We start from the raw sequence: 72,089 nt of genomic DNA, 5'->3' as shown, positions 1-72,089 counted from the left end.
ATTAATAATAATAATGCCAATGATAAAAATTATATTAATATTAATAATATTATTATTAATAATAACAATGATAATAATGCTATTAATAATAATAATAATAATAATAATAATAATAATAATAATAATGATAATAATAATAATAATGATAATAGTGCTATTAATGATAATAATAATAATAATAATAATAATAATATGCATTAACTAGAGTCCAGACACTTAAAAAAAGATCATAATCTCAAGATTATATTACCTTACTGGTAAAATAAATATTATATATATATATATATATATATATATATATATATATATATATATATATATATATATATATATATATATATATATATATATATATATATATTGACATAAAAAATACATAATAAAAATAGCTAAATAAAATATGTTTTTAACCGATAAAAACGTATAATATGTTAATAAAATTCATTTAAAATTTAATTAATTTAAACACTAAATAAATACACAATAAAAACATGCAAAATAAAATGTAAAAATTCTTTAAAAACTGAAAATATCAAAATAAAAACAACAAGTCAAACAATTAATAAATCTTTTTTTAATTATTTTTAATTAGGATCACATGGTGGCTCAGTGGTTCGCCTCACAGCAAGAAGGTCGCTGGTTCGAGTCTCAGCTGGGTCAGTTGGCATTTCTGTGCGGAGTTTGCATGTTCTCCTCGTGTTGGCGTGGGTTTCCTCCAGTTGCTCCAGTTTCCACAAGGCAACTGGCTAAGCTTAATTGTCCCAGTGGGTTGCAGCTGGAAGATCATCCGCTGCATAAAACATATGATGGATAAGTTGGTGGTTCATTCTGCTGTGGCAACCCCTGATGAATAAAGGGACTAAGCCAAAGAAAAATGAATGAATGAATTTTTAATTAGTATTAATAATCTAGTAAAACTATTCTACTCTGCAAGAGACGTTTTTAGCTAATATAATGAACATGTTGTTTTGAGGAATGTTCAAGCAGCCGAGGTCTTTTCCTCAAAAAGTGCTGTGCTGCAAACCTGCCGCATGAAGCATTTCCCTTGAGCTTTTGTTTCCCCGCCTGCGCATTCGATGGAGATCTCAGTATCTCAGCAACTCCAGTTCAGACTCTCGCCCTGCAGGAGACCTTTATTTTACCAGCCCAGATCATTAACCAGCAGACCAGCCGTGTGCTCCATCATTTCAGCTGTGTGTTTCACTTCCCAACTCATTCATCAACACACACACACACACACACACACACACACACACACACACACACACACACACACACACACACACACACACACACACAAACACAAAGAAGTCATGTGAAGGCGCATGTGATTGAACATGCAAGGAAAAAGCTGCTACAGTCTGCTCAAATACAGTAGTATCCTGCAATATACAGCTGAAGACAGCATTATTAACCCTCCTGTGAACATTGTAATTAGTTTTCCAAATATTTCCCAAGTATTTGTTCACAGTATTTACTATAATATTTTTTTCTTTTCTTTTAGCTTGGCTAGAATAGAAAAAAAACAGTTTTTAAAAAATGCTTAGGTAAATATTAAACAGGTTAAGATACGATTCTAGTGGTTAACTTGCCTATAGTTAATCTAATTATGTCTTTAAATTGCACTTTAAAGGGGACCTATTATGCAAAAATAATTTTTCTAAGAGGTTCAAACACAACTGTGTGCCAATATTGTGTGAATATAACCAGCGTCATATGGTAAACATTGATTAATTGTATTAACTGAATTTTTTTATAATCACACTTGATGAAAACAGTCGTTAGAAACACTTTGATTGGCATTCTCCATTTGTACATGTCATCAGAGGGGGAAGCCCCGCCCATTAGCAGTGATGGCAATAACGGCGCTATAAATAAACATCGTTACTGTCTAATCTGTCTATTTAATGACTAATCTTGGGCTATTCTAAGATGTCTATTAGATTTTTTTAAAGTTTAGCCAAGTTGATTACGTTTGGATGTCTATTAGAAATACTAAATTGTTTGCTGGGTCTCTAAGGACATCAGATTTTTTACATTAGAAATTTCACCAATAATTTGGTCCTCAACTGTATGCGATATCCAATATTTCAAAATAAATATTACAGTATAATCACAATAAATATGATGTAGGATTTACTTTGAAACAAATTGTCGGGTAAATTCGATAGTTCTGACCTACATCATGTATTTTTGGCTATATTGGCAAATATATCCCCATGCAACTTAAGGTCCAGGGTCACATATGTTTTATTTACTTAAAAAACTACCTTTTTTTCTGGTCATCCAGGTATTGTGTACTTGTTCTAGAAACAGTAAGAGATGTGATGAGATGCGTGTGTGTTTTAACACTGTACTGGAGTGACAGCAGATGGCGAGCTTATGTAATTACGTGTGGGCGAGAGCAACGAAAAGCAACACGTCGGAATTCAAGACCCCGAGATCACATGTCATTCAAACACACACACACTTGCGCACCATGAAAATGTGTGGGGATCACACTAATCACATATAAGACCACTTTAGAAGCACACACACACACACACACAGCTGTCAGTTTAGAGAGCCCACACACTTGAAACCCCTCCGCATGATCATATCCGTGTAATTATATTACGTTTAGATTTTTTTCTATAAAGTTTTACTACTAATAATAAGGGCTTTGTTCATATCCGTGCTGTTACGCTCCTATTTCTGCAGCATGGACAAGAAAAGGGCAGAGAAAAATGTAAACATAAACTTAAGAACTTTATACATTTTCTTCTCTAACAGTATACTAGAGAATGCTTGATTCTAATTGGCTGATGGACTTTGTAAGATGTGCAGTTATTTTCAGATAAACGCACAGATAAAGTAGTTCTGGCAGGTTTTGAATGCATTACCGCCTTATATCACTGCGCTGAATGATTGCAGTTATTTCACAGCTACAACAGCCATGAAAAAACTGTACAAAAGCACGCACATCTCTCTTAATTGGGTGCTCAGCCAAAAACGCAAAAAGTGCAAATTAAATGTAAATCAAAGGCGGCAACAGCAAGGCCAAAAAATACAAATTTATTAAATTTAAAAAGCTGACACAGAGCGTGTAACGTTTCGAGTCACCCGGCTCTTCATCAGACAATGTTTATCACAATCAGGTGCTCCTTTTTGTACACTTCTGGATCACATGATCTCCTCTCGTATATATGCCAACATATACATGCATTTGTATACATACACAATCGTTCATTTATACATATACATACACATGAATACATGTATACACATTCACACATACATACATGTATTCATGTGTATGTATATGTATAAATGAACGATTGTGTATGTATACAAATGCATGTATGTATATGTTGGCATATATGCAAGAGGAGGTCATGTGATCTGGAAGTGTACAAAATGGAGCTTCTGATTGTGATGAACATTCACTGATGAAGAGCCGGGTGACTCGAAACGTTACACGCATTGTGTCAGCCTTTTTAATTTAATAAATTTGTATTTTTGGAGCCTTGGTGTTGCCGCCTTTGATTTACATTTATTTTACAGCTACAACAGCCAACAATCCCATCCAACTACATACTTACATAACTTAAGTGCCATTTACACTATTGTGTTTTCGAATCATTTATGTTTTGTAACATTGCATCCAGTATATTCGACCCACAAAAAATGCAGTGTTTTGTAAACATCAAAGACACTATAATAATCCTTTAATTGATAAATAATTCTTTGTTCATCACTAATATATTCATGTAATTATATTTGATGTGAAAAAGAATAAAAGTTGTTCCTGTTGTACTTTACCCTGGTGTTCAATTTACCTAGAAAATGCTGTGAAACATACATTTAATAAATTTTCATAAAGGTTTCATAAAAAAATAATAAAAAAAACACAAAAAAAAATGATTTATTGGTTTAAAAAAATGTTTTTAAGTGGTTGTAAACAATTCATATGGACTGAATTCAAGCAAACAAATATAATTTAGTGATGTTCAACTTAATTTGTTTTATTAATAATATTAATAATAATTCCTTACATTTATATAGCAGTTTTTTGGGCACTCAAAGTGCTCTACACATAGAGAGGAATCTCCTCATCCACCACCAGTGTGCAGCATCCACCTGGATGATGCCACGGCAGCAGGGCCGGAGCAGGCTGAACTGCCGCTCTAGGCAGAGGACGATCACGCCGCCCTCAACCCCAATGTGAAAACGAAAGTGACCGGTTATGAAAATGAAGTGAGGTGCCTCTTTTCCGGCTCACTATGCGCGAATATAACTGAGGACGCGCGGGTGCTGAGGGAGGGAGGTGTTGCGGACACTGTGCTCTTTATTCTGCCGCCCTATGCGCGGATTTAACTGAGGACGCGCGGGTGTCACGGACCTCAATTCTGCCGCCCTATGCGCGGATATAACTGAGGACGCGCGGGTGTCACGGACCTCAATTCTGCCGCCCTATGCGCGGATATAAATGAGGACGTGCGGGTGAAGCGGACCTCAATTCTGCCGCCCTATGCGCGGATATAACTGAGGACATGCGGGTGCTGATGGAGGTGTCGCTGACGGCGCCCTCTCTATTCTGTCGTCTATGCGCGAATATATACGGGTGGTGAGGGAGGTGTCGCAGACATAACTAAGGACGCGGGTGGTAAGGTAGGTGTCGCGGATGCCGCCCTCTCTATACTGTCGTCCTAGGCGGCTGCCTAGGTCGCCTCTATGGACGTGCCGGCCCTGCACGGCAGTCATATTGCACCAGACCGCACACACCAGCTGATTGGTGGTGAGGAGGTAATTAACTTCAGCTTATATGAATTGTTTGCAACAACTTGCAATGAACCATTTTTTTCAGTGCTTCACAGAAACATGTGGACACTGATCTCTCTTTTTCATTTCCCATTTCACACTCATAACAGTGACAGGAAACTGAGCTCCGAAAGCATCTTCCAATTAGTATCAGTGATACGCCAATAATTGGAGACAATTCAGGCAGTCGAAAGCAGGACTCCAAATGTAACAGCTGTTTTAAAGTGGACGCTCTCAAACTCTCGCTTCCTTCTGGTTCACACTGTTCACACACACACACACATGCACTTCTACAACTATCTTTAGAGGGATATATAGCATTCATTCATTCATCTTCCTTCAGCTTCGTCTGTATTTCAGAGGTTGCTACAGCGGAATGAACTGCCAACTATTCCAGCATATGTTTTACACAGTGGATGTTCTTCCAAGTGCAACCCAGTATTGGGAAACACACTCATTACCTCACACACACACACACACATGGATGCTATGAACAATTTAGTTAATTCCCCTATAGCGCTTGTGTTTGGACTGTGGGGGAAACCGGAGCACCCGGAGGAAACCCACACCAACACAAGGAGAACATGCAAACTCTTACTGAGATTGCATGCCAACTGGCCCAGCCAAGACTCGAACCAGTGACCTTCTTGCTGTGAGGCCACAGCACTAACCAATGAGCCACTGTGCTGTCCAGATATGTACCATATATATGAAATTTTAGAATACTTAATTCTGTGTGATGTATGAACCATTTGCTTATGGGGACCAAAAAATGTCCCAACAAGGTCAAAATCTATAGTATTGCTATATTCGTGGGAAGATTTGGCCCCAGAATGTAAGGAATACTCACACACACACTTACAGCTTTCTTAATGGGGACTTCCCATATACGTAATGCATATTACAATACATACAACACTTCATTCTGTGTGATTTATGAACCCCTTCCTTGTGAGGACCAAAAAACGTGTAGAAATGTACTGGTATTACTTGTAGGGAGATTTGGTCCCCACAACGTGAGGAGTACAAGACACGCACATACCCACACATGCACATTGTGGCAGTGCTGTATGTCTAAATAGCGCGAGTGACTAATTCCTGTGCGTTTGAGCGATCTGCGCTGTCTATTCTGGGCTGCTGGGATGGAGTGTGTGAATCACAGTGGTTGTGGTAATTGCTCGTCTTTGTCTTCCTCCACCCAGCGCTGCTCTGATTGGTTAATGAGGCTCATTAAATGCAGCAGCTTGTTCGTTCAGAAGCAGAGACAGCTGAGCTCAGAGGGGGACGTCAGATGGCCCTTTCTGTCCCAAACAGCTCTAAATTTAATCAACCAATAGCGCTTAGAAAGAAAAAAAAGCAACACAGGCGATGTTTGTTGGCTCCATATATTCAGTTTGCGCACTGCATCATTAGGTGTTTAAGCCACTAATGGGCCGAGGAAGTTTTCCTTCATACAGCGGCAGGGAACATTACGGCTCCCAAAGGTCAAAATGTGTGGTTATGCTGGTTAAAATCTTAATGAATTTGTGTGTGTGTGAGGGTGTATGTGTGTGCGCCTTCGCAAAAGCTGAACTCCTCATCTCGACTGAGGGAAAAAGCAAAAGGCTAGCAATTATATTTGCGATTTTGACATCCTACTGAAATTCTGTTGGTGTTTTAAGAGGGTGAAACTTATATGATTATTTAAAGCAGTTTTTCACCCCACAAGAAAAATCACCCTATTATTTACTCCCCCTCAAGCCATCCTCTGTGTGTAAGACTTTTTTTCAGACTAACATGGTTGGAGTAAAACAAAGGGAAAACCTTTTCGAACATCTTTGTTGTGTAAATATACACCCTTAACCTGCATTAGCGACACCACAAACTCTGGAGAAACAGCCACTTCATCATAAAGAAACTTCTGAGGGTTTTCACTGAGATAACAGTTGTCAGATGTTGTGTGAGTCATAAAGAGGATGGCTTTATTTTATATAATTGTATTTTTATTTTGTATATTTGTTTTAGAGAAGAGGGCTTTATTTTAATGCCATGAAATGGGAGTTTATAATTGTCCCTTTTTTTGCTTTTGTGATGTACATCTACTTGAAACAGTCCTAAAGTTAGAAAAACATATAGAGTGGTGCATAATTTCATTCTTTGTGAACACATTAGATTGTTGAAAGATGGTCGTGTGTAACAAAATGGAGGAATATATACAAATTCAAAGGATAAACAAGACAAGAACCGACAGCCCCGCCCTAAAGAATTAATAGCCCAGCCCTAAAGGACTGATAGTCTCTCCCTAAAAGACTGATAGTCTCTCCCTAAAGGACAGACAGCCCCGCCCTAAAGGACTGATAGCCCCACCCTAAAGGACTGATAGTCTCTCCCTAAGGGACTGATAGTCCTGCCCTAAAGGACTGATAGTCTTGTCCTAAATGACTGATAGCCCCGCCCTAAAGAACTGATAGCCCTACCCTAAAGGACTGATTGCCCCACCTTAAAGCACTGATAGCCCCGCCCTAAAGGACTGTTAGTCCCACCTTAAGGCGCTAATAGCCCCGCACTAAAGGACTGCTAGCCCCGCCCTAATAGACTGATAGCCCCACCCTAAAGGATTGATAGCCCTACCCTAAATGACTGATAGCCCTACTCTTCAGACTGATAGGCTCGCTCTAGAATACTGATAGCCTCACCTTAAAGCACCGCCCTGAATTATTGTTAGCCCCACCTTAAATCAGTAATAGCCCTGCCCTTAAGATGTTGTAGCTTAGCCCTAAGGCGCTAATAGCCCCGCACTAAAGGACTGCTAGCCCCACCCTAAAGAACTGATAGCTCCACCCTAAATCACTGAAAGCCCTGCCCTAAAAGACTGTTAGCTCCATCTTAAATCACTGATAGCCCCGCCCTAAAGGACTGTTAGTCCCACCTTAAGGTCCTAATAGCCCCGCCCTAAAAGACTGTTAGCTCCACCTCAAATCACTGATAGCCTCACCCTTAGGCATTGCTAGCCCCGCCCTAAAGGACTGATCGGTCAGCTCTAAAGTACTGATAGCCCCACCTTAAAGCATTGATAGCCCCACCTTAAATCACTGATAGCCCCCCTCTAAAGATCTTATAGCCTCATGCTAAGGCGCTGCCAGCCCCGCCCTAAAAGACTAATAGCCCCACCCTAAATCACTGAGCACCACCCAAAAGTACTAATAGTGCCACCTTAAAGCACTGATAGCCCCGCCCTAAAGGACTGTTAGCCCCCCCTTAAAGCACTGACAATAGTGTCAAAAATGACTGATAGCCCCGCCCTAAAGGAATTCCATGTGACCAGAAGTAAAGAAAAGTCATTTTGAAGGTGACAGAAGGTTATGAGGTTTGATTAAAGTTTATGGGGCAAATTGATTTCTACAAAATAATGATGCACATAAGATACACCGTTTATAACAAGATTTACTATATATGTACAAAAATAAGAAGAGCAATTTTTATTTTCGTGGCGATTTTAATTGCTGAAATCCCTTCCATCACTAGCTATGTTTCCATCCCTCCATCGCATGTTTGTGCGTTCATTGAGTTTCATCTTGATCTCCTGAAATGCAATTCATTTATTATAGAAGATAAAAGGCTCAAAGTGGCTTCTACTATCGCCGAAAATGATTTTTTATGATATTTGGCACTAGTTTATCAGGAAGTGACGATTTTGTTCTCTTAGATAAGATAAACGGGGCTTTATTTGGCAAAATTATATGTGATGTTGCAGTTTTGCGCATTTTGATTTCTGTCATGTATAGACCAACCTACGTCACACATGACGTCACACGGGTTCCCGGTTGCAAAAAGAAACCGGTTGCAATAGCAGACATGTCGTGTTGTGCGGTAGGATGCCAAAATCGAAAGTCCAAAAAAAGAAAACTTAACTTTTACCGTACACCACACTGCTTTTAATGCCAACCGCAGACGTCTTTGGCTAAAAGAGAGCTGAATGAAGTGACCACCTAATTAAAAATGCTGGACTCTGCAGTTCTCTTGTTATATCTGGTAAGTTCACGCTATACTGAATCATACATATTACTCGTTTTAGATTGCAGCAATGTGTAACGGAGGCCAGCTACTGTGTGCTGTGCAGGTAAACCTCACTCCTCTGACCTCTAAAGGTGCTCTAGCGACAGATGCTTGAGGCCATGGTCTTATGCTCCTTGGTAGAGCACCCCACTCCCATGCTGAAGGTCGCCGATTCGATACCAGCTCGGAGCGGGTTGGGTGGTGTAGGACCAGCGGGGTTACAAATGCAGCAACTAATTATACTGCGGACGCTGAATGCTTAGAATGAAACTTAAACATGTAAGTTCAGATATCCTGCCATACAGGTGCCGTTCGCTCTCAGAATGCAGTTGTTTTGCTTGTTGATGATTACCATCGGACATGGGACACCACTACAAATGGCTGCTCTCTCAAATAGTACACTATTCAGGGGTATAGCAGTCTCCTTGTTAACCCCAGTATAAAAAAGTCTTGATAACCCCATCGTTACGTTTTTTTTTTTTTATTATTATTTCAGCAAATATGATTGTAAAGATCACAGCAAGAAGGTCACTGGGTCGCTGGTTCGAACCTTCAGGGGTATAGCAGTCTCCTTGTTATCCCCAGTATAAAAGACACCCCTTACTTAATATTTAGATGATTTTTTTTAAAAAGTATGAACATTTATATGTATTTATTTATATATTGCATTAAAGTGTCTATGAATGCAGGACAGTAAATTTAACATATTTCTTTCCTCTGCCGTTATCAGTCACACTAATTTTTTCCTTTTTCTGAAAGTCTTGATAACACCATCGTTACGTTTTTTTAAATTATTATTTCAGCAAATATAATTGTAAATAAGGGCGAGGCAGTGGTGCAGTGGGTAGGGCTGTCACCTCACAGCAAGAAGGTCACTGGGTCGCTGGTTCGAACCTCGGCTCAGTTGGCGTTGTTCTCCCGTGGTTCGCGTGGGTTTCCTCCGGGTGCTCTGGTTTCCCCCACAGTTCAAAGACATGCAGTACAGGTGAATAGGGTAGGCTAAATAGTCCATAGTGTATGAGTGTGTGTGTATGTTTCTCAGTGATGGGTTGCGGCTAGAAGGGCATCCGCTGTGTAAAAACTTGCTGGATAAGTTGGCGGTTCATTCCACTGTGGCGACCCCGGATTAATAAAGGGACTAAGCTGACAAGAAAATGAATGATTGTAAATAAATGATTTGTTGTACTCTCCCATTACCTGCACTCTAAGTTCATCAACTATGACGACTTCTGCTGCTGACAAACCTGGAAATGAGAAAAGGGGGGGGGGGGGGGGCTCATTGAGTCGCGCTGTTGCATTCTGAATCATTTATTGAGGTTTAATTGCACATGATTAAAAAAGAGATCCAGCCAGAAGAGCCTGACGACTGTGCAAATGTGCAGCGTGTTCTCGTTAATCATTTTAAATAAGTGGGAAATGAAATGAGCAAATCCTCACTGACACTTCCTTTGGTTATTCTGCTGATAAAATGCATGTAAAATCCCTGCAGAAGTGTTTAAAAGGTCATGACTGTAAACTTTCACTTCGCTAAAGATCTGCCACAAAGGGTTTGTGTGTTTCTAATGCAATGATACTCTGGAGACACATTTGGCTGGAAACAATATTAGAATATAAATTCAAAAAGGAATCTTAAGATGATATTTATTCATTCATTTTCCTTTAGCTTAGTCCCTTTATTAATCTGGGGCCACCACAGCGGAATGAACCGCTAACTTATACAGTATATGTTTTATGCAGCGGATGCCCTTCCAGCTGCAACCCATCTCTGGGAAACATCCATACACACTCATACACTACGGACAATTTAGCCTACCCAATTCACCTGTACCGCATGTATTTGGACTGTAGAGGAAACCGGAGCACCCGAAGGAAACCCACGCAAATGGGGGGAGAACATGCAAACTCAGAAATGCCAACTGACCCAGCCGAGGCTCGAACCAGCGACCTTCTTGCTGTGAGGCAACGTCACCATTACTGTGCCACGTTGCCATATATTTAGTACATAAAACAGGTAAATAGAATGTAGCAATAATAATAATAGTAAAAAATTACACACAAATAAAAAAAAAAACAATTAAGATAAAATGATTTTTTTTAAATCAATAATTAAAAAATAATTAAATAAAATATTACATTACTATAAGGAAAAAAATGTAGTAATGTGAAATATATACAATATTTTTTAAATTATATATATATATATATATATATATATATATATATATATATATATATATATATATATATATATATATATATATATATATATATAGTTAAAGTCCGAATTAATAACCCTCCTTTTGACTTTTTTCTTTTTAAAATATTTCCTAAATGATGTTTAACAGAGCAAGGAAATTTTCACAGTATGTCTGTTAATATTTTTTAATATAAGACGTCTTTTTTTATTTATTTCAGCTAGAATAAAAGCAGTTTTTATTTTTTTAAAAACATTTTAAGGTCAAAATTATTAGCCTCTTTATAGTCTACTGAACAAACCATCATTATACAGTAACTTGCCTAATTATTATTATTATTATTATTATTATTATCATCATCATCATCATCATCATCATCAATGGTAATTGTAATAAAAGTAACAATGACTGGAGTAACAATTTCATTTGATACTACATACAATAAGAAAGCAGTTATTTAAAATTTTAATAAATATTTAACAATTTAACTTTTTTTTAACATTTAATTAACAAATGCTGCCTTGATGAACAGAATAATTTTCATGAAATAAAGTTTTCTATATATATAGCTAAAATGTTTTAAAAATATATTTACAGTTTAAGTCAGAATTTTTAGCCCCCCTGTTTATTTTTAACCCAAATTTCTGTTTAACAGAGAGCAGATTTCTTCAACACATTTCTAAACATAATCGTTTTAATAACTCATCTCTAATAACTGATTTATTTTATCTTGGATATAAAAGCAGTAAATAATATTTGACTAGATAATTTTCAAGACATTTCTATACAGCTTAAAGTGACATTTAAAGGCTTAACTAGGTTAATTAGGTTAACTAAGGAAGGTTAGTGTAATAAGGCAAGTTATTGTATAATGATAGTTTGTTCTGTGGACTATTGAAAAAATATATAGCTTAAAGGGGCTAATAATTTTGACCTTAAAATGGTTCATAAAAAACAAAAATGCTTTTATTCTAGCCAAAATAAAACAAATAAGACTTTCTCCAGAAGAAAAAAATATTATCAGACATACTGTGAAAATTTCCCTGCTCTGTTAAACATTACTTGGGAAATATTAAAAAGTGTGGCTAATAATTCTGACTTCAACTGTACATACATATACCTTTTTAAGCATTTAAATATAAAAGCTAATTAATACAAAAAATGTTATTTTTGTTTATCTTAATTTTCGAAAGCAAGAAATATACTTTAAATTATTACTTTTATTTCTCGACACTAAAATACATTTGCAAAACATTTTTGATATGTGAATGTTGAAATCAAATATCATATTAATTTTAAAAATTTATATTTTATTGAGTGAAAGTCACAAACTATCATCTATTTAAACTATATTTCACCCATTTTTCTTGTTCTGCAATGCAGTTTACTTGGTAGCTTAATGTAGTTAAGATTTAAACTGCATTGTTGTTTCTGAGTGTGAGCTGTGATTGAATAAGTCTGATTAAATAAGTAGGCGGTGTTTGTTCGTGTGATGATGAATGAGATAATGTTTGTGTGATCAGTGTGTGTATTTACATGATTGACTTAATGTGTGTTTGTCAAAAGGTTAATTATTGTGTGTGTGATAGAATCAACTCGGTCGGCATGATGAATGTGTGGTTTGTTAGTGTGATGTACTCATGTCTGTGCGTGTGCGCGCTCTCGCTGTTATATCACGTGATTTGTATCATATGACCACAGCTGTATAAGTTTAGTAACACACGGCTTGTCAACAGTACTGCAGGTACGCGGAAGGACGAGAAGGACACGTATTTTTTGGTCCTTGCGTCCTGGTTATTGTTGAACCCCGCGTTTATTTCTACTGTTTGTCCTCCGTCTGGCTTGTTGTGAGGATGCGCGCGCTTTCCGTTATTGTTTTGTTTGCGTTTATAGCCGGGGCTGCGGCCGATACTCCGGCAAACTGCACATATGAGGACCTGCTGGGCACCTGGATCTTCAGTGTGTCCAATGTGGGTCAGGACAAGACCATCAACTGCTCCAGTACAGGTCAGAAAAACATATTTAGACAACCGGAAGTTCGAGGTTGCTTTCGGTTTCATATCGATATCAGGATGTTGACTTTGTTTACTTTTATAAAGTAACAATACTCCTTGCTGAAAGATACTTGAGGTAAAGTTGGTTTTCATTCATTCATTCATTCATTCATTTTTTGTCGGCTTAGTCCCTTTATTAATCCGGATTCGCCACAGCGGAATGAACCGACACATATCAAGCACATTTTTACGCAGCGGATGCCCTTCCATCTGCAACCCTCTGTGAAAGTTGGTTTTAAACTCGCACTTTCTTCTTAATTATAAAATGTCAGATAAGTGTTAGCAACTTCTAAACAGTGACATTTCTATTAGCAGCCAATGACCATCAAAGTACATTGTTCACAGTCAATTAATAAGTGTTAATCTTGTTTTATAGTCACTCTTGCATGCGATTTCAGACCCAATATTCAAACTAGTTTTAGTAAACAATATATTGAGCATGTCACAAGATGTCACTGAATGAATATGCAAATATAAAGCCAACTTTACCTCAATAATCCTAAGGGAGTTTTGTTTACTCTTGTTTAAGTAAAGTTGCTTCCTGTTACACCCTGCTGTAAACAAGCAAACATTAGAAACTGTCATATAATCTATATATTTTTAAATGCTTATAATGGCAAATTACGTTGGTTTTATTTGAATTAACCTTAATGATTTAGTGAGTCTCTACTGGTAATGTTTGCTTATACTGGTGGCATGCTAACACCAACAAAGCCAAGTGGAATTTTTCCCAGAACCCAATAGAACATTTGAAACTGTAAAGTTAAAATGTTAACAGATTAGAGCTTCCATACTGCACGCAGACGCAGTGCGTCATTGAAGTGGTGCGATAGTTTCACCGCTGGGTCTATTTTTGCCGGTGCATTGATATTGACAATGACCAAAAACGCATTGAATGAGCAATTTTACCCAATAACTGCATCAATAATACCCACAGATTTTTATATATTCAATCAAACAAACTTAAACGATTAAAACGACAACAAATATTCAGTTGGGTCTGAACTACAAACCTTTAAAATTTAAAACAATCTTAAACTAGTGGGGTTTTAAAATCAATAAATGCAAATAACCGTGATTATTTCTTCGACTATAATCATACAGCTAAAATTTATAATCGTTGCATCCCTAGTCCTATGCTAACTGTTTTAAAACGCAGTAAAAATCCCTGCATAGACAACCTTTGTGGATATGACAGGTGCATCTAAACGCAAGACTTCCAGAAAGTCCCATGACTGTGCATATCACCAAATCTACTTCCTCAAGTCTGTAAATAATCATGTTTCAACAGGCCAGGCGGTGAGCACGGTGACTGTGGACCTGCAGAAGCTGTCCGTAGCTGTGGATGATCTGGGTCACACAGGCTTTTTCACACTCATCTATAACCAGGGCTTCGAGGTGGTGATCAATGAATACAAATGGTTCGGGTTTTTCAAGGCAAGTCTGACTGGACAGTTTCCGTCTCAAGTGACACCACATGACTGATCAAATGACTGTGGTTTCGCAACACAGGGGAAATTCTGACTTCAGCTTTTTTTTTTTTATTTTCACTATACTAGCAGGCTATAAATATGGTGTTACTTTACAAATGCAGTTTATTTCTTAATGACTTTATAGGATCAAAATTCCATTATTGTTTTGGTTTGATTTAATATTACATTAAGGCTTTAAAATGCATTGATTTGATTGGTCTTAAAGGGATAGTTCACATGGAAATTCTGTAATTACCTCAGCCTTTTCTTTGAGTTTCTTCTGATGAACACAAAAGAAGATATCCTGAAGAAAGCTGGAAACCTGTAACCATTGACTTTCGTAGCATTTGTTTCAGTCAATGAAAGATTGTTATAGTAAATGGTTTTCAACTATTTTCAAAATATCTTATGACTGATAAAGATTTGGAGCCATTCGAGGGAGAGTAATACTGGGTAACATTTTATTTTTGGGTGTACTATCCCTTTAAATATGTTTGTCACATTACCTCATTACCACATTATTTGACTTTTAACCCTCTACTGCACACATTATCATCAATCTGTAAAAAAAAAAAAAAAAAAAACATATTTCTGTTTTTCTTTTCTTAATATGGCTTAACTTGAAGTGCTGTAAAAAAAAATTGGAAAAATGTCTTTTTTTTTTTTAAAGTCACTTCATGAAATGTTGCCATATGGCAACAACGTCCAACAGTGGATCTTAGAAATTTCAAATTTAAAACTTTCTTTATAATTAATTTTGTTGTTTGAAATAATTTAATTGGTGTTGCAGTATTATGAGCTTTAACACAGAACTTATAAATGACACCTTATACATGCTTTCCAACAACTGATATTCCAGCAGCTTTCATTTATTTAATTCCTTTTTGCTAAATATTATTGAAAACAATCGTAATTTAGTATTATTATGTATACAACATATGATAAATATAAATATTTTCTCCAGTAAATATTATAACAAATAAATAACAAGTCTAATATATCCAGATGCATCAGAATAATGTAGCTACTAGCTAACAATGTTTATATATTATACTATATACTACACTACACCTGTCTTATCTGCCTCTGAGCTAACTTGCCTAAACCATCTCTGTAACTCTTTATAATAACTACACACTATGAACCATTTATTAAGCATTAGCAAAGATAATTCATTATCTGATGAGCATTAATTCTACATTAATAAATGTTAGTAAGCAGTTTATAACTGCAGCTACAAATGCTCTATTCTTGACTTATAAGCACATTTATAATGTGCTTAATAATTGTACTTTCATACTTTAACAATTTATTTTTCGCTACTAAATTAAGTATTGCATTATTTACAAACCATTTATTTAAGTATAGTTGGTTGTTTTTTAAGATCATTCAGAATGAGTTTGTAAATGATTAATAAACTATTGAAATTAACATTTATAATTCTTATTATTCAGGCATATACTAATAGTTAATTTGTATGTTAATAAATGCCTTATTAACTCAACTTCATGCAGTTTTGTGACCTAATCTATAGTGAGGACTGATTTTCCTTCATAAATCTCCTATAAATGACTATTAAAGGCTCAGGTTCTAAACAGGAAAAAAAAGAACATAAACGACTTTATTCATTCCTATTCGTTTAAAGACACACAAGTGAAATTGTATCAAATGAAAAATCTTTGCAACCTTTTTAAAAATAAAATTACTATACAGTTTAAACCTCGCATCTTTTTATATATTGTTAAATTATTATATTGTTGTTTTATCCAGTTTTATGTTATATTTCGACACTCCTGTTATTTTGCAATGTTTAAACTTCACAGTAATTTTACTTTTTAAATAAGATTGCAAAGATTATAGTTAATTTGATCCTGAGCATTTAATAATCATTTATAAGGGATTTATAAAGCATTAATAGTCCTCACTTTAGATTAGGTCACAAAACTGCATGAAGTTGAGTTAATAAAGCATTTATTCACTTTAGTTAACTATTAGTATATGCCTGAATAATAAGACATATAAATGTTGATTTGAATAGTTAACTAATCATTTACTAACTCATTCTGAATTATCTTAAAAACCATTGACTACTCTTAAATACAAATGGTTTGTAAATAATGCAATACTTAATTTAGTAATGAAAAATAAACCATTAACAAAGTACGAAAGTACAGTTATTAAGCACATTATAAATGTGGTTAAAAGTCAATAATACAGCATTTGTAGCGGCAGTTATAAACTGCTTACTAACGCTTATTAATTTTGAGTTAATGCTTAACAAAAAATAAATTCATTAGTTGCTAATGCTTAGTAAATGATTCATAGTGTGTAGTTATTATAAAGTTTTACCACTGTCTCTATCAAATGTCCTGTCTGCATCTTTCTCATGGTCACTAAAACCCATCTCACCCTCACTTTCATCTGCAGGAGGAGCCAGTTCTGTCCTTTTCTTCTTTTACTTACTATAGAACATGGTGGTGCTCGCTAATACACTGTTCCCTGTATTCATATCTATTCAAAAGTAGCATTGCCATTAAAACTAGATTTTATCCATAATACAATGCCATCAACATTATATTAATAGCATTCATGTTGTTATTGTTACAACTTAAAAGTTCACAGCTGACCTTGCTTGCTAGCTAACCCATTGCAATATTGCACTTTCCACTATTGCACAGTGTTGCCATTTGTTAACATGTACATTTGATCGATTTACAAAAAACTAATTTGATTAAAAAATTGAGTATGTCACCATAACTTACTGGAGGTGATGTTTCAGGTATTTTGGTGGATCTGACATAATTTGCCCTACTGAAAAAAAACTGCTTAAACCAGCCTAGGCTGGTTGGCTGGTTTTAGCTGGTCGACCAGGCTGGTTTTAGAGGGGTTTTGGCCACTTACAGGCTGGTTTCCAGCCATTTCCAGCCTGGTTTTAGCTGGTCAGGCTGTTAGATGACCAGCTAAAACCAGCTTGACCAGCCTAGCCAAGCTGGGAATCCAGCCAAAACCAGCTATGTCCAGCTTAAACCAGGCTGGTTAAGTTGGATTTAGCTGGTCATTTTCCAGCTAGACCAGCTAAATCCAGGCTGGAAATGCCTGGAAACAAGCCTGGAAATGGCCAAAACCCCTCTAAAACCAGGCTGGTCGACCAGCTAAAACCAGCCAACCAGCCTAGGCTGGTTTAAGCTGGATTTTCCAGCAGGGTGATCCTTTTGTTTTTATTGACGTTAACATTTGCATTCAGCAGCTACTCGCAATAAACGGCAGTCTGTCAGAAATCGCGCTACAGGAAAACACTGGATGTCATGTGACTTACCCAAAGCACATCATTGGCTACTCCAAGGTCTTCTCTTTCAAACAAAAAAAAATTATGTTGGTCTTAAAGAAACAGTGGCAGGGAAATAAACATAAGTATCATGTTGCCATATGGTTACACCGTGCAGTAGAGGGTTAAATAACTAACATCAACAAAAATACCATAATAAATGTATTCCTAATTGGTTATGTTAATAAATGTATTAACTAATGGACCATTACTTTTAAAGGGTAGCATTTTTACAATAGGGTTGTATTAGTTAATGTTAGCTTACTAAGATGAACAAACCATGAGTATACATTTCATACAGTATTTGTTCATGTTAGTTTAAATTAGCTAATGGAAATGTTAACTCGCAGTGCATTAATGTTAACCAGCATGAGTTTGCATGTTAATAATGCATTATTTAATGTCGAACTATGATTAATAAATGCGAGTGTTCATTATTAGTTCATGTTAGTAAATAAAAACTGATGAAACCTATTAAGTGTTACCAGAAAAACTCTTTTGAAAGCAACTGTATTTGATTCTCTCTTTCTGTCTGCATCTAGTATACTCAGCAGGGCTCAGAGGTGGTGAGTTACTGCGATCAGACGCTGCCCGGTTGGGTTCATGATGTTTTGGGCAGTAACTGGGCCTGTTTCACCGGGAAGAAAGTGCAGCCCATCCCTCCCCGAGTGGACCGTCGTCACATGCTTGGATTTGAGCACAGACTGTGAGTGTGTGATTGTGTCAGCACAGCAGTGTTCGTGATGTAACGCTCTCTTATCTCTCTCTCTCTCTACAGCTTGATTAGATCTCATGTGACTCAATCTGAACTGCACTACATGACTGAGTGATTGATGTACAGTCCAAGACAAATTTATTAGCCCTTCTGCCGTTTGATAAAATCTCTTTTCACATATATCCCAAGTGATGTTTAACAAAGCAATTTCTACAATATTTTCCATAATATATATATATTTTTTTTGGAAAGTCTTATTTGAAAGTTTTATGGCTGATTTCAAAGTATAGCTATTAGGGTTGGGCCGATAGACGATGCCATTGTCCATTACCGATGGCCGACAGACACCACGAACCTCTGCCCTGCCCCCATTGCAAATCCGCTCGCAAAAATACACACTCAGGCCCCGTTTACACTAGTATGTTTTTAGATGTCATTTTAAAACGAAAATGATCCACATCCACCCTGGCATTTCATTAGCTTTTCTGAGAGGCCCTCTTTCCACACTACCGCTGAGAACGCACATCATGTGACCATACACACACACACACACACACACACTGTCATGCTCGAGACAGCTGGTCCAGGCAGTCAGTCGGTCAGTAGACCGATTCAATCATTCGCTTTCACGCTTGTAGTTAGTCTTTTTAGTGAAAAGAAAACCTCAGATACCAGGGCCGGACTGGGACAAAAATTCAGCCCTGGCACTGTTGCCACACCAGCCCACATTACCACACCGACACAGCCCCATCCACGGACACGCACATTCACGATTTATTTTGGTGTAAAGATGGTGAAATAATATGACCTATATGATATAATATGATATAATATAACCTTGGATTGGGTCGGCCCATGTTGAAACGAGGCGGCAGTTGCCGATTGGGCCAAATGCTTAACATTTATTATTATTATTATTTTTATTATCATCATCATCATAATATTACATCTAGCAAGAGATGAAAGGTGTCTGTACTTAAAAACAATACATACTAAAATAAAAACGACCGGCCCAGATTACAAAATTGGTCCGGCCCTTCTGGCATTTGCCAGATTGCCAGTCCGCCTCTGTCAGATACTGTTGCTTGGTTCCTGTTGGTTGTGCACCTGTTTTACCAACCAAGTTTGTCGACGCCATTATACCGACACTGATTACTCTAACTATTCATGAGTCCTGCAAAAAAAGTGATTGACGGGTGGTAATTATGTGTGTAACTTTATACATTTATGATTTGGTTATGGGTAAAACAAAGACCATGCGGGTTTCCTAGTTAAAACGCTAGGCTACAAATAAATATTTCGTTATGAATTAATTCATTATTCCTAATTAACTCGCCTCCGCCTATGACGATGATGCCATCGTCCATCGCGATGTTTCATATTAGACATGGTGGGATGCCAAATTGGTCGACATCGCCCAACCCTAATAGTTAACATGACTACAATGTTAACAAATGATAACAAAGCCTTTTCATTTTTTTCACTTACTTTACCAGTGCCTTGGACCATGCCTATTTTGTTTATCTTTATAAATTCCTTATCCAAAGAGCACCGACACATTAACTACCCCCAAAACACTTTTTGGTTCGAAGTCCTATTTCCTTTACTTTGACTAGTTTTACATTTTTCCAATTTTTAAGCATAAGCATAAAAGTTAAGTTCGATAATGTTAGCAACACTTCATTTTCTCTCTTTCTTTCTTTTTTTTTTTACAGAAAAAATCAAACTGTTTTTATGTATTTTGGAATTTAACATAAAAAATGCTTAATGGAAACGCCAATATGCACATACATTTTGCAAATGTGAATAATAAAAAAAGTATGCGCACAACTGAGAAGGATAAACTTTTATCACATAAGAAAAAATGTGCATAAACTACAATGGGAACACTTTTACAGAGTAAATACATGGTAATTTATTATTTTTAGTTGTTTGTATTATTATTATTATTATTATTATTATTTACATTGCTCCTAATTGTGGAAATTTTTGCCTGCTCCAAATAGGAATACTTGATTTATTGACTCCTAAAGAAAGCTCCTAACTTATTTTTTTTTAAATCTTGTTTTTTTTTTTAGGTATTGATCTTATTATGATGTCATGTGTTGTAAATGTATTATTATTTAGTCATTTATTCCTTCTTGCTTCATTGTTTCAAATGTTTTGAGTCTGAGAAACGGACAAGTTAAATAAAATGTATCAATATTATTATTGCTTAGTTAACCTAATTAAACCAGTGGTTCTCAAACTGTGGTACGAGTACCACTAGTGGTACTCAGAGGAATCAAATATGTCATATGTTCATGCTATATATTTAGAAATGTATCAAAATGATTTGTATATGAATATGATGACATATAGCCTATATTTTTGAGGTTCAGGCAACATTTCCAGGTGTTAATGAATGGCTATATGTTAATACTTTACATTTAAGTACAGCAGTTTTTTTTTACTTTTAAAAACGGTAACCTACCATTTTTAACTTTAAAAGCACATTTTAATTTTAATGTTTCATGAAAATTTTAATGTTTAATGTTGATGTTTTTTTTTGTTTGTTTTTTTTACATATAAGCACAGTACAGTGTTAATGTTCAAACTATTTATCATGTTTAAAGTGGCTGACATTAATAAATATTGGTAATAATAGGAATTAATCTGCCTGGTTTTTGAACTGTACAGAGCTGTTGCTGCTTTACTGGACTTACTGCGCTACTGTATTTCAATACTGCTCATCATGGGGCTACTTGGAGAGACAATTTTTTTTTTCTCGGTACTTGATGAAAAAAGTTTGAGAACCACTGAGTTAAACCATTTAAATGTCATTTTAAGCTGAATACTGTCGTCACGGCAGAGGCAAAATAAATCAGTTATAATTAATAACTATTATATTTTAAATCATGTTGGAAAAAAATAACTTGAGAAATATTTGATAAAGAATAAAAATTTCACAGGACTGTGTTTAAGTGTAGTTTTGGGTTTGCATTGTATTAATCATCTTTTATTATGTCTAGGCTGATGAAGCTGCCGTACACGAACAACATGATGTTTGTGGATGAAATAAACTCCGTTCAAAAGTCTTGGACAGCAACGGTGTACAGTTTTCATGAGACTCTGTCCATACATGAGATGCTGAGAAGATCAGGAGGACCTGCCTCCAGAATTCCACGGTACTCTTAAGATTTTTATTGATGCTATTATAGTAGTATTATTATTTATTTATTTATTGCATGTTTTGCTGTCCTGTTTTATGATGTATATGTCAGGGGATTTGTGTCTTTGGCCCATAACTTTAAAGAGCTGGTCATATGGTATTTTGTAAAGTGTTCTAATATCATGTTTGAGTCACCTACGATAGCTTTAAGTGCATCTAAGGTCAGAAAACATTTGTAATTTTCTCTGAATATGCATTTAGTATTAATCATTTGCAATGAATTTAATATGATTCATATGAAGCAATTTAAGGTCTGTAAGCCCCTCCCCTTCTAAAAGCCAACTCGTCCAGCTGACCAATCAGAGCAAAGTCTGGCCAAGTCATGTCTGAAATTAAATACTGGTATCTCATGGGTGGGCGGGGATTATGCAAATGTGTTATTTGATCATGTTGAAGGTAGCAGGCTAATGATTTGAAAATCTAAGACTCATTAACGTGATTCAGAGTTTCTTTTGAGAGACAATATCATTATTTATGTGTTTTTTGCAGACGTTGCATTACGAACCACAAATAAGATTTTTTAAATCAAAATGACCTGCTGCTCGTAGTTTTTTATTCTTTTATATGGGCTGACACTATGGCTGGTTTAGTCCTTTCATGAATATTTCATGAATAAATCTCTGACTCTCAAACCAATCAATGATACAAACATCAGAAAGTCCCAGTCTATAATGTATGATTTATTAAACGGGGCTGGACAGCAAAGATCACCTGATGATCAGAGTGAGTGTGAAAAACACCCAATGTCTGGACATTTTAAGGAAATTACCTTGTTTTCTGCAGTCATAATGAAAGCTGCTTATTTTAATTATGTCTTTGCTTAATTACTTTTTGTTTTTTACCCGTTTAATATTTTTTTTTATTCGTTTAGTTATTTGCTTGCTTGCTTTTTATTTACTTATTTTTCTTGCATATTAGTTTGCCTAATTACAAAAAAAAGTGTATGTGTATGTATGTATGTGTGTGTGTGTGTGTGTATATATATATATATATATATATATATATATATATATATATATATATGTGTTTGTATGTATATATATGTATATATATATATATATATATATATATATATATATATATATATATATATATATGTATATATATATATATATATATATATATATATATATATATATGTATATATATATATATATATATGTATATATATATATATATATATATATGTGTTTGTATGTATATATATATATATATATATATATATATATATATATATATATATATATATATATATATATATATATATATATATATATATATATATATATATATATATATATATATGTGTGTTTGTATGTATATATATATATATATATATATATATATATATATATATATATATATATATATATATATATATGTGTGTGTGTGTGTGTGTGTGTGTGTGTGTATATATATATATATATATATATATATATATATATATATATATATATATATATATATATAATATGTATATATAATATGTGTGTATATATATATATATATATATATATATAATTTACTCATTTTTTTAAAACTTTATTTATTTATTAGCTTGCTTAATTACATATTTAAATACTGGTTTAACTACTAGTTTTTACTTGTTTGCTTATTTCTGACATTTAAAAATGATTTGTTAATTTTTTACTTATTTACCCGTTTTTCTTATTTTTTTTTTTTTTTTTTACGAGTCAATAAAAACTTTGCTTATTTTCTTGTGTCTAATTTTTTACTTATTAGCTTACATAATTATTAAAAAGAAAATATTTGATTACTTGTTACTTATTTGAGTTTTTTAACTTATTTGCTTGCTTATTTTTTACTTATTTACTTTCAAACATAAATCTGAACATCCCATTAAATCATTAAACTATTCAATAACTCCATCCTGTTTTGTGCGCAAGCAGTGTGTCTTGACCAGCTTACAAACTCCATATTGCCGCCAACTTATCCAGTATATGTTTTATGTAGCGGATGACCTTCCAGCCGCAACCCATCTCTGGGAAACATCCATACACACTCATTCACTATGGACAATTTAGCTTCCCAATTCACCTGCACCGCATGTGTTTGGACTGTGGTGGAAATCGGACCACCTGGAGGAAACCCATGCGAACGCAGGGAGAACATGCAAACTCCACACAGAAACACTAACTGACCCAGCTGGGGCTCGAACCAGCAACCTACAGCACTACCTACTGCGCCACCACGTCGCCCTGTTTGTCAAACTGTTGTATAAAATCAATATCACACATCTCGCATACTGAAATGCTATTGTGTGTGAAGGATAGTACTGATCTATATCATTTCGTATTAGTAATGCACAGATTTTTTTGACTTAGTATTTTTGGTTTTGCCCCTGAATTTCTTTCGATGTCGACTTAATTTTATTTTTAATAAATATAGCAAACAAAAAACAACCAGGCATGGTTAATTATCACATTAATAACTTGAATTATGGGCTCATTACTGTCTTCAAACACACATGCTTTGTTTGCTTAGTTTAGTTTTCCTGCAAAGTGTGTAACCTACACCAATGTCAGCTTGCACATCGTTAAAACAACATTTACGATAACATCGCACACCATAAATATCACACAGCCCTCGTGTAGACCGATTTGACAAATAGCTTGTCAGTGTAGTCGTATCACAACAACGCGACGTAAAACCGAGCTTGTGCTCATAAATGTCTGCTGTAATTTATTTAGGAGCATCTTGTGCTAAAATGAAAACATGCGAGCAAATCTGTGTGTTGTGTGCTGATTTAATAAGAGCAGCAGCGTTTATAAAGCAGATAAATGTTGGGTTTTGATGTTATGTTGTGTTTTTTTTCTCTCTATCAGACGTGTCAGGCCTGTAACTGTTGCTGCGGACAGTAAAGCAGCCGCTGGTCTTCCTCAACACTGGGATTGGAGAAACGTTAATGGAGTCAACTTTGTCAGTCCAGTTCGCAACCAAGGTACGACATTAAAGTGGATCTATTATGCCCCTTTTTACAAGATGTAAAATATGATTAGTGTGTGTGAAGTTTCAGCTCAAAACATCACACAGATAATGTTTGATAACTCTTTAAAAACTGACCCATTTAGGCTTTGATCCTAACTGTGGCGTTTTGCTGAGTCGCTTTAAATTCAAATGGGATTGTGCTCTTTTCAAAAGAGGGCGGAGCTACAGATGCCTATATGTCCGCAGATAGTGGTAGATTCAATAACAAGACTAATGTCCTATGCCAGAAGTTCTCAAACTTTTTTCACCAAGTACCACCTTAATAAAAATCGTCTCTTCAAGGACCACAAAAATGACCAGTATTTAAAGGGCCATGAAACCCCCTCGTTTCAGCAGTGTGTTTTCACACCTCTACTTTGGAAAAAGTCAGAAAAGTGGGCGTGTCCAGCTCTGTTTAGGGGGGAGTGTCGGAGGAACTAAAGTGGGAGGGTGTGGGAGTGTCTATTTGGGCACGCACGAGTTTTGGGGTCAAAATACACACACATGAGAAAGTGATGGTGTTTAACCTACATGGACATCTGTAGTCGAATTATTTGCCAAATTATTAAATTTTGGACTTTAATTGCAGTTTGGCTCTTTCATTCAGGGAATTCATTCATGCCCCTCGCGACAAACGAGATATTTGATTCGAGGATCTGCTCTAAGCGTGTATTTTTCATGCAATGTTTGATACCGCACGGCGAATAAGTGAAAAAAACTCTGCATTTCCAGGAAACTTAGATGCACACGGCAGGTAGCGTCAGAAAGCCGTGTGTGTTATTCCGGTCACAAAATGCGGTGCTATGTTTGCACTCTGTGCAATAGTTAACTTAATTCGATACGAACAAACTGAATAAACAAAGAGCACTGGTCGCTCACTTACCAAATCTGTAGAGACAGCACAATCACCAGCAACTAGAGCCGCATCTTTATGAAGAGGAGACTAACGTTACAAGCGAATCCGGATCTCAGCGTTTGCAGATGAGAACAGCTCTCAGGTAAACAATAATCCTCCTTAGACACGTAAGTTATTGTTGTCGAGCGTCGCGTACACTGTTAATCCACACGTGATCCAGCTGAGCTCTTACAGAGAGAAAATGAAAACGAAACTTAACGGCAGCAAACTATAAAAGCAACACTTCACGCTTGTTTTGCCAACACAACGTGGCGTCTCTGTGGCGTAAACACGGTGACACTAATGAATATTAATGAAGTTGCACAATTGAGCGCACTGATTGGTTTGAACCAAGCCTTACTCATGCATTAATGCATCACACTGTAAGACGTAATAAGACACACTCTGGCACAGATGTCCAGTCTGCACGCTGGAATACACGCTATTATGTCATGAACGTGACGCAACTTCAAAAATTCGTTTCAAACAGGAAGTACGAATTTGCTTGAAATAACGTAAAAACAACCAATTTACACTTTTTAGTGAAATATATGTGTCCTAATAGTGTTTTTAGCAGTGTGGGACACGTATACGACTGTCAACGGCTCAAAAAATGTGTTTTGGTGTTTCGTGACCCTTTAAATAAAGTAGCGTAGTTGGCCAATAACTGCACAGTTCGAGGCAGAATCATGTTCATATTTATGAAATTTTTGATAAATTTTGAAATGTATATTGCGTGTACATCTGACAATTGTAAAACTTTTTGAAATCGAAACCTTAACTTGTATGTAGATTGTTAGGGAATTCGTTTTTCTCAGAGGATGTCAAGCTGACAAAACATTTCTGCACTCTGATACAAGTTTTGTTTATAGAGAATTTAAAAGCACTGCAGTGTTTGGGTGATCTGTGTTTGTCTGAGATAATTAGTCCAACAAAATTAAACTACATACAAATTATGAAGCTGATCAGTCAGTTCTTGTCACGTGAATTGCGGTGCAGCATTCTGAAAAAATGATGTTTTCAACCTGGAACGCCTGGAAAACGCAAGCGCGTCTCGCTGCAGTTCTTACTCATTTTACTAGCCTGTGGGTTAAATTTTGATGCTCAAATGGCAAAGATGTAGCAAGAGAATACGTCTATTTTTCAAAATAAAAGACTTTTCAAAATAAAAGATCGTTCAGACTCTGATTATAAATAAAACGGAAATAATTAATAATTTTTTGTGCGGCCCGGTACCAATTTATCTATAGAATGGTGCCGGTCTGTGGTCCGAGGGTCGGGGACCACTGCTTTAGTGCGTATCTGCTCTGCAAGCACCACGCACCTCTTTCTCTAGTTCTGCGTCATTAAGTAAACGTTCTAAGAACATCGCTTTGATCGTAGGCTTTAGAGAACAGCCAAAGCAGATCACATCAGTGTTATCGTACGCATCAAATGATTAAAACTGTATTCATTTTTTCTTTCATTCCTCCGCATACCACTAGAACTAACCCCGCACACCACTAGTGTTACATGTACCACAGTTTGAGAACCACTGCCTTATGCTAATGAGGGAGAGATGGTCACTAGTGGGTGGGGCTTTCCCCCTGATGACACGTACGAAGGGAGAATGTCAATCAAAGTGCTTCTGCAAACGGTTTTTATCAACTGTGATTATATAAATTAATACATTTTTATCATTAGATGCTGGTTATATTTAAACACTGCTGCCACACAACTGTATTTAAACCCCTTCTGAAAGTGATTTGTGCATAGTAGGTCCCCTTTTTAAGATTTGAACAGTACAGATTCAGATTTAATGAATAAAATGCCTACAAAATGCATTGTTTATAATGAACCAGCTTAATATAGCCATCTTCATTTATCAAGCTGATGTAGTTTTTCCACAGATGGAATATAGATAATTCTACAGTGCTGAAGATGTTACTGAAGTTCATTACACTGCTGTCAGGTTTAAAGCGAATGCACGTATAATCATAATGCTATTTGGATGACTAAATGCTGAAGTAGTTTAAGGGGGTTAAATGTCAGTATTGTTGTCGTAGTTTTTGTGATTTTTTTTTTAAAAATTCTTTTTTTTATTTTTTTTTTATTTATTTATTTATTTATTTTTTACTACTTTTTTATTTAGTTTTCATCTAGTTTGTGTGAAAAAAAAAATTATAATAAAAATAATAAATAAGGGCTTGGTGGAGCTAATGCCCCAGGGCCTACGAGAGGTTGGGTTCTTGATTGGCTGAAAAATTAATTTACATCATGACGCAGGAAATGCCTCTTTGCGTTATTCTATCGCATGTTAATAATGTGAAGTATTGCTTTCAGTACGCTGCTGTTCAAAAACGGCGACGCTACTAAACTATGGCTCAGAGTGGCTGTAGCCCAATCAAAGATTTGAATAATCATAGTAAGGGTGAACAGATGTCGTTTTTTTATTTATTTATTTATTTATTTATTTATTTATTTATTTTTTAACAGCAAAGTCCCTTATTTCCCAGCACAGTTATTTATTTCTACTCTATTGACCTTATTTTGAAATGCGGAAGTGCGCCTGTTTTCGCGATTGTCTTAGAACTTCCGATTCAGTTGCCTATGGGAGAAATGACTAGGAATAATAAACGGCAGAAAATGGTCAAACTACTTGCTCAACAAACAAATGTTTGCATGACTATACAGACCAAGAAGCATAATATAATAAGAAAATATTAAATTGCAACATCAAGCAGCGTAACGAGCAGTTGTTAACGTCAAAAAATGAATGGAAGTGAATGTGACCGGAAGTCGCGAGACAAAAAGATTCAAATGGCAGCGCCCACTTGCCAGCTGAGAATAAGGTGAATACTCTACCGTGAAAAACGGCCCAGTCAAAGGCAGGCTGAAGGCCGTGCACACTGGGATGGTTTTTGCTCACGTTTTCCATCGACGTTTAATGCCTCGTGACTAAATAAAAGGCGCCAATGTGATCATGCACACCAACGCAAAAAACGGCAGGCGTAAAAACGTCATTTTTAAATGCCTCATGCTCGTTTTTTTTTTTTTTTTTTGATGTGCCGTGTTAAAACCTTCTCCACCAATCAGATTGACACTTGTTCATGTGCACGGAGCTGCTGAAGTTACAGTAAACAGCACTTGGAGGCACATTGAAGAAGATGCCCAGAGGCGATATGAACGTGGAGCTGCATATTGCTCTGGTGAACAATAATCATTTCTTCATCGCTAGAGCTGGAGCTGCTACTTGAACCATAGATCCCTGTTCAAATTGTCAGTAACTTTAACAACAAACATGTTAACTTCTCTCTTCTTCTTCTTCTGTGTTACAAGCGGGTGTCAGAACCTTAAAGTTGTGTAGTGCCATCTAACATCAAACCGGAAAAACATCTCAAAACGCTGACGATAAACGCAAACGAAAAGCATCCTGTGTGTACGAGCCCTAACTGGTAGGCCACAGCCATGTCATCCTGCAGCCCAAGACCAGTTACTCACTGAAGCTAAGCAGGGCTGAGCCTGGTCAGTACCTGAATAGGAGACCACATGGGAAAACTAGGTTGCTGTTGGAAATGGTGTTGGAAGGGTCTCGAGTCTTTGTAGTCCCATGGCACTTCATGTAAAGTGTATGGGTGTAACCCTGGTGTCCTGGCTAAATTCCCTCTTGGCTCTAAACCATCATGGCCTCCCAATCATCCCTTTTCCATCCACCAAATTGGCGGTATCACTGTCTTTTCACTCCCCCTATAGCTGATGTGTGTGGTGAGCTCAATGATGCCGTCGCAACATCCGAGCCTACTTTAGTAAAATAGAAAACATGTTGAAATAATTAAATATAAATCAAGTGGAATATCATATAATATATTGATATAAATTAGCAAATAAATAATAATAACAGCAAATAAATAATAATAATAATAATAATAATAATAATAATAATAATAGCAAAAAAAAATCTACTTTTGTGAGGCAATTAAAATAAACAGTAAAGCCCCAGAACCTAGTATGTTGTTAATCTGGCCCTGCCTGTGCGTAAAAATAATTTTTGTGAATTTATTTAATTGTTATTTTTTTTATACCACTTTTAGTATTCGTTTAGTTTCCATGAGTGAAAAATGTTGATTTAATATAAATTGTCAACAAAATTAATGCATGTGTCTGTGAGAAATTCAAAAAGAAATGCTGCAAATGTGTTCACGTGCAGTGTGTAATTTATATCAAAACCTCTTGAATTCAGTCTGCGACCTCCCACAGTTCAGTCAGTCCTGGGAATAACATCAATATACTGCTATTGATTGTGTTCAATCTGCAGTCCTGTGCGTGCTGACACTGATAAAGCTAGTCTTACTGGAAGAGGTTGGCAAAATAATGCATGTGACACTAGAAACCCAGTTTGAAAATGAACTTTTTCATTAAGAGGTGATATTTCCCCTGGAATTGATTTTTCTTTATTACCTTCATTGTCTACATTTTATAATTGGCTAAATTAATTGTATCCATGTTGTCTTGCATCAAGTACCTAAATTTAACAACCTGCTTGATTTGAATAAGTGCGTTTGGGGAAAGTGGCACGCTCTTATCTAGAATTAGATTGGTTTGATGGTATTTCTCAAGCCCCTGTTAATGGATAATCCCCTGGTAATGTTAATCGGATGATGATGAAATGGCAGGAAATTAACTTTTTTTAATGATCTTGTGTTTTTTTTTTTTTTCTAAACTGTATTTTTCACAGGCAACAAATCTTCCTTTTAATTTAGTATTAATTTATTTAAGCTTAATTTTATTTACCTTATTTTTTTTGTTTTACTTAAATTTTACTTTTTTTATTCAATTTTTATATCAAATTTATATGCATTTTATTTTTATTCATTCATTCATTCATTCATTTTTCTTTAGCTTAGTTCCATTTATTCATCAGGGGTTGCCACAGTGGAATGAACCGCCAACTTATCCAGTATATGTTTTGCATGGACACTTCACACAGAAATTGCAGCTGACCCACCCGAGACTCGACCCAGCAACCAGTGCTAATCTCTGAGCCACCTTTAATTGGCTAAATAAAATAAACTGTTCTTATTCTTCTTATTATTTCTTATTATTATTTATTAGTCTCCTTGCGCTCGTACCAGCTCAATCTGCTCTCTGCCTTCTTTTCTTTGGGTTTTTTCTCATTTACAGTCGAAGAGACCAAAATAAAAGTCTTCTGATATAAGTGTGAGGAGATGATCGGCTCTTCAGGCGAGTCTAGAGTGTCTCTTTTTTTTTTCTAGTACAGTCAGATAGTGTCTGACTTTTGTCGAGAGCTGCTTCAGATACTCTGGATACATCAGAGCAGGATTAATGATGCTTCTGTAGGATGAGGACATATGTTTTTTTTTCCCTCTCTGAATGATTTCTGCTCTTATGTCTTCAGCTCAGTGCGGCAGCTGCTACTCTTTCGCCACTATGGGAATGCTGGAGGCACGAGTGCGGATCCAGACCAACAACACTCAGCAGCCGGTGTTCAGTCCGCAGCAGGTGGTGTCCTGCTCGCAGTATTCACAAGGTAAAAACATTTATTACACCTGATTTGCTATCCTAACATGAAGTGAATCTCTTCAGAAGTTTGTGTAAAAATAAACCAATCCCAAATTTGACTGGAGCCTTTACACATTTCCAAGTTTCTCAGCAGCAGAAGTCGTCATAGTTGGATAAACTTAGAGTGCAGTGAGTTGGAGAGGACAACAGATATTTTTTTTATAATCCTATTTGCAGAAATAAGTAAAAAAATTAATGGATTATGGTGTTATTAAGGCTTTCAGAAAAAGAAAAAAAAGTGTAAGACTGATAACGGCAACCAGACGAGAGAATAATGTCAAATTTACTGTCCTGCCCCAATGACACTGATTACAAACACCTCACATAAGCGGTAATTAGTTTTTTTGTTATTTGATGCAAAGATGATGTAATGCATACTGTATAAAGGTACAGTATATATGTGTGTTTTTTAGGGCTGTTTAATTTTTTTTATTTTTTCTAATTAATTACTTTATTTACTTTGCTGTTATTTTTAATGTTGTGATGATACTATGTTGAGGAATTTACAGGTTGTGATCTGTTGTTCTATTGTTTTGTTAGAATAAAGGTTAAAAGCACATGTTTTACTGGGATAATGTCAGATTTAAATAAATTTTAAAAAGTGATCCATGATTTTGTCAACTTGCACACGTTAATCAACAATATTTGATCCCAAACATCTGATTTGATTGGCAAAGATTAAATATATTTGACAAGTTTTTATTTTAAGAGGTTTTTTTTTTTTCAATAAAGGAGTGTCATTAAAAATGTACAAATATAAAAATGTTTACATTTTTAAATATTAATGTATTCATATAAACATTTTTTATTTTAGTTTTTTTAAATATATTTTTACTTTTATGGCACACTTTTATTGAAAACCTTTGGTCTTTAATATTTGCCCAAAATACATAAAGATGTTGACATGAACCACTGATTACTTTTTCTAGTAAGTCTGACAATATGCCAGTATGTACAGTTGAAGTCAAAAGTATTCACCCTCCTGTGGTATTTTTATTTTTTTTATATTTCCCAAATGATGTTAACAGAGCCAGAATTTTTCACAGTATTTCCTATAATATTTTTTCTTCTGGAGTAAAATCTTATTTGTTTTATTTAAGCTGGAATAAAAGCAGCTTTAAATTTTTATTTTATTTTATTATTTTTTTTTTACCATTTAAAATCAATATTATTAGCCCCAAAGGACTTGCCTATTTACTCTAACCCGCCTAATTAACATATTTAAGCCTTTAAATGTCACTTAGCTGAATACTAGTATCCTGAAAAATATCTAGTCAGATATTATTTACTGTCATCATGGCAAAGATAAAAGAATCAGCTATAAGAAATGTTATTAAAACTATTATGTTTAGAAATGTGTCCAAAAATCTGAAATTAAGGAAAAAATATACAGAGGGGCTAATAATTTTAGAGGGCTAATAATTCAGACTTCAACTGTACCTGCCAACATGTTATTTTGCGTTTATTCAAACAAAACGATAACCTAATAACCAAAAACTATCAAACCTACTGACTTAAATTTCCTCTCTTCCACAGGTTGTGATGGAGGCTTTCCCTACCTGATTGGAAAATACATCCAGGATTTCGGCATCGTGGAGGAGGACTGTTTCCCGTACACCGGGTCTGATTCTCCCTGCAACCTGCCTGCAAAGTGCACAAAGTACTACGCCTCAGATTACCACTACGTCGGCGGGTTTTACGGCGGATGCAGCGAGTCTGCCATGATGCTGGAGCTGGTGAAGAACGGCCCCATGGGAGTCGCTCTGGAGGTCTATCCCGATTTCATGAACTATAAAGAGGGAATCTACCATCACACCGGCCTGCGGGACGCCAACAACCCATTCGAGCTGACCAATCACGCTGTGCTGCTGGTGGGTTACGGCCAGTGCCACAAAACTGGAGAGAAGTACTGGATCGTGAAGAACAGCTGGGGAAGCGGATGGGGAGAAAACGGCTTTTTCAGGATCCGTCGTGGAACGGATGAGTGCGCCATCGAGAGCATCGCCGTCGCTGCTACGCCAATCCCCAAACTGTAGAGAGAGAGGGCGTTCAGATGTGATTTTTATACCCATTCTGCTTTTATTTCTGAATGTTTTTATAATGCCACCTCTAGATTGAAGGGATAGTTCAACCAAAAATGGAAATTTGCTTACTATTTACTTGCCCTCAAGTGGTTCCAAACCCATTTGAGATTCTTTCTTCTGACATTTCGTCATCGAGAGCATCGCCGTCGCTGCTACACCAATCGCCAAACTGTAGAAAGAGCGTTCAGATGTGATTTTAACCCATTCTGCTTTTATTTCTGAATGTTTTATTATGCCACTTGTGCAGCTTAAATGGATAGTTCAGCCCTAAACGAAAATCTACTTAATATTTATTTGCTCTCAAGTGGTTTTAACCCTATTTGAGTTTCTTTCCTCCATCTTTTTCAGAATAAAACCTATTGACATTTTTACACTAAGCTACAAAACTCAATACAGTCTTTGATTTCTCAAATGGCCTCTAAATGTCTTTCTGTAGCCATACAATGAGCCACTTTTGGCTTCTTTTTCCAAGCAGAATGTGTGAACTGAAAATCAATAGCCTCGATTTGATCCATTTTCCCAATTTCTCAGACCTTACACTGCTTTATCTTCAGCCTCCGAGGGCTTTTGCCTTCACGCTGGTCTGGTTTTTCGTGAGTCTGGTGTCGTTTCTCTGTTTCTCCAGAGCTTTTGACTCTCCTCTTGTTGGCCTGGAGGGGGTTTATTCATTTTCTGTGCCTTTACTGTCAGCAACGGTGGGGTCTCTTCATTTCTGCCCCTTCAACCTCTAACCGAGTTGAGCTTGTTCTTTAAGATCCGTCAGAGAGTCAGTCTGAAAAATGAATCCAAGAGAAATTCTCTGAGAAATGTCATGTTTCTGTCTTCAGCCTCTGATTGTTGCTGTCAGCCAAAATCAACCAGTCTAGAGTCTAGTTTGAGTTTTAAAATGATGCAAGCATACTGAATACTGTAGGGTTTGTAATCTAGTGTTTGCTGTTTGTTGAAAAGAGGCATTTTAATTTGTTCTTGCACTAAAGAAAGTTGCTTGAAGTGATAGTTCACCCAAAATTATAGTTCATTCATTTTTTTATGCATGTTTGAAACCAGTTTTAGTTTTATTTTCTGTTGAACACAAAGGAAAATGTATTGAAGAATGGAAAAAAACAGCCATTGACTTGAGTAGTATTACTTTGTTCCTACTTTGGATGTCAAATATCTGCTTTTTCATTATTTTTCAGGATATCATGTTTTGTGTTCTACACAAGAAAGAAATACATTAATGTTTACAACTAATTGAGCATGAAATAATACATTTTAAATTTTTTTTGAGTGAACTATCCCTTTAAAATGTTTTTAGAAATAAGGGATCTCTTTTTAGATTTGTATTGATCCATGTGTGGCGTTAATGTCACATTTTAACTCGATGCCACATCAATTTTGCACTGTGTTAATAGACATTTTGTATTCAGAGAATACCAAGTTGTTCTCAGGAAAATCAATACTTGTGGTTTAATCGGCAATCACTTTATCAATAGCGATAGACTAAAGGGACGAATGTGTGTATTTTTGAGTCCTCTCTGGCTGTTTGCCAACAGATTAGCTGCTCGAGACTGTTTGAAGTTGATGGTTTATCAATTTTTGCCTTTTTGTGCTACTGTATCAGTCATGATTTTAAATAAAATGCTTTTTAAGGTACTTTTGGCTTGATGTGTGTTTTTATTTTATAGCATTAAGTGCAAAAGATTAAGAATCTGAATAAATCTAATCTTTTCTATAAATGTTACATTTGTAGTGATCACTTTTGTCCTCAACATGTTTTGTTTTACTTAGATTTGATTTTATGAGTGAATTTGACCAGCTGTAAAGAAAGTGGTTTTTTTCTGTTTTAGTTTGTCCATATTTGTTATAATAAATCATTTTATAGGTGAAATATTTGATAAATTTTTATATAAAATACTGTAACGTTATTTATTTTTTTCTCATTTCAGTGTCACATTCAAACTATGTAAAAACAGGCAAAGCTCACGTTACAATACATAAAATATATAAACGATTAAACACTTGTTAAATATAGTTATTAAGTACAGATGTGCGTAAGAATAATAGTTTCGGTTTAAATCAATACCTCTGCCTATTGTTCAAATATTATAATTTGTTAATAAGATTATTAAGATTTAAAGACAAATAAAAGACCTATTCATCGTAGCCCATAGATATAATACCTAATATCTATGGTCATTCCCGCTAAAATGTGTTGGTTTGAACTACCAACGTTAAGTTACACAGGGGAGAAATGCGAATTGAAACTTTGTGCAAACAAATTATTTACAACTAAACTTCAAATAAACATCATACCGAGTTCATTACATTATATTATCAGCATTGAATGTGCTTATAAATTAAGGTAATCAAACAAAAATCCAAAAGCGGTTTTGCTCAAAAAGTCCTCCCCTGTGACGTTGTATTGAGTTGGTATCGGCCGAGTGGCTTAAACAGCCACCGCGCGCAATGAGTGAGCTTTTGCCCGTTGTCAACGCGACTGACTTAACTTACTCGCCGCTCGTCAACCAAACGAATCAAACAACAAACATAGTAAGTTTGCACTCCAAACGACTCAACTATGTACAAATAAGGATAATAAAGCTTTTAAATTATCGAACAGAAGTTGTGTGGTATTTCATTATCGACGACATCAACGTTAAATACGATAAAGTAATGATAAAGTGACAATAATGTCTGAACAAAATTCGTTATTCAGAAGGCCTAGATTTATTTATTAATCGGATGTGTGTTGGAAAATCAGCAACTTCAATGTATTAAGATCACACTAAAATGGAGGAATAACATCGTGTGAATTAGGCAAGTTAAACAAATGTTTTAAATGTTTTTTAGACTGCCATCTGTGAGGTGTGCAATGCATTGTTTTAGTATTTCAAATGGTTTTACTTGTTACATTTTAGTTTTTTCTGATGTCTTTTAAGTGTGAAGTGCTTTTGGGAATTACGTTTCAAAGGCTTTAATGTTATGTAAAAAAACTAATTTATTATTAAAGCTTAAAGCAGACTTGGGGAAATCTGGTTCATATCAGCACTGTTTAACTTATATAAAACAACATTAATATTAATCCAACTAAAATACAACAATAGAAAAACAACACAACCAAATGTACAATAATCAGATATAAGAACAATAAATTGAGGTACAGTTGGTTTTATATTCACAGTCGTTCAGTGTTAACTTGTGTCCCTATGTTGTTTACCACTGCCTTGAATATTCCGTATGAAATCGCATGCAACGTAAGAATAACTTAAAAACAACATTTAGCACTATTTAATTGACTGTGAACGATGTACTTTGGTAGTCATTGGCTGATAATATGATTTCACTATTCAGAATTCAGAAACAATACTTTAACCAAATTATGTTATTAAGAATAACGTCAGAATGTGTGAATATAAAACCAACTTTAACACAATGAACAATAACTAGTTAGTGTATGCGCCATTCAGTTATTTTTGTTTCTCTTTAATAAAGAATTAATAAACTATTGCCAATCATATCAGTGCTATATCTAGGTTTTGTTGCAAGTTTTGTAGCTTCATAATACGTGGGATAAAGTACATCCAGGCGGTTGTTTTCACCGAATAAAGCCCTTCATGCTTGTACAGCAGTGCTCTGATTTGCGTCTGGCTTCATTTTGCGATAACAACTGCCTGAAATGTATTTCATCCCTAACATATAGCATACCTTGAACTGTTGTGATCGACCAATCAGAATCAAGAATTCCAGAGAGCTGTGTAATACAAAAAATCAGCAAAAATCAAATCAAAGTTGCCTATGTGTGCCTTTGTGGTAATTTGACATATTTAAAATTGATGATTTATAAATGTATTCAAGATATGGGTCACCCAGGACCACAAAAGCAGTCACAGGGGTAAATATTTTGTTAAATTGAGAGTTATGCATAATCTACTCTCTGAGGAGAATAAATAAACATTCTATTGATGTGTGGTTTGTAAAAATTGACAATGTTTGTCTGAGGTACTACTATTTAGACATCTACAATTTGATGGTTAAAAGAAAAAAAAAGGCTAAATATGAAAATTTATTGTTACATGTAAATAAATTCATTCCTAATCACAAATAAAAAAAACGTTTGGCTATATTAGCAGTAAATTTGTGACCAAAAATCAGTTTGTGTACACTGTAAAAAAAAAAATGTAATGCAATCTCCCAACACAAATCTATTAAGTTAACGTAACTAATTAAAAAAAAGTATATTGAACATAAAACAATTAAGTTTCCTCTAAAAATCTTCAGAATTGAGCTGTTTCAGCTCATTTTAATTAAGTAGTTTAAACAAGTAGCACAAAATATGTTTTTGAGTGTAGATTTTAAGACTAGATCTTCTATTAAATAGCTTGTAGTCATAATAAAAATTAAAATGACCCATAATAGGTACTCAGTGATCATCATCTTGTGTGTTTCTGTCTGGATGGTGGTGAAGGTTGTTTCCCCACACCATATCTATGGGAATGACCCGTGGCGTCAGGTGGGGCGACGCTTTCCCTCGCCCTCGCTCAGCTCAGTCACTCTGACCATGGCGAATCCCTGCCCGAGGTTCTCTCACTCTTTAGTGAAGTTCAGTGGTGATGCTTCAATTGGTGGGTGATTGTAGGCTGGGGTCCAGATCAGCAGCTCATGGGTGGTGTGCTGAGAGCCAGTTTACCTCACTTACTGTGGTACATAACTACATCCAAAGGTAATAATGTAGCCTATTTGCTTCCTAAGCTGAAGCCTAACCTAAAATGAGGAACTGGCACCTAAGATGATTAACAATAGGAAGGCAGGGAAATATAACTTTTAAGTTTGTTACTTTTTATCCTGTGGTATTGCTAAAATTGATGTTTTGAAACTGTACACAAGATTAGGAATATAAAAGAAGTAAAATAAGGTATAGATGTTTTGCATTTGTGTTGTCATTCTTAAAATGAATGTGTTAAAAATGTCAACAAGTAATATATAGTATAGGAACATTTTTGTGTTGCTACCATTATTTGGCTCTCTGGAATACTTGATTCTGATTGGTCAGTAAAGACATTCCAAGGTATTAAAATTGATGTGTCGATGTGTATATATAATATAGTAACATTTAGCAATGTCAAATATTTCCAATATTGTGCAGCCCTACTGAAATGTAAAAATGTTCCGTACGTTAAGGGTACAGAAGTGAACCCTAAAGGTAATATCCAATTGAGGTAAAGTTGGTCTTATACACTGTTAAAATAGTTAGGTTAACTTAAAAATACCCCAACATATAACCCAACTATAGGTTATTATAGCACCTTTCCAAACTACGGGTTATTTTAACCCAATGCATTGGGTTATTTTGATTAAATAATTTTTTTTCCATTCTGCTATTACTATTGCTACTATTACTAGTACAACTATTAATTTTATTATTATTGCTGGGTAAATAAATAACATACAGTTTTCAAACATATTGAAAATGCTTTATTTCCATTTCATTTAGTTCCAGACACTTTTGTTAAAATAAATCAATTATCACAAACAATGAAGAAACAGAAGACAGTGCAGACAGTTATAAACTCTGCAAGCAGAGAATCCTGTGTTGATGGAGCACATATGGAGCTCTGTGTGCTATAAAGACCAGCAGCTGCAGCAGGCTCCACTTTGTCCACAGTGTCCACAGAGGTAATTTGATAAAACAACAACATTATTGCGTTATAGCTTAAATAAACTTTATATTGCAAAAACAACATTACGCAAACACATAATAATTCAGCTGTTCTGTGTCGGTTAAATCAGTTGACTGTTAAAATTAACATTTTTAACCCAACTGGTTGAGTTATTAAATAATTAACCAAATAAAGGTTAAAAATCACCCAACAAAGCACCAAACATTTAACTCAATATTGAATTTAAAATATTGCTGCTTACATATAAAGCTTTAAGTAATCTAGCTCCTGTTTATCTCACCAACCTTCTGTCTCGCTACAATCCAACTCGCTCTTTAAGATCTCAAAACTCAGGGCTTCTGGTAGTACCTGGTATAGCAAAGTCGAGTAAAGGAGGTCGAGCCTTCTCCTTTATGGCTCCTAAACTCTGGAATAGCCTTCCTGATACTGTCCGAGGCTCAGACACACTCTGTCAGTTCAAAACTAGATTAAAGACCTATCTGTTTAGTAAAGCATACACTCAATGCATCACTTAGTGGGTCTCCACACAAGTTTCTACATCTTGTTTATATACACTATGAACAGCAGCTACGCTAATTATTCTCTTTATTCTCCATTTCCACCTGGGGATACTCATCCCGAGGTCTTCAGACTATGCAGAGACGAGATGATCCCAAGGTTTCCATATCCTGGACCAGGCCGTGTCCTGAGCAGCTGCTGTGGGGGTCATGGAGGAGTGGAGAGCATAAGACTGATTCCTGTGACGCCACAGGGACAGACGAGTCTTTGCTAAGGTCCAGCTTCCAGCCTCCGCCACTGAGACTGCAGCTCTGCACAAGATGTTTGGCCAGCGGAGAAATTAAAATGGTGGTGCCCAACTGAGTCTGGTTTCTCTCAAGGTTTTTTTCTTCTTCACTTTTGACAATTGGTGAAGTTTTTTTCCCCCCCTAGTTTGCATGGTTTGGGATCAGTAGATCTGTGCATCGATGGATTGCTCTCTAGTGTTTAGGAGCTCAGTAGTGATTATTGAAACCACACTGAGCTGAGCTGAACTGAACTTAAACACTAAAAAACTGAACTACACTGTTCCAATTTACTATGATCTTTTATGTGAAGCTATACTGTAATTGTATTGCTATACAAATAAAGTGAATTGAATTGAATAATAAATAACCTAATAAAGGTTAAAAATAACCCAAACAAGGCACCAAATATGTTTAACTCAACCAATGGGTTAAATAAATAACTCAATTATTTTCAGAGTGTATTTGCACATTCATTAAATTTTGAACTGTGACAATTTCTGAATAGTTATTTTAAATATCGGGTCTGAAATCACATGTAGGCCTAATGGGGTATATGCACATGAGCTTTTAAATTAAGTCAGCCTGCATCAGCACTTCCAATTATAAATTTGCCATGTTTAAGGTCTGATTTCTTAAAAAAAAATCTGTGATCTTCACTGCCTGATAGATATACAAACTGAAGTGGGTCTCAAATTGGACAAGAAGCACTGCTAATTTTTCCCTGCCATGTTTTTAAAATATGACGATTTATTTCACCCCAGTATTTTCAACAGAGTTTCTGCATTAGCCTGCTAATCCTGACGACACTAGCGTTACACTGTCTTTCATCTCATTTTATGCTTGAAGAATTGATTGAAAGCTTAAGTCTAATTAACTGAATGTATTTTATTAACATTACAACGTCGACGCTGTCAACAAAACCTTATAAAATTGAAAGTAAGTCAGAGCTGGCACTAGCTGTGCATATACCCCATTATTCCAAACAACATTAGCATTATTTAATTGGCTTTGAACAGTGTTGTACTTTGATAGTTATTGGCTGTTTTAATGATTTTACTACTTAGAATTTACAAAGAATATTTTTCTAAAATGATGCTAAGAAGGTTAAGGTCTGCATGTGTGAATATATAAACCAAATTTGCCTCAATAATGGCTACCTCTATATCTCTGAATTGTACCTTCTAAGATAACACACCAGTGGCAGATTTTGTATCTTTTATTTCTGAGGGTGAACACAGCAAATTAGCTATAACTTAATTTGGTGAAGAAATTTCTTCAGTTGTTGTAGGCACTATCAGCACCTTTCCTCACATCATGGAAACTTGTATATTTTAGTATTTTATTGAAGTGTTTATCTGCACTATCTTTTCTCTCTTACAATTTATGTTTGCACCTTGATTAAGGTTTTATACTCACACATTCAGACTTTCTCCATTAATATAATGTCAGAAAAGTATTTTTTGCAAAATGTAAATCGGGAAATCATATTAGCAGCCAAGAACTATCAAAGTACAACACTGTTCAGTCAATTAAATAGTGCTAATGTTGAGTTAAAGTCATTTACATGCGATTTCAGACCCAATATTTAAAGTAGCATATGTAAACAATATATAGACCTTGACACAAGTTTTCACTGTTCGAAATTGAGCGAATGTGTAAAAATAAAACTAACTTTACCTCCGTCAAATAATTTACATTTAATTTCTAAATCAAACAACCTAAAATTAAAGCCTCGATTAATTGAACATTTAAACTGGATGTTGATTACTGAGCGATTATTTTATTTTTTGCCCTCATATATTTCACTGATAAGTTTTGTACAGTAGATTTGCTCACATATTACAAGAGATTTTTGAATGAAGGGCACATTACTTGATTTTAAAATACTCGACTCCACATGCGGAAAGTTTACCTGAAAACATTTGATCGATTTTTGGTTCTGAATGTTGATTTTAATTACTTTTCGGTTAATTTGCCAGCCCTATTTTGGTATTTTTGAAGTGTTTTAACTGCAGTAAACTATCTTTTACCCACTTACAATTTATGTTTGCACCATGATTGAGGTAAAGTTGGTTTTATACTCACACATTCAGACTTTCTCCAATAATATAATGTCAGAAAAGTATTTTTTTGCAAATTGTAAATCGGGAAATCATATTAGCAGCCAATGACTATCAAAGTACAACACTGTTCAGTCAATTAAATCGTGCCAATGTTGAGTTAAAGTCATTTACATGCGATTTCAGACCCAATAATTAAAGTAGCACAGGTGAACAATATATAGAGACTCTAACACACGTTTTCACAGTTTGAAATTGAGTGAATGTGCGAATATAAAACCAACTTTACCTCCGTCAAACATTTCACCTTTTATTTCTGAGGGTGAACACTGGAAACTTGCCATAACTTAAATTGGTGGAGAAGTCTTGTCAGTAATTGAGGGTGTGGTTATCAGCACCTTACCTCACATCATGGAAACTTCACTGTTCTATATTTTGGTAGGGCTGGGCAATTTGGCCTAAAATTAAAGCCTCGATTAATTGAACATTTTAACTGGATGTTGATTACTGAGCGATTATTTTATTTATTGCCCTCATATATTTGACTGATAAGTTTTGTACAGTAGATTTGCTCACATATTACAAGTAAGAAATTTTTGAATTAAGGGTGCATTACCTGATTTTAAAATACTCTACTCCACATGCGGAAGGGAAAGGTCTTGAAAAATTTTGATTGATTATTGGTTCTGAATGTCGTTTTCGATTGATTTGCCAGCCCTATTTGGTGTTTTTGAAGTGTTTAAACTGCAGTAAACTATCTTTTACCCCCTTACAACTTATGTTTGCACCATGATTGAGGTAAAGTTGGTTTTATACTCACACATTCAGACTTTCTCCTTAATAATAATGTCAGAAAAGTATTCTTTGATAATTGTATATAGGGAAATCATATTATCAGGCAATAACTATCAAAGTACAGCACTGTTCAGTCAATTAAATAGTGCTAATGTTGAGTTAAAGTCATCTTTATATGCGATTTCAGACCCAATATTCAAAGTAGTGTAGGTAAATAATATATAGAGACTCTAACACACGTTTTCACAGTTTGAAATTGAGTGAATGTGCGAATATAAAACCAACTTTACCTCCGTCAAACATTTCACCTTTTATTTCTGAGGGTGAACACTGGAAACTTGCCATAACTTAAATTGGTGGAGAAGTCTTGTCAGTAATTGAGGGTGTGGTTATCAGCACCTTACCTCACATCATGGAAACTTCACTGTTCTATATTTTGGTAGGGCTGGGCAATTTGGCCTAAAATTAAAGCCTCGATTAATTGAACATTTTAACTGGATGTTGATTAATGAACGATTATTTTATTTTTTGCCCTCATATATTTGACTGATAAGTTTTGTACAGTAGATTTGCTCACATATTGCAAGAGATTTTTGAATTAAGGGTGCATTACCTGATTATAAAATACTCGACTCCACATGCGGAAGGGAAAGGTCTTGAAAAATTTTGATCGATTATTGGTTCTGAATGTCGTTTTCGATTGATTTGCCAGCCCTATTTTAGTGTTTTTGAAGTGTTTAAACTGCAGTAAACTATCTTTTACCCCCTTACAACTTATGTTTGCACCATGATTGAGGTAAAGTTGGTTTTATACTCACACATTCAGACTTTCTCCTTAATAATAATGTCAGAAAAGTATTCTTTGCTAATTGTATATAGGGAAATCATATTATCAGCCAATAACTATCAGAGTACAGCACTGTTCAGTCAATTAAATAGTGCTAATGTTGTTTTATAGTCATTTACATGTGATTTCAAACCCAATATTCAAAGTAGCGTATAGGTAAACAATATATATAGCATATGTCAGCATAATTGCATTACTTGATTTTAAAATACTTGACTCCAAATGCGGTAGGGAAAGTACTTGAAAAAATTGACCTGAAAACATTTGATTGATTATTGGTTCTGAATGTCGATTTCGATTAATTTTCGATTGATTTGCAGCCCTGATTTGGTAGTGTTTTAACTGCAGTAAACTATCTTTACCCCCTTACAACTTATGTTTGCACCATGATTGAGGTAAAGTTGGTTTTAGACTTTCTCCTTTCTCCAATTATATTATATGTACTTTTCGGTTAATTTGCCAGCCCTATCTTGGTATTTTTGAAGTGTTTTAACTGCAGTAAACTATCTTTTACCCACTTACAACTTGTGTTTGCCCCATGATTGAGGTAAAGTTGGTTTTATACTCACACATTCAGACTTTTTCCAATAATATAATGTCAGAAAAGTATTTTTTGCAAATTGTAAATCGGGAAATCATATTAGCAGCCAAGAACTATCAAAGTACAACACTGTTCAGTCAATTAAATAGTGCTAATGTTGAGTTAAAGTCATTTACATGCGATTTCAGAACCAATATTTAAAGTAGCACAGGTGAACAATATATAAAGACTTTGACACACGTTTTCACAGTTTGAAATTGAGCGAATGTGTGAAAATATTTTACATTTAATTTCTAAATTAAATAACCTAAAATTAAAGCCTCGATTAATTGAACGTTTTAACTGGATGTTGATTAATGAGCGATTATTTTATTTATTGCCCTCATATATTCTACTGATAAGTTTTGTACAGTACATTTGCTCACATATTACAAGAGATTTTTGAATGAAGGGTGCATTACCTGATTATAAAATACTCGACTCCACATGCGGTAAAGAAAGTACTTAAAAAAATTGTCGATTTCGATTACTTTTCGATTGATTTGCCAGCCCTGATTTGGTAGTGTTTAAACTGCAGTAAACTATCTTAACCCCCTTACAACTTATGTGTCCCCTATGATTGAGGTAAAGTTGGACTTTCTCCTTTCTCCAATTATATGTCAGAAATGTATTTTTTGCTAATTCAAAATATAGGGAAATCATATTATCAGCCAGTGACTATCAAAGTACAACACTGTTCAGTCAATTAAATAGTGCTAATGTTGTTTGTAATGTTCAAAAATGAATGAATGTGCAAATGTAAAACCAACTTTACCTCAGTCAAATGTTGTGCCTTTTATTTCTGAGGGTGAACACTGCAAATCAGCTATAATTTGGTCAGGAAATCTTGTCAGTTATTGTGGGCGCTACCAACACCTTACCTCATCATGGAAACCTGGGAGAAACAGAGTTTATAGGCCTATAGAAACTTAGCTGTTCTATAGGCCTATTTTGGTATATTTCTTTAGGTGTTTAACTGCAGTAAACTACATTTCCCCCTGTACAACTCATGTTTGCACCATGCTGATGAAGTTTCTCCGTCTCCTCCCGTCTCTCTGGTCTCATGCTCGACTGGCGAGTCACAAGTTGTGCTTTTTCCCTCCGCGGGGCGTTTCTGTTTCTCCCAGAGTCTCTCCCAGCGGATCACACGCGTCCATGTTCGCCTCTGTCTCACACAGCCATGCAGAACCATCACCTGAAGGAACATCTCTATAAAATCCTGGTGATCGGGGACCTGGGAGTGGGGAAAACCAGCATTATCAAGCGCTACGTGCACCAGAACTTCTCACCAAACTACCGTGCCACCATCGGCGTGGATTTCGCGCTCAAAGTTCTGAATCTCGACCAGGAGACCGTTAGGCTGCAGCTCTGGGACATCGCAGGTAATATTATTTAATTTAATTAATTATTTATTTATTTTAATTGATATAGACCTGTGTATATATGTTTACGTGGTCCAGTTTGACGTCTAAAGTTTATTTGAATAGTTTGATAACGTCCTACATACGGATTTATTTCAACATATATACGTTACTCCTGTTTTGTAAAGTGATTAGTGATTTGTTATAGGCCTCAGTCTTTTTTTTTTTTTCTTGTCCTAAAGTTGTGAATAACACTTTTACACACACAAAAACGCATTTTTAAACCTTACATTGGGTCAAAATTTATAATTAACATTGGGTTTAACATTTAATTAAAACAATTAACGAATTTTAACCAAACTTTGCCATAATATGCCACAAACAAGCATTTATTTTTATTTTAAAATATGTGTAATATTTTCTTTACATGTTTATGAACATGTTTGGCATAATTAATAATCACACTTTTAATTGTTGAAATAAAATTTACGAAATTATAATATGCAAACCATTCTGTATTGTTCTAGTTCTACTATTAGTTTATTCAAATCGACACATCCGAAGGCCATTTTACAACATTTTCCCTCTCCCATGAGAGCTGATCGTGCAAGTTTAATTATATTGTTTGTTTGTTTTGTCGGAGTTTCTCCTTAATATCTTTCCTCACGCGCGCTCTAAAGTCTCTCTTGAATAACGTTGCTCACGCGCGCGGGCGCGCTCTCCCTGCGCGGTCATGTGTTCTTTGCTCATGTGAGGGAGATTTTCACCTAAAAAAGAAGGAAAACAGGAACTTCATTGTAAATAGGAGATGAAATGTAGAGGGAAATCAGAAAGGAGCATGATTTGCCTATGTAAAGTTGTTCTTGGGAGAACGAAAAGTTAGTTCTTGAGTGAATTGTGCTTTCACTTGACACAAATATAATAATATAGAAAATCCTGGACCACAAAATCAGGCATAATGGTCAGTTTTTTGACACTGAGATTTATACATGATCTCAAAGATGATTTATTATTATTAATATTATTATTTTTAATTTTTGGCAAAGATGCAATTATTTGATAACCGGGAGGGTTAAAAATATCTAAATACTGACAATTTAGCCTATAAATATAAAACCAACTTTACCTCAATCTTTATCCCTCACATAAAACATACCTTAGAATGTTGTGATCGACCAATCAGAATCAAGAATTCCAGAGACAATTCCAACAATTAAATCAAAGTTACTTATGTGTGTTTTTGAGGTAATTTGACATAATTAAAATCGACGTTTTATAAATGTACACAAAATATTTATCACCCAGGACCACAAAAGTAGTCATAATGGTATTTTTATTCAGCTAAATTTAAAGTTATGCATAATCTACTGTATAAGATAAATAAATAAACTTTTCATTGATGTGTGGTTTGTTAGAATTGACAGTTTGTATGAGGTACAACAATTTTTTAACATCTACAATTTGATGGTTTTAAATAAAGTCTAAATATTTTAGAAAATTTAGCCTTATATGTAAATAAAAAAAAAACTAAGCATTAATAAAGGCGTTAGGCTATATTTACAGTAAAATCATGACCAAAATTAGTTTGTGATGTAAAAAAAATGCAGTGTTCCACACAATTATTTCATGTTCTCCCAACACAAATCTATTAAGATAACGTAACTAATTATATAATCAACATAAAACAATGACGTTTTCCCAAAAAAATCTTCCTAATTGTGTTGTTTCAGCTTTTTTTAATTAAGTAGTTTAAACAAGTAACAAAATAAATATGTTTTTGATTAGATTTTGAGACTAGATCTTCTATTAAATAGCTTGTAGTCAATAATAATAATAATAATAAAATGACTCATAATAGGTACTCAGTGATCATCATCTTGTGTGTTTCTGTCTGGATGGTGGTGAAGGTTGTTTCCCCACACCATATCTATGGGAATGACCCGTGGCGTCAGGTGGGGCGACGCTTTCCCTCGCCCTCGCTCAGCTCAGTCACTCTGACCATGGCGAATCCCTGCCCGAGGTTCTCTCACTCTTTAGTGAAGTTCAGTGGTGATGCTTCAATTGGTGGGTGATTGTAGGCTGGGGTCCTGATCAGCAGCTCATGGGTGTTGTGCTGAGAGCCAGTTTACCTCACTTACTGTGGTATAAACATTTGACATTTTGACACAAGGTACAACAGTTTAAACAATTTGATGGTTTCAAAATAATCCCAATATTTTATAAATATTAGCTTTATACTTGATTAAATTAAGTTGTAAGCACTGATAAAAACATTCGGCTATATTTATAGTAAATTCATGACCAGATGCATATGCACATTACATTGTTGAATTTTGTTGTTAGGATATGTAAACATGCTTTAAAGGTCATTCCATTAGGGCTGCCTAATATATCGAAAAAGTATCATTGCGATAATAGTATAGCCCATATATACAATATCCATACACTCACCGAGCACTTTATGTACACCTTACTAGTATCATGTTGGACCCTCTTATGCCTTCAGAACTGCCTTCGAGGCGTGGATTCAACAAGATACTGGAAATATTCCTCAGAGACTTTGCTCTATATTGACTTTATAGCATCACGCAGTTGCTGCAGATTTGTTGGCTGCACATCCATGATGCGAATCTCCCGTTCCACCACATCCCGAAGGTGCTCTATTGGATTGAGTTCTGGTGACTGTGGAGGACATTTGAGTACAGACCTAGAGATGTTTGTGCGTGAAAATCCCAGTAGATCAGCAGTTTCTGAAATACTCAGACCAGCCCGTCTGGCACCAACAACCATGCCACGTTCAAAGTCAATTAAATCCCCTGTCTTCCCCATTCTGATGCTCTGTTTGAACTGCAGCAGATCCTCTTGACCATGTCCAAATGCATGAAGTTGCTGCCATGTGATTGGCTGATTGGAAACTTGCGTTCATGATCAGTTGGACAGGTGTACCTAATAAAGTGGCCGGTGAGTGTAGGATTTCAGTCATTCATGGTGAAGATTTATTTTTAAATATTTTTATTGTGTTTCCAGGTTTAATTAGCTCAGAAAATGTGATTGTTTATTTTAGTTTGGTCATTACATACAGTTGAAGTCAGAATTATTAGCCCCCTTTTGATTTTTGTTTTCTTTTTTAAATATTTCCCAAATGATGTTTAACAGAGCAATGACATTTTTACAGTATGTCTGATAATATTTTTTCTTCTGAAGAAAGTCTTATTTGTTTTATTTCGGCTAGAATAAAAGTAGTTATTAATTTTTTTTAAAACATTTTTGGGACAAAATTATTAGCCCCTTTAAGCTAATTCTTTTTTGGATAGTCTACAGAACAAACCATCATCATACAATAATTTGACTAATTACCCTAACCTGCCTAGTGCACCTTATTACCCTAGTTAAGCTTTTAAATGTCACTTTAAGCTGTATAGAAGTGTCTTGAAAAATTTCAAGTAAAATATTATTTACTGTCATCATGACAAAGACAAAATACATCTGTTATTAGAAATAAGTTTTTAAAACTATTATGCTTAGAAATGTGCCGAAACAATCTTCCCTCTATTAAACAGAAATTGGGGAAAAAAATAAACAGGGTCGCTAATAATACAGGGGGCTAATAATTCTGACTTCAACTGTACATATGTTTTTTTAAATTGCTGATTACATAGCATTTTTTTACTATACAGTAGCTATATCACAAGAAATATCATTATTGCAACACTCAACAACATTATCGCATATTTTCCCAGTATCATGCCGCTGTACATCCCATCATATCAAAAAGTACATTTCCCCCCCCAACTATTTATTTCTCAGCTGTTGGAGACATTTATATGTAGTATTTTCCATTGCAGGACTGCATTTCTGCTCTCTTTCTCACTGTTCGCTGCTCCAGTAACTTCTGACACTAATCCTGAGCATTGAGTCGTGGCCCAGATCAGAGCTTTAAGTTCATTGGCGTGAGGCTGGAGCTCACTGGAGTTGATCAATATGAGCCGCTGGAATGTGCTTTTCCTCATTAAAGATATGCAGGCTTTAGCTCCAACACTTGCAAATATGTACAAGATTCTCAGAGTGAGATCACGTGGATCAGGGCGAACGGACTAGTAAGAGTTGAGGTTATATTTACAAAACAACAGTCTAACTGAGGGAGTAGATAGTAGTTTGTCCACACCAAAACATTTTCGTTCAAAAAAATACATCTTTCTCTCTCCATTACCGCCTTCCATCCACACTGAGACAGTGTTTTAGCAGACGAACATGTTTCTTCATGCTGTCCGAAGTGGATACATTTGAAAACAGAGGCCTTTGAAAACAATAACAATCAGGTGACCAGGGGTCCGTTTTTCGTACCTTGCTTAAATGATCTAAGATGATTTGGCAGATCCTGGATCTGTTTATCTTGATAACTGATCTCTCGCTAATTTGGTTCTTCAAACAAGTTCGCGAATCAGATTAGAATGTCTGGATAAACTGATCTGAGATCGCTGCGTGTGTTGTGAAGGACAGATCTATCCATCCTCGAAATCATGATCAGCAATGCAACGATTGGCTGACGGCACAGCAGAGTAATGACATCATCTGATTAATATTCAATTATCCATGTGAGCAAAATTACATCAAATTAGCATTAAACCGTTTGTTAAATATGACAGTCAATAACCTTCCACATTTGTTGTGAGCTGCAGGCTTTACACTTTCATGTGTCAAGAGTTCCTCATGTATTTCAATGCAAATCTAGTTGTACATTTAGAAAAGATTTTCTTTCTTATAGTAGCCTTTTTTTAATCGGTGTAAAGAATAACTGGTTGTTTACAAAAGCATTTTCATATTGGTAAAGGCATCTGCAACTTTTGTGAAGCATCAAATCACCGGCGTATTAACTATCAAAACATGTTTATGACTGCATGAATGTATTATTGCTTTAAAAAAAGTGACATATCGTGCATTTCTATTGTACACAATTTGTACTAAAGCGATCTAAAAAGTTCATATCAATAAGGTTTCTCTTTGCACCAGATGGCAGTCTTTGTACTTTCATTTCGAGGGTGCAGATTGCAAAAGTTTTATTAATATGTATAACTTTATTTATTTTATTAATAACTATAACTTTATACATATAGTTAAAAATACTTACTATTTTCTCAAGTGTATATAACTACTACTGTAAGAAAATATCAGAATTCGGAACATACTTTCTGTATTATCTTTGCTTGAACTGAGCCGATCTAATCCTGTTTATATGAATTGAACCTGGTCCCGATCAGGTTTGACCTAGCAGAACTGTTGCTATGACAACAACTCTCGGATCAGCTTTGAAGAACGAAACGATCCTGGATCTTGTCAAATCGTCAATATCCAAATCCAGCTAACTGAGTAATCCACGTACGAAGAACTGACCCCAGAATAGCCAGTGTCTAAGGACAATGTTATTTTGATGTCTAATAACAACATCAAATTACGTTGATATTTGGGGTCCGTTCTTCGTACCTCGCTTAAATGATCTAAGATGATTTGGCAGATCCTGGATCTTTTAATCTTGATAACTGATCTCTCGCTAATTTGGTTCTTCAAACAAGTTCGCGAATCAGATTAGAATGTCTGGATAAACTGATCTGAGATCGCTGCGTGTGTTGTGAAGGACAGATCTATCGATCCTCGAAATCATGATCAGCAATGCAACGATTGGCCGACGGCACAGCAGAGTAATGACATCATCTGATTAATATTCAATTATCCATGTGAGCAAAATTACATCAAATTAGCAGTAAACGGTTTGTTTAATATGACACGCAAGAACTTTCCACATTTGTTGTGAGCTGCAGCTTTACACTTTCATTTGTCAAGACAAGAGTATTCATCATGCATTTCAATGCAAATCAATGTATTTAGTTCCACATTTAGAAAAGATTTTCTTTATAATAGTATCCGTTTTTTAATCGGTGTAAAGAATAACTGGTTGTTTACAAAAGCATTTTTATATTGGTAAAGGCGTCTGCAACTTTTGTGAAGCATCAATCACTGGCATATTAACTGTCAAAACATGTTTATGAATGCATAAATGTATTATTGCTTTAAAAAAAAGTCACATATTGTGCATTTCTATTATACACAATTTGTACTAAGCGATCGAAAAAGTTCATATCAATAAGTTTTCTCTTTGCACCACCAGGTGGCAGTCTTTGTTCATTTCGAGGGTGCAGATTGCATACGTTTTATTAATATGTATAACTTTATTTACTTTATTAATGACTTTAACTTTATATATATAGTTAAAAAATATGTACCATTTTCCCAAGTGTATATAACTACTACTGTAAGAAAATATCAGAATTCGGAACATACTTACTGTATTATCTTTGCTTGAACTGAGCCGATCTAATCCTGTTCATATAAATTGAACCTGCTCCCGATCAGGTTTGACCTAGCAGAACTGTTGCCATGACAACAACTCTCGGATCAGCTTTGAAGAACGAAACGATCCTGTATCTTGTCAAATCGTCAATAACCAAATCCAGCTAACGGAGTAATCCACGTACGAAGAACGGACCCTTGGTTGATTTTAGGTTGTGTTGGAAAGTGGCCAAAATCCAACATCTTATAAACGTCATAGTGGTAACGTCCACACAACGTCAAGGTGTAACATGATTAGATGTTGATTTCAGGCTGGACAATGGACATTGACGTCGGTCCGACCAGCCTGATCTCGAGGAAACGTAAGTATTTTACGATTTGTCAGTTTATTGGCTAATTCAGTTCAGTCATACAAAAATGTACGATTTTAAAAAGGAGGCGTGGCACCCAACCCCACCCCTAACCCCAACCATCATTGGGTGATGAGGAAATCGTACTAAATTGTACAAATTGGATCATACGAATTCATACGAATTAGCCACTAAATCAAAAAGTTACAAATTGCCGTGAGATTGCGTTGGTCTGACGTTGGGTTCTGGCGTCAACCTGATTTTCATTTTTCAAACCAAATCCAATGTCCTCATGACGTTGGGGTTCGTTAGGGTACAACGTCAATATGATGTCATGTTGACGTCCTGTGCTTTCAGGGCAGTCAAGCCTAAAATGACTCGTAGAGCGTTCTCATACTATGTACATTTGCCTTAAAGTGGGCCGAAGCAAGCTTGTCCCCCCTCCTGTCTCCCACACTCACATCACATTCGGACCTGAGCACGCTTACATCATCAATGATGCGCTGTTCAGTTTAACAGGAAGAGAAGCGCTCTCGCTCAGCACAGTAGAGATTTCTTTAGTTATATCGTTTTAGTCGTTTGGGATGCGGTGACACACAGTCAAATATTTCACCAGCATGCCTGAGCCCAAGTGAACCGCGCTCTGGCACACTTCTTTCAACCAGGCCAGGGCCAGCCAACTGAACCACGCCTGAGCCCGATTCAGAGCACTCACACTTCTCAAATGATCTGGGAAAAGGGCCTGGGTTTGGTTCGAATAGCATAGTGTGTGTGCCCATAGTCCTGGCAAATTCTGACTTAGTTACTTTTATTCAACCAGCAAGTTTGGGTTTTTTTTTTTACCAGAAATGACACAGGCTTCTCCCAAAATATAATAAAACAGTATACGATAGACATCATTGTGAAAAAAAAAGAAAAAAAATATATATATATTCATTTCTTGTCAGCTTAGTCCCTTTATTAATCCGGGGTCGCCACAGCGGAATGAACCGCCAACTTATCCAGCAAGTTTTTACACAGCGGATGCCCTTCCAGCCACAACCCATCTCTGGGGAAAAAAAAAAAAAAAAAAAAAATATATATATATATATATATATATATATATATATATATATATATATATATATATATATATATATTTATATATATATTTTATTTATTTATTTATCTATCTATATATATATATATATATATATATATATATATATATATATATATATATATTTTTTTTATGCTTAAAAATCTAATTTTAAATCTAATTTTGCCATGGGTATGAATAATTTTGGGCTTATATGTGTGTGTGTGTGTGTGTGTGTGTTTGTGTTTTTTATGTGTACATGAATATACAGTATACACAAAGTTATGTAAGCAGAACTCTTATTTTGTATTTCCTTTGCTTAGTCTCTTATTTATCAGGCATCGCCACAGCGGAATGAACCACCAACTTATCCAGCATATGTTTTTTACACAGTGGATGCCCTTCCAGCCGCAATCCATCACTGGGAAACACCCATACACACTCATTCACACACATACACTGCGGACAATGTAGCTTACCCAATTCACCTATAGTGCATGTGCTTGAACTTGTGGGGGAAACTGGAGCACCCGGAGGAAACCCACGCGAATGCAGGGAGAACATGCAAACTCCACTTAGAAATGCCAACTGACCCAGCCGAGGATCGAACCAGTGTCATTCTTGCCGTGAGGCCACAGTGCTAACCACTGAGCCACAGTGTCGTCCCTCTTTTTTTTTTTGTTTTATTTTAATTCAATTCTATATATTTACTGTTTTACTTAGGCTAAATCAAGCTGGTATTTTATTTGAAAGAGTTTTAAACTGTTGATGTTCATAAAAATTAATATATAAAAACCAACAACAATCTATTATACGCTTTGCATTCCTTTGCCCTGACCATATCGAAATTCAACACAACCGTGACTTAAAAACCCAAATATGGTAATTTTGTTTTACGACCTATTTACCCACATCAGAGAGCGCCTTCAAAAGAAGCTTCTTTCAAACAGCAGAAACATGTCTGTGTAAACAGAACCTACATTTTAAAAATTTGTAAATTACTATAGTAATTAATAGTCAATATTGTAGTGTTGGGGCAACATGGTGGCTCGTGCAAGAAGCAAGCAAGAAGGCCGCTGGTTCAAGTCTCCGTGTTGGCGTGGGTTTCCTCTGGCTGCTCGGGTATCCCCCCACAGTCTCCCCACACTTTGCCAGAGTTTTCGAGCGCCGAAAATGGAGCATTTTGGAAACGCTGGAGAGGCTGTTTTCATTCTGAAACGCTCTCAGTGTGGATGGGGGAAAACGGAGGCGGGGCTGCTGAAATTCGCTAGCTGATTGGGGCTTTTGTTTCATTACGTATCCTTCCCTTATTCATCAAGCCCCTTTCACATGACTATAACACATGGCTTAAATGCTACCGGAAGACGGCAGACTAGCATTCACTGTAAACAACAACATGGGCACAGAAATGGGAGTGTTGTTTGCACTATTGTCTGTTTTAGGCGCCATTGTGCAGTTATTCATTTGTTATGTTTAGTAACAACTCGACCTCGTCGTCTGTCCACAAAAATACCTCTTTTGCTTTCTTTGCCATCGCGTTTATTGTTCAACCGGCGTTTGTTGACTAACAATAACCAAATGCATAGCGAGACACATGCTTTCCTGTTTATACTAGAACGCACATGCCCAGAGTGCACGAATGGTCACGTGATATACGTTCTTGGTGGCGTAGTGTGGACGGAGATATGTTCAGAGACGCTAGTGTGGACCCGGATTGTTTTTGATCTAAAACGCTGTTTTAAAACTAAAATGCGCTAGTTTAAATGGGGCCTGAGTGTGTATGAATGTTTCCCAATACAGGGTTGCAGCTGGATGGGCATCCGCTATGTAAAACATATGCTGGATAAGCTGGAGGTTCATTCCACTGTGGTGACCCCTGATGAATAAAGGGACTAAGCTGAAGGAAAATGAATGAATATACAGCATAATACACTTTACTATAATGAAGTTCAAAAACACTCTAGTATTCACTATAAACTATTATATTATTACTTTTATGCACAAATGACCAAACAGAGGACAAACAAGCGTTTTACAATCTATATTAATGCAGATGGACTCTCTCTCAGTCACCCGAGGCTCCATCTGAAAATAAACCCCTCATTGTTTTCTCAGCGGTCATAGATTTGCCTGTGATCACCATAAAGTGTCAGCACATGTGTGTGTTCCTTTCATAAACCGTCCTGCATCTCTCATGTGCTTCATTTCAGGTCAGGAGCGTTTCGGGAACATGACGCGGGTCTATTACAGAGAAGCAATGGGAGCCTTCATTGTTTTTGACGTCACGCGGCCGTCGACGTTTGAGGCGGTGACGAAGTGGAAGGAGGATTTGGATGCAAAGCTGAGTTTATCCAACGGCAAACAAGTGGCGGCGGTGCTGCTGGCCAACAAATGTGATCAGGGCCGAGACGTGCTCACCAACAACGGCATCAAGATGGAGCAGTTCTGCCAGGAGAACGGCTTCGTGGGATGGTTCGAAACTTCAGCCAAGGTATATAATGAGCTTATTTATGGAAAGCAGATGGTGATCAAATTAATTTAGGAGGATACTAAATCAGACCCAAACTTTTTTTTTATGAAGGGCCAAAAAGCCAAATGTGATTGAGGGTGGGGGGCCGAAGGTAAATATACAACATAGGCTCATTCTGAAAACAACGGCCTATATAGGTTTCTGGAGATTGCAAATTATGTAGCCAGAAGTACGTATGGCTGCATTTTGTCATTAAAACGAACGCTACAGAGCGGTATGATGTCGTTCCATTTCGTGCTTACCCGCCGACCGCTTAACGCAGGGGTGTCCAAACTCGGTCCTGGAGGGCCGGTATCCTGCAGATTTTAGCTACAACTTGCTTAAACACCCCTGCAAGGATGTTTCTATAAAGCCTAGTAAGAGCTTTAATAGCCAGCCCAGGTATGTCTAATTGGGGTTGGAACAAAACTTTGCAGGACACCGGCCCTCCAGGACCGAGTTTGGACACCCCTGGCTTAACGTATGGATGGCTTTTCCACTGTAACCAGTTTGTCCAGTTAGCTCGCCATGTATGTTGGCTGTGACGGCAGCATTCGAGTCTGATGAAGAACGGTTCTAGAAAGCGGGTAAGAGAAAAACAGAAATAAAATAAATGCAAAAATAACAAAGTGAGAATTTGGTAAAATCTGAAAACATGGTAAAAATCAGACGAGCGGGTGCAGCCATTTGAATCTTTTTGGCTCGAGACTTCCGGTCTCATTCACTTCCATTTATTTATATACGTTAAAAACAGCTCGTTTTGCTGTTTGATGTTGCAAACTGATTTTCTTATTCCATTATTCTACTTGGTCTCTATAGTCATGCAAGCACTTGTTTGTAGAGCAAGTAGTTTGACCATTTTTTGACGTTTATTATTCCAAGTCATTTCTCTTATAGGCAACTGAATCAGAAGTTCTAAAACAATCGCAAAAACGAGCGCACTTCTGCATTTTAGAATAATGTCAACACTCTGTATATGCACAAATATTCACGTTTGTGATTTCCTGAATTTTTTTGGTTATAAGTTAAGTCTCTTGTTGTCACAAAGACTGCATTTGTTTGACCACATTGTTTTGTATTATTGTTACGACCCCAAAATGTCTAGGGTTGAAGTCGAACATAAAAGTTAAAGAAAAATAAATAAACAGTTAGCAGGTTTATGATTTAAATGACCTTAACGGTTCTTTTATTGTGAGAAGGTGGAAAAGGTTTGTATTTACAATAAACCATAGATATATACACTAGATATCGCATAGGGACCCTGAGCATGCGTCAATAGCGCCGCCACATTGGTACAGTGCTCCCAGGACAAATGTCATTCAACCGCACTGGTCAAGACAGTGTTATTACGGTAAGATTCGGGACTTTAGCGCTGTGTACGAGTGTAGTAACGAGCAAACAAAGAAAACAAAGCACAAAGGCAGAACATTTCATAGGTAATATTAAGTTTTTTTCTGTTTTTGTATGTTCTGAACTTTTGTGCTAATCAGGTAACGTTATTGATGATAACAGTCACTTACTGCATTCACCATACGGCAAAGCAGCTTCAACTCGCACTAAACACTCGGCTTATGCTAGTTTTGTTGAATAAAATCAGCAAACAATGCAAAAGAAATATGACAACGAGATGCTGCACTGCCAGAAACTTATTGTCGGCTAACGTTAGTGAAAGAGTCATTCGGGGGATTCAATCACAAATGAATCGCTCCCTCCGTCAGTATGAGAAGTGAAAGCAGGAGAGGAGCTGTGTTTCAGGACATGATTAGATCAAATTTAACAGGGAGGCTAAATAGTACATTTCTGTACACACAAACACAAGCTTTTTGTCAGGAATGCCCGTGCGGTCACTGATTCATTAATGTAGAAAAGTGATGTAAAATTATAATTTTCGTAATTAAAAAAAAAAATTACATACTAACATCCAGGAAAACTCCCGATCACAGATATATGTGTATATGTGTATATCTCTGGCTTTGGATGGCCACAGTCCTCCACTATACCTTGGTCCCGCATTCATTTCAAAGGAGCGCTACCCTGTAGCAAGATGGCGACGCTATTGACGCATTCCGTCCAATAGACAACAATAGGCCAGGCGACATCTAGTGTATATATCTATGACAATAAACAAATAAATGAGCGCAAACAAAAAGACAAAAAGCTTCAGGGCTGAGCAAGGCCAAAATAATAAAACATTAACTAACTCCACCCCGAAGGTAACTTACCTACTGAATCAAAAAGAAATGAAGGAAATAAATTACAAACACTACCCTTACTCCTTAACTAAAGCAAAAACAGGAGGAAATCAGTGTCAAAGTAAATGGCACTCAGCCCCTACGGCGCTCAGCTCACAGCTTTATCAAACAGGGTATTTGACAGTCACAAAAATGGAGGGGAGAGGAAAAAGGTGGAGAACACCTTAATGTTCACAATTTATAAACAACCAGAAAAAGCACTATGACATGTTTTAAACAAGAACGGCACATTCTTTGAAAAGCTCTCCGTCTCTCCCTCCAGCGATCTGACTCCGTCGGTTCCTTTTCAAAAGATGCTGCGTTCTCCCAGCACCAACCACAGCGCACGCATACAGCACGTCCCATAGATATATACATTAGATGTCGCCTGGCCTATTGTTGTCTATTGTACGGAATGCGTCAATAGCGCCGCCATCTTGCTACAGGGTAGCGCTCCTTTGAAATGAATGCGGGACCAAGGTATAGTGGAGGACTGTGGCCATCCAAAGGCAGAGATATACACATATACACATATATCTATGATCGGGAGTTTTCCTGGATGTTAGTTTGTAATTTTTTTTTCTAATTACGAAAATTATAATTTTACATCACTTTTCTACATTGATGGATCAGTGAGCGCACAGGCATTCCTGACAAAAAGCTTGTGTTTGTGTGTACAGAAATGTACTATCCACTCTCCCTGTTAAATTTGATCTAATCATGTCCTGAAACACAGCTCCTCTCCTGCTTTCACTTCTCATACTGACGGAGGGAGCGATTCGTTTGTGAATGAATCCCCGGAACGACTCTTTCACTAACGTTAGCCGACAATAATACAAGTTTCTGGCAGCGCAGCATCTCGTTGTCATATTTCTTTTGCATTGTTTGCTGATTTTATTCAACAAAACTAGCATAAGCCGAGTGTTTAGTGCGAGTTGAAGCTGCTTTGCCGTATGGTGAATGCAGTAAGTGACTGTCATCATCAATAACGTTACCTGATTAGCACAAAAGTTCAGAACATACAAAAACAGAAAAAAACTTAATATTACCTATGAAATGTTCTGCCTTTGTGCTTTGTTTTCTTTGTTTGCTCGTTACTACACCCGTAGACAGCGCTAAAGTCCCGCATCTTCATGTAATAACACTGTCTTGACTAGTGCGGTTGAATGACATTTGTCCTGGGAGCACTGTACCAATGTGGCGGCGCTATTGGCGCATGCTCAGGGTCCGTATGCGATATCTATATATCTATGAGCACGTCCAATTAGGACGGGGCAACCTGGAAACAGCAACGGGACAGGACGAGAGAGAGAAAGAGAGAGAGACACACACAGCGGCACAGAAACAACCCAATACGCTCTTGCCTAACATTATTATAACTTTAAACTGTTCCTTAGTTTAGTCTTGAAAATGTGCTGTTTCTTATATCTGAATTTTGATTCAGTTTTCAGTGCCACATTGTCCTTCAAAAACCCCTCTAATATGCTGATAGATTAATTATTTTGAAAACATTTCATTCTTTACACCATCATTCAGGATTCTTTGATGAAAACTTATTTCAAGCTGAAATCTTTTGTAACACTCTAAATGTGCTTTTGATCAAATGAATGCAGCCTTGCTGAATAAAAGTATTTGAGAAATCTCTGAACTGCTCGCACATGAGCTGAAAAGCTGTTAAATTTCACCTTGTTATCCTCCACGGTAGAAAAGAAGTCTCTGAATGACAGAAGGGCGAGTAAATGATGACAGAATTTTAATTTTTTGGATGAACGACTATTTTTGAAGGACACTAAATGCTGTCTGACCTTGTGGGCAGTTTTACAGACTGTCAGTTTTGTTGTGAAACAGGTGCGAGAGAAGTGTGATTGTGTCTTTGTGTGTGCTGGTTTTGGCGGTTTATGAGGACACAAATGCAACATAGGCTCATTGTGAAAACGTAGCCCTGTATATATTTCTGGAGGTCGCAAATTATGTAGCCAGAAGTACGTGTGGCAGCATTTCATCTTTAATATGAACGATACGTGGCAGTATGACGGCGTTCTGTGCTTTCGCTTTGTTTAGGCACGAAAACACTTTGAAATAAGTATAAAATCGGCGGGATTCCCTTTCCTTTTCATTAAAGGTGCCATCTTCCCTTCATATGTAATCCTCAGAACAGTCATATAGCAGTGCGTGACTGTCAGCTGACGCGCTCCATAGGGATAAACAGACGCTGTTTCCTAAACGGATTCTGGCAACGCGGAGCGAAAGTTTGGCTTTTGGGTGCGTGTTTAAAGGTTCAGGACACCCTGGAGAACTTTTTTTTTTATTTTAACAGATTTGTGTGTGTTGAGCATCAGTTAAGACAATGTTAGCACCTGTCAGCTTTAATTGTGGGGAAAACTGGATAATTTTGAGCTTTTGTCAGCTAATTTCAGCTTCCGGGTTTAAAATGATTTTTGGGGCGGGATCAAAATCGGCGACGTAGCGCAGTACTGCAAGTGCAATGATGACGCGTCGGTTTCTCATTATTATTCATAGCGGAGTTTTCTTATCCTATGAGAAGAGCCGGCTGCTTAATTATTCATGAGAGCACGTGCATTCCGAAGGCAGACCTGCCAGTTTCAAGCAAGCTGTGAGACACAGACCAACGGGACGCAGTAGCTGTTCATGAAGGCTCGTATGTGTTTGTTTCCATGATCCACGGGGTTTGTTGCATGTTTTTTCCCCGCGATCTTGTCAGGGCCGATCATACAGCAAAGCTGTGTGTGTGCTGCAAGCATTTTTGTCGGGAGAGCAGCACGCGAATTAGAGAATGGCGGACGTTGGCTTTTATCAGGATTCGTTCACATTCAGACACATCATCGGCTGCTGTGTTTGCCTAAATCCTCTATATTACCAGCAGGGCTAATGGTTAAAATAGACAGGTCAGGAGACCTGCTGCACTGAGTCTGCATTTAGATCTATAATAGACCCGGGGATCGAGGGAGAATCCACATTTATATTGTTTACATGAACACACTTATCTTTATAATGATATCAATTGTGGTTATGTGTATATGATATTACAAATAACAAATGTAGCAGGGCATTAAATTACTGTTTATTTCTTTGCATTTTAACTTTGTAAACTATAAACTCATGCGTCTCCTCACGGTTTGTGTCTCATTTTGTGAGCTAACTGTCAACAACAGTTATTCGCTCCCCTTCTCCCCTGCTGGCCACGCCCACTCCTGCCCTATGCTCGCGGAGCTCCACGCCCATTAATCATGCATCTTTTGAAAAAATTCTGAAGTAGACTTTAACAGAAAGTGGGGGGTGTCATGGCCCTTTAAACACATATACACATAATTAATAATAATAATAATATCTAAAGATGTCGACCTTGGTGTTTTTATTTCGTCTTAAATGAGCATAAACCGTTAGGAAAGCAGTAGAATACTTTCATTATAACGTTAGATGTGTGCATTTTCAAAGCGACACCTGTTATTTAATGTGATCAAACGAAAAATCTAAAATAATAAGTCATTCATTAGTCGCTCTTTAATCAGAAAGTGTAGGTTATACAGTGAAGAAACAGCTAATGAGATTTGATAACTTGATACTATTTCATTTTAATAGCTATTAATTTTAATAAGCTGAACTGTTTGCTAATGTATTTGCTGCTAATGTTCACTTTTTTTTATTATTTTGTAAATAATAATAATAAAACATATTACTGACCATTTAACTGTTTATTTACAATGAAACAGCTCTAAATGAACATATTTATTAATTTGGGTATTTTTTAAAGGGGGGTGGGGGGTCTTATTATGGTGGGCATATGCCTTATTTTCACATCCCAATGTTGACAGGTTTGTTGTTTATGCATTGCATTATGGGAGCTTTTCCAACAACTTTTAACCTTGTGACTTTTATAAACATTTTAATAGTTTAAAGTGATATGTTGGCTGTTTCTCAATTTCAAAACCGGACATGCATTCTTGTAAAGACCAGTCTTGCCAGGTCAACTCAGGAGTCCGCGAGAACAGACTACGCGTCCTGTGAGAAATGAGATGCCGCGTTCTTCCTGATGGTCACATGACCTTCACACATTTTTAGTGGAAAATGATTTAAACATTACAGCATTCATACAACCATTTATTGTTTTTCCCCTTTTCACAATATATACTCTGCATAAAGACTTTACAAATGTATGTAGCACAATATAAATAAAATACAAATTTTAATACGAATTTCAGCAAATAAACACTCTTAATGTGTTTATGCCTCTGTAAAGATTTTCATGGTAATGTTTACATTTATTTAGGGAAGCTCCTGAGAAGTTACATCTCTGAACTTTAATAATAAATCTATATAAAATGCTGCGCTTCCCACCTCCAGTTGCAATGACTTCTGAGACCTCTAGAGCGAGTTCGGTGCTTAAGTCTGCATCCATGCGTCCTTGATATTAAGAACACATCCGGGAAGTTTCACGTGTCCTCCGTTCTTGTGGTCTTGAGTACTGGAACTGAACTGCCAGTTGATGATAATGTAACACGAGGACGCAAGATCGCTGAAGTATGCATATTGAAAAACAGCTATATAACGCTACAAAAACCTTGCAATTAACTGCCAGAACTGGTATTTTACAGACTAAAATGTCAATAAAAGGCACTTTGTTAAACTGTAGAGTTGAGTTTCCAACATCAAAAGTCGACAGAGCAGAGATCAACATCCCATAATGCCATTCTCAACCGTGAATAAACAGAAAACAAGATTTTAAAACATTTTTCACCGCGTAGGCCATTTATTAAGGTTTTTTTTTCTGTATAAAATACATTTGGCCCATAGAGAGTCCTCATAAACCACCAAAACCAACGTGTGTGTGTGTGTGTGTGTGTGTGTGTGTGTGTGTGTGTGTGTGTGTGTGTGTGTGTGTGTGTGTAAAGTGACACTTTCTGCTGACTCACAGTCCTTCATCTACAGTCTGTCATGAATATTCAAGAGCTCATTAATGCAGTCACAGCCAAAAAGAGGTGTGTGAACGCTGACAGGAAACATTCTCTCTCTTTTTCTCTCTCTCTCTCCCTCTCTCTCTTTCAATTAAATACAATTCACTTTAATGGCATGGCATACTGTAAATGGTACATACAGCCAAAGTGTACATACTATAGCAGGGAAAAATCTATATAAAAAATAGTTGTAAGACTTTCCAGTGTGCGACACTATTGTTTATAATATGTTTATTGTTAGGGATAGATGTTATTATGTTTCAGAGAATTTGAAGAACAAATATAGGTATTTATATTTGAATTGTACGTTTAAATGCAGGCACATTTGTGTTGTATTTTCATGAATATTATAGTTCTGATAGATTATGGAGATGTGTATTACCGTTTCTAGCAGATAGGTTGTGTCTGTATAAATTAAGAGGCAAGTTTCATTTTCATTCTCTTTCAGTCAGTTATTGTTCGGGGCCGGTACGCTTGCCGGTTTATAACCTAGCTAGCTGCTAGTTAGTTACTTTTTTTATTTTTTTATTGAATCATAACACAATTACAATAAGGCAAAATTTGAATAACAACTATTATCTACATTTATAGAACAGAGCACAAATAATAAAGTCAATAACATAGTAAGTCAAAAGGGAAAAAAGTTACTTAAACCAGAGAAAAGACACAAAAAAAAAAGAAAAAAAGAAAAAAAACATTTACATCGGGTCTTCTATTAATTTAAAATTTTTCAATAGACTAAACAGTCTTCTTCCACCTTTTGATTTTATCAGCTTTAAAGATTTACAGTATAGCCAAAACTCCTTTTGGAAAACTAAAAACAGTGGTTTGGTTTTAAGGCACTTGCATTTATGAATATAAAATTTTCCCAAAATTAAAATATTGTACAATACAAATTGAATATTAACATCTTTCCCTAATAAACCAAATAAAATATCATTTTTAGAAAATTGGGAGGACAATTTGAGAGAAATCTTCAACCATTCGAATAAATCAGACCAAAAGGTTCTGCTATATAAACATTCAAAAAATAAATGTGCAATCGATTTAATGTCAATCTCACAGAATGTACAGTTGTTGTGATCAAAGTTAAATCTATGTCTAAGAAACTCTGAAGATGGGTAAATATCATTAAAAATTTTAAAATGTACTTCTTTAGCTTTGGGAGGTATTGGGAAGGAAAGAGACATTGTTCTTAATTCGGTAATAGAGCTCTTGGAAAAAAGAAAAGAGATATTATTTCTATTAGCTTGTATTGGAAATTTATCTTGGGTTAATATCGATCTTATTATTTTATTGGGTATTTCACTCCGAACAAAATCTTGTCCATTTATCAACAAATAAGGCAGATGAAGTGTGTAATTTATATTGGAAACCACATTACTAACCATCGTTAGAAATGCCTTCGGAATAGATTTTAATACCCTAGTGTATTGCTTGTGATCACATTCAAAGTTATATTTTTCACAAAAATTTCTATGACTGAGAACAGGGCCGGAGTGGGACTCCTTTTCAGCCCTGGAGTTTCAAGCCTTGGACCGGCCCATCTCAGTTCACGACGGACTATTAAAATAAGGTCATTTTCAATTCAGTTTCTTAGGACACTTTCACGTCATTTTTCAAGAAAACAGCTGCTTTAGAACTTCAAATTTCCAACAACCCTAACAGTATCATATGTCTTAACAATAAAAAATGAAAAAAAAAAAAAAAAAATCTTTCAGATGAGGTTCAAACACGGGTCGGCCGTGTCATATTTTAACGTGCTGACCACTGGACCACAGTGGCGCTGTTGATATTATGTGGCTGGAATAAAAAACAAATATGGCACTATGACCTGCAAGACTTTTATTGATGGCTTAATCTTTTTCTCTCCTTTTTAAATTTCTGATCAAGTTATGTCAGATTTATTAATGTAGTGAATCATCTGATTTTCATTGAGCAGGTGTATTATTAATCAAAATTAATTATTCGAATTCACTAAGGTGCCGCTGTTTAGAGTCGAATGATGATAGTTACATCATTAATAATTTGCAGGCTGCATTTTGTTTACGAGGCTGCGAGAAAAAAAAAATAAAAAGAGCGGAGCTGCGGCAAAATAATGAATAAAAAGAGTGAGGCTATGGTCAAATAAATAAATAAATGAAAAAAGTGCAACTGCTGAGAGTGCAAGCAGCTAGGGACACCGGCCCTCGTGGCCAAAAAACGGACCGGCCCACCGGGAATTCTCCCGGTTCTCCCGATTAGCCAATCCGGGCCTGACTGAGAACCTCACCTTCTTTGTCTAATAGATGGACAACCGACCAAATACCTCTCTCCCACCAGTCTTCATAAAAAAAAAGATTTGTTTCTAAATAAAATGTACCTATTGTTCCAAATTGGTGAATTATGTGGGGGAAAAATTATGTTCTTAAATTAATTGCCAATATAACAGAACCTGTTTATGAAATTCTGATCATTTAAGAGGGAGTTTTTGTATTGAAAAATCACACCGTAATAATAGATCTATTCCACCTACTGCTAGTTAGTTACTAACAACTGTTATTAAACGAGGAAGGACGTCCAAGTTTGACAGACAAGTGTAAAGTCAGTACAGCTGTCTACCTTGTGGATGAACATTGTTTATGTGTACGCAATAAAAGTTCGGCAGTGGCTGGAGTTGTATCCATCGTACTTGCCCTGAAACCCTTCCAGTGGGGAGTTTATTGAGGTAAAGTGGGTAACCTGATAAAAAACTGGACAGTAGTAGTAATAACAAAATTGATTAAAATAATACGATCATGGCCTCCCAATCATCCCCTTCCACCGAATTGGCTCTATCACTGTCTCTCCTCTCCACTAATAGCTGGTGTGTGGTGAGCGCACTGGCGCCGTTGTCCTGTGGCAGCCGTCGCATCATCCAAGTGGATGCTGCACACTGGTGGTGGTGTGGAGAGACCCCCCTCATGATTGTGAAGCGCTTTGGGTGTATGGCCATACACAATAAATGCGCTATATAAATACACACATTACATTACATATTAATAATAATAATATATAATAAAATAGAAAGGAATATATACAGGATTTACACAAAACAATAAATACATCCAGTTGAAGTCAAAATTATGGGCCCTCCTAATAATGACGTGCATATATTATGACATACAGTCAATAATTATGAGTAAATAAAATTTATATTAGCAAAAAAAGTAATAATAATTAAGACATTTTTAAAAATATATCAATAATAATAAAATAAATACAAACAAATAAATCTTTTTCTCTCTTTGGTCTCTGTATGAGACTTGTTTTTATTTTCATTTGAAATGCATATGGTCTTATACAACTTGAAATTAATTTTTTATAGTTGTATTGGGTTGGTTTTAATATGTTGAAGTCTTGTAAAATTAAATTCCCTCTCTCTCCCTCTCTCTCCCCAGGAGAATATTAATATAGATGAAGCCGCACACTGTCTGGTGAAGCACATTATAGCTAATGAGAACGATCTGCTGCAGTCTGAGGTGGCAGACACTATTTCACCGCAGCAGGAGTCCAGTCGTGGAGGAACCTGCTCGGCCTGTTTCAGGTCCTGAAGACGCTCCGTTTCTCCATCCAGACTCACGCTCGTCTCTTCATCACGCTTCCTCATCTGAATGGTGCTGCTGAGTCTCTGGTTTATACAGTACGTGTGTGTCAGAGACAGGCTGGTCGGTCTTCTTCCATGGTTGCAGACTTATCCAACATTGTGCAGATGTTTTAAGAGACGGCGGTGAAAACACAACTTCACGCAGAACTTGCCGAATAATCAGGATGCAAAAAAAAAAAAGCCCCAAAGACCACTTATGCATTATTACCGTCCATTCAGTGAGCGCCTGTGGTTTTATTTTTATTACCTGATTCAGAATTCGGCTGAATGTACAAAATGTAACGGCAAATTAAAAACATTTCTTTTCGGCTCTAGCGGCTCATGAATTATGCATGCAGGCTTTAGAAATATTCATGAATTTAAATAGAGCACAACTGTTTCACTTCATTTTCTCCTCCATAAGGATTTTTTTACATTATACAGTGCATCCGGATAGTATTCATGGCGCTTCAGTTTTTCCACACGTTTTTATGTTACAGCCTTATTCCAAAATGGATTAAATTAATTTATTTCCTCAACATTCTACACTCAGTACCCCATAATGACAATGTGAAAAGAGTTTTTTTAATTGTTGCAAATTTATTGAAAATAAAAAAGCTTAAAAATCAGATGTACATCAGTGTTCACAGCCTTTGCTCAATACTTTGTTGATGCACCTTTGGCAGCGATTACAGCCTCAAGTCTTTTTGAATATGATGCCGCGAGCTTGGCGCACCTGTCTTTGGGAATTTTGGCCCATTCCTCTTTGCAGTACCTCTCAAGCTCTATCAGGTTGGATGGGAAGCTTCGGTGTACAGCCATTTTCAGATCTCTCCAGAGATGTTTAATAGGGTTTAGGTCTGGGCTCTGGCTGGGCCACTCAAGGACATTCACTGAGTTGTGAATCTATCCTGACTAGTCTGAAAAACATCCCCACGGCATGATGCTGCCACCACCATGCTTCACTGTAGGGATGCTATTAGTGTGGTGATGAGCGGTGCCGGGTTTTCTTCAAAGGTAACTCCTGGCATTCACTCCAAAGGGTTCAATTTTAGTCTCATCAGACCAGAGAATTTAGTTTCTTATGGTCTGAGAGTCCTTCAGATGCCTTTTGGTAAATTCCAGGCGGGGAGTGTCTTCCGTCTGGCCACTTTACCATACAGGCCTGATTGGTGGATTGCTGCACAGATGGTTGTCCTTCTAAGGTTCTCCTCTCTCCACAGAAGAATGCTGGAGCTCAGATAGTGACCATTGGGTTATTGACCACCTCCCTGACTAAGGCCCTTCTCCCCAATCACACAGCTTAGATGGCCGGCCAGCTCTAGGAAGAGTCCTGGTGGTTCCAAACATCTTCCACTTTCGGATGATGGAGGCCACTGTGCTCATTGGAGCTTTCAGAGCAGCAGAAATGTTTCTGTAAGCTTCCCCAGCCTTGTGCCTCGAGACAATCCTGTCTCGGAGGTCTACAGACAATTCCTTTGTCTTCATGCTTGGTTTGTGCTTTGACATGCACTGTCAACCATGGGACCTTATATAGACAGGTGTATGCCTTTTCAAATCATGTCCAATCAACTGAATTGACCACAGGTGAACTCCAATGAAGCTGCTGAAACATCTCAAGAATGATCAGCGGAAACAGAATGTAGCTGAGCTCAACTTAGAGCTTCACGTCAAAGGCTGTGAATACTGATGTACATGTGAATTTTCAGGTTTTTTATTTTTCATAAATTTGCAACAATTAAAAAAACTCCTTTTTCACATTGTCATTATGGGGTATTGAGTGTAGAATGTTAAGGAAATAAATGTATTTAATCCATTTTGTAATAAGGAATAACATAAAAAACGTGAAAAAAGTGAAGCGCTATCAACACTCTGCGTATGCACTGTACGCTGATAAATATGTCGCTAGCTGTATTTTAAAAAGGATATTCACCCAAAAATGAATATTCTTGTATAATTCTTGTCATGACCTCTCTGGACAGAAATTTTAAATATGGACCAAACCCTGGCTTTTTAAAATGTCTAATCATCTTGTTTAATCCCGCCATACGACAGAATTTCACATGCTCAAACTCTAGTGTGACCCCAGCATTAGCCACTGAATTAAAAAAGTATGAATTGGGGGGAGATATACCAGTGGGATATCCCATGTTGGAATTCTCCTCAATGCTGGAGTGTTTAATGAATTAATAAAATGCTTTAACAAAGGCTTTGATAAAAAAAAATCCATATGGAAAAAAAATGAATGAGGAAAAAACACACTGAAATAAATGATTCATTGGATTTAAGGTAAAAGGTTGCAAACTATTTACAGTTGAAGTCAGAATTATTAGCCCCCTTCGAATTTTTTTCTTCTTTTTAAAATATTTCCCAAATGATGTTTAACAGAGCAAGGACATTTTCACAGTGTGTCTGATAATATTTTTTTTTTATTTGGAGTAAGTCTTTTTTGTTTTATTTCGGCTAGAATAAAAGCAGTTTTAATTTTTTTAAACACCATTTTAAGGTCAAAATTATTAGCCCCTTAAAGCAATATTTTTTCTCGATAACCTACAGAACAAACCATCATTATACAATAACTTGCCTAATTACCCTAACCTGCCTAGTTAACCTAATTAACCTAGTTAAGCCTTTAAATGTCACTTTAAGCTGTATAGAAGTGTCTTGAAGAATATCTAGTCTAATGGTATTTACTGTCATCATGGCAAAGATAAAATAAATCAGTTATTAGAGATGAGTTATTAAACTATTATGTTTAGAAATGTGTTGAAAAAAAACCCTCTCCGTTAAACAGAAATTGGGGAAATAATAAACAAGCGGTCTAATAATTAAGGGGGGCTAATAATTCTGACTTCAACTGTATATGGGCTGAATTTAATCAAACAAATTAAATTTAGGGGATTTGTTTGTTTAAATTCAGCTCATATTAATTGTTTGCAACCACTTACCTTAAATCCAATGAATCCTTTTTTTAAGTAAAAACAAGTGGACGGTAATAATGCACTTAACACAGTCTTCAAAAGCGTTCTCATTTGGGATGTTCGTCATTTGTTACATTAAATAACATTGTTTTTATTTATCAAATGTGTCAGTTCTACATTTATACATATATTTAACAGAGTATATAAGATGATGTCCTGTAAATACCTCTGTACTCAACCAGTATACAGAGTTCAGATACTGCATTAATAAACATAATCTTTAGTAAAGTGTGCTTGCGTTTCCTCTGTGCTTGTGTTTCTCTCTGCTGATGGGGTTTTGAATGTTTACGTTCGACTAAACGCTGTAATATTGTCTGCTAGACAGTTATTGGTCAGTATTGTATTATTATGTTTGTAATAATTGTGCAATTAAGCTGGAGGAAGCAGAATCCTCTTGAGATGCTTTACACAAACATGAGAGAGAGACTATTATTCTGTTGCTGGTTTTACTTATTTTTATATAATCAAACTCTTTAGATAGTCATTGTGTCTTATTCCTTGGTTGGATGAACAGAAGTTGCATTTAGTGTATTCGCGTTCTTGTTTATTTTAAAGTGCAGGTGTTGAAAAAGCGTAGCTAAAATGACAGAATCAGCAGTCAAAAACATTAAGAGTTGCATGTGAAATTTACAAGTTTGTAGGTTTTAACATTAATCAACTGGTTATGCAAATTTGTCAGGCATAGGAAATTTTTTTTTTTATCACAGCAAGAAGGTCACTGGTTCGAGTCCCGGCTGGGTCAGATAGCAATTCTGTGTGGAGTTTGCATATTCTCCCCATGTTGGCGTGCGCTTCCTCCGGGTGTTCCGGTTTCCCCCAAAGACATGCGCTATAGGGGAATTGAATAAGCTAAATTGTTCGTAGTGTATGTGTGTGAATGAGAGTGTATGGGTGTTTCCCACTACTGGGTTGCAGCTGGAAGGGCATCTGCTGTATAAAACATATGCTTAATAAGTTGGCGGTTCATTCCGCTGTGTCGACTCCGGATTAATAAAGGGAATAAGCCGAAAAATAAAATGAATGAATGCATGATTAGCAGTTTGACATGAGTGAACGTGAAAAGATTTTGCCATGTTTTATGATGGTGTTTTAAATATACAATTATGTTAATACAAATATTAAACATTGTCTATTTTTTATGACAATAATCATGACAGGATTAGTCCAAACACATGCGAACATGACATGTTTTTGTGTCCATTGTTGGACAGAAATTCTTTTTGAAAATATAATTGTATGAAACTGATCAGAAAACAATGATTGCACAAATTGAAGCAGGCAAAATTAAAAGTATTTTCAGCTAAACCTACAGATGAAAAAGAGATCAATGTTTCATGCCGTATTGATAATTAACCATTTTAACATTTAAAGGTGCTCCAAATAGATAAGTCTTTATTAAATATTTCCCAAATGATGTTTAACAGAGCAAGGAAATTTTCACAGTATGTCTGATAATGTTTTTTCTTCTGGAGAAAGTCTGATTTATTTTATTTCGGCTAGAATAAAAGCAGTTTTTAATTTTTTAAAACCCATTTTAAGTACAAAATTATTAGCCTCTTTAAGCTTTATATTTTTCCGATAGTCTCCAGAACAAACCATCATTATACAATAACTTGCCTAATTACCCTAACCTGCCTATTTAACCTAATTAACCCAGTTAAGCTGTATTGAAGTGTCTTGAAAAATATCTAGTCAAATATTATTTACTGTCAACATGGCGAAGATAAAATAAATCAGTCATTAGAGATGAGTTATTAAAACTATTATATTCAGAAATGTGTTAAAAAAAAAAAAATCTTCTCTCCGCTAAACAGAAAATTGGGAAAAAAATAATCAGGGGGGCTAATAATTCTGACTTCAACTGTGTATATATATATATATATATATATATATATATATATATATATATATATATATATATATATATATATACAAACATACACATACATACATACATACATATATATATATATATATATATATATATATATATATATATATATATATATTAACTAATGCGACTTTGTTTTGGTGGATAGTTTCTTTAATTAGGTTATATTATCCTTCATTCATTCACTTTCCATCGGCTTAGTGCCTTATTTATCAGAGGTCGTCACAGTGGAATTATCCAGCATATGTTTTACACAGCGGATGCCCTTCCAGCTGCAACCCAGTACTGGGAAACACTCATACATACTCATTCACACACACATGCTCATACACTACAGCCAATTTAGTTAATTCAAGTCACCTATGTGGTGCAGTGGTTCTCAATGTGGGGGTCGGGAGGTTGCTTGGTGATTTCCAAAAATCTAATTAATTTGATGAAACTATTAGAATTACCACATTTTATCAATAACCTACAGAAGAAAAAACATTGGTGGTAATTCCATTAAAAACAACATGCAAATAAAAAGCCATCAGCCTTTCGATTTTTTTTGTGACTACTAGGCTGATTACGTTACATTAAAGACAGAGAAATTGTGTCAGATGCAGCACATTGATTTTATGGCACCAGGGTAAACTTTCTGACATCTCTACGGCAGGGGTTTAAAACTCAATTTACCTGGGGGCCGCAGGTGGCAAAGTCTAGGTGA

The 72,089-nt window shown here is 36.0% G+C and overlaps 2 protein-coding genes across 6 annotated transcripts; both read left to right on the top strand.

Annotated features, from left to right (window-relative positions):
• The first annotated feature begins 12,764 nt into the window (after nt 1-12,764).
• Nucleotides 12,765-34,968, top strand: ctsc (cathepsin C). 4 transcript variants are annotated; one of them, XR_012390397.1, is made up of 7 exons: nt 12,765-13,037; nt 14,376-14,521; nt 18,424-18,587; nt 21,608-21,763; nt 24,654-24,769; nt 31,086-31,714; nt 31,759-34,968. XR_012390397.1 is itself a non-coding variant. In XM_073922806.1 (7 exons), exons 5-7 carry the CDS (start codon nt 24,622-24,624, stop codon nt 33,283-33,285), a joined length of 780 nt encoding a protein of 259 aa, XP_073778907.1. In that variant the 5' UTR covers nt 12,765-13,037; nt 14,376-14,521; nt 18,424-18,587; nt 21,608-21,798; nt 24,591-24,621; the 3' UTR covers nt 33,286-34,968.
• Nucleotides 34,969-45,205: 10,237 nt separating this feature from the next.
• Nucleotides 45,206-69,725, top strand: rab38a (RAB38a, member RAS oncogene family). Of its 2 annotated transcripts, XR_012391089.1 has the most exons (4): nt 45,206-45,442; nt 55,405-55,685; nt 66,327-67,081; nt 68,188-69,725. XR_012391089.1 is itself a non-coding variant. In XM_073924096.1 (3 exons), the coding sequence occupies exons 1-3, from the start codon at nt 45,241-45,243 to the stop codon at nt 66,477-66,479; spliced, it is 636 nt and encodes a 211-aa protein (XP_073780197.1). In that variant the 5' UTR covers nt 45,206-45,240; the 3' UTR covers nt 66,480-69,725. The 2 variants fall into 2 exon arrangements, 1 of the variants encoding a protein (XP_073780197.1); XM_073924096.1 differs by having other exon boundaries at nt 66,327-69,725.
• The last annotated feature ends 2,364 nt before the right edge of the window (nt 69,726-72,089 follow it).

This window comes from Danio rerio, chromosome 15 (assembly GCF_049306965.1).
Source record: "Danio rerio strain Tuebingen ecotype United States chromosome 15, GRCz12tu, whole genome shotgun sequence".
In the NCBI taxonomy this organism is placed as follows: domain Eukaryota; kingdom Metazoa; phylum Chordata; class Actinopteri; order Cypriniformes; family Danionidae; genus Danio; species Danio rerio.
Note: the sequence above shows the minus strand (reverse complement) of the source record. Positions and strands in the feature narration are given on the sequence as shown.

Excerpts from the sequence above, each read along its gene's own strand:
- rab38a (XM_073924096.1), top strand. The coding sequence starts at position 45,241 with ATGCAGAACCATCACCTGAAGGAACATCTCTATAAAATCCTGGTGATC. Across the intron at positions 45,443-55,404 it reads GCAGCTCTGGGACATCGCAG|GTCAGGAGCGTTTCGGGAAC; the intron begins GTAATATTATTT and ends GCTTCATTTCAG. Across the intron at positions 55,686-66,326 it reads GGTTCGAAACTTCAGCCAAG|GAGAATATTAATATAGATGA; the intron begins GTATATAATGAG and ends CTCTCTCCCCAG.
- ctsc (XM_073922806.1), top strand. The coding sequence starts at position 24,622 with ATGTTATGTTGTGTTTTTTTTCTCTCTATCAGACGTGTCAGGCCTGTA. Across the intron at positions 24,770-31,085 it reads CAGTCCAGTTCGCAACCAAG|CTCAGTGCGGCAGCTGCTAC; the intron begins GTACGACATTAA and ends TTATGTCTTCAG. Across the intron at positions 31,218-32,785 it reads CTGCTCGCAGTATTCACAAG|GTTGTGATGGAGGCTTTCCC; the intron begins GTAAAAACATTT and ends TCTCTTCCACAG.